The 53,495-nt window shown below is 39.5% G+C and overlaps 2 protein-coding genes across 2 annotated transcripts; both read right to left on the bottom strand.

Annotated features, from left to right (window-relative positions):
* Positions 1-2,657: 2,657 nt before the first annotated feature.
* ndufs5 (NADH:ubiquinone oxidoreductase subunit S5) lies at positions 2,658-9,351 on the bottom strand. Its single transcript, XM_034124168.1, has 3 exons — positions 9,239-9,351; positions 7,824-8,043; positions 2,658-2,872 (listed from the first exon to the last, which is right to left on the bottom strand). Exons 2-3 carry the CDS (start codon positions 8,037-8,039, stop codon positions 2,768-2,770), a joined length of 321 nt encoding a protein of 106 aa, XP_033980059.1. The 5' UTR covers positions 8,040-8,043; positions 9,239-9,351; the 3' UTR covers positions 2,658-2,767.
* A 3,159-nt stretch (positions 9,352-12,510) lies between these two features.
* Positions 12,511-49,852, bottom strand: rnf19b (ring finger protein 19B). The gene is made up of 10 exons (XM_034124732.1): positions 49,587-49,852; positions 32,485-33,744; positions 22,261-22,460; positions 19,872-20,016; positions 18,428-18,590; positions 16,219-16,333; positions 15,484-15,624; positions 15,200-15,389; positions 14,438-14,560; positions 12,511-13,905 (listed from the first exon to the last, which is right to left on the bottom strand). Exons 2-10 carry the CDS (start codon positions 33,144-33,146, stop codon positions 13,467-13,469), a joined length of 2,178 nt encoding a protein of 725 aa, XP_033980623.1. The 5' UTR covers positions 33,147-33,744; positions 49,587-49,852; the 3' UTR covers positions 12,511-13,466.
* Positions 49,853-53,495: the final 3,643 nt, after the last annotated feature.

Below are 53,495 nucleotides of genomic sequence, written 5' to 3' on the forward strand. Positions count from 1 at the left end.
TGGTCAGTGTAAGATGACGGTCGCCCAAAACACTCAAAATGAAACAATGACTATAATTGTTGTCAACAGATTACACATAATTGTATTAGGTAAATTGAAATAAATCATATTAAGTTTAAATAAAAAATATTAGGTCCAACTTCATATTATTGCTTTCAACTAACATACAAGTATATGTAATCTGTAGACAACATCCATTTAATTAAAGTCAACGTACAGACCGGAGTTATGCCAGTAAAGAAAGCAACGTAGCCTACTGCTCTGGACACCACTTTACCTTGCAGTCAGATAGCTCTTTTCCGTTGACCTGAAGACTTTATTTATGGTTATGGTTATAGTTATTTAGACTCTCTCCAAAGCAAAAAGTCCATAGACGAAAACAGTTATTTTACCCCACAGAAAACTTGTATATCAACACCAACCCTTTGAAACATGAAAGTCCAACACTATCACAAACTAACTAACTGTTACAACAACTTTCCTGGTTTCTTCAATCTGAAATTAAAGTTGTTGTTAATGGAGTCTGGTGGCTTTGAAAGAGCATGAGTATCAGCTTAAGTTCCTGATAGACTCTAGCTATTTAACAGCAATGTAAAGGGGCAAAAGTATTTTAAAATATAGCGTACCCTTAAACTGATGGCTTTTTTCAGGCGGCTTGAATGCGTTTTTCTTCTTCCCCCATACACTGCTGTACGTGTTCTTAGCTTCTGTGCTGGTACTCCTGTCTGATCCTCAAAAACTGGGGGAATGACAAAGTGTAGAAACACTGACTTTGTGTAAGTACCTCGTACATTTTAAGAAATCCAAACTATTTCTTTATGTATTTTCTTTTCTCTCAGATTGATAAGTAACTGGGATTTGTCAGTGTTGGTTCTTCCACATTCTCTCTCCATACAGCTGATCAGAGGTCTGTGCTGCAGCCACTTTAATCACACAGCAGCTGATGCACTGACCGACCATATGAACCGCAACGATAAACTCGGTGTAAAGATCACTTCGACTATCACTGCTCATTCTTTGGATTGATGATTATCTTTCAGTATAAACAGGGCAGTAGTACATATCAAACTGAAGCTCCTGACATGAATCCACTGATGCTGCCAACAAATGTAAACAATTGAAACCATGTGATATTGTGAGTAATGGATCTGTCTGTATTTTTTTAATTGGATTTTTAGGGGACAATCCGTCTGACTGCCTTCAGACAAAGCTTGACTGTCATTCTCAGTAAAACATGTATTCATATACACACAGGTATACCGGCAATAAAAAGTAAATCAGATTATAAATTGTAACATTAGACATTTTTGGGGGAAAACTCCAAACTTGAAGCAACTTCAACACCAGTTACTGACATTCAAACAATTCATATATATATTTTTCTGAAAGGAAAGGCAGTTTCAGTACTTGGTCTTTTCACCCAAATACGTCATGTACAATAATTATTACTGAAATTAAACAATTTATAAAAATGTGTAGGATTTAGGATTTTAGAAATATAGAGATTTTCAGATTTCCAAATCAGATGGCTTTTGACCAAACAAAGACAGTTAATACTAACCACACACAAAACCTTAAAGAAAAAAGTCCCAAATTGTACATTTAATGTATTTAATAATTGTATGATATTTAATTTGAGAACCGCAATGTCATCTACATGTAGTATGTTTTACTTAATGAATTTAGACACACACAATGTCATTTTCAAAAGCACCTCAAGAATTCTATTCCGGCAAATCTCCCCCTAAAAAAAGAGCAGAAATGTCTGCATGTAAAACCAAAAAAGGTAGAAACTTGTTTGGTTCTTCAGAGAGACTTCATGAATTTCCTAACTTTCTTATGTGTGCTTTTGGCTCCATCTTGTGGTGCTTCACAGAGCCTGATAATCCCATCAGTAGGAGTCAAACGCTGTTAATTGAATCAGGGATGACAAACAGCACTCCCTCATATCAATCTCTCATCATAGAGCCGTCCCTCAGGAGCGCTTACTACCTACAATTTAACGATTTAATGGACTGCAGTTCAACCATTTATCCAGCTGTGGTGAGGCTATTCAGTTAGGCTAGTTACTACATTTAGGCTATTTGTTTTCTGCCATCATCACTCCCAGAATGCCTGGTTTCCATTATTCCCTGCATTTTTGTATAAGGCAAGCATAGAGCACAAGTGAATGCTTTAATTATCACGTCAAGAATGAACCGCTTTGGACTAAACACATTACACACTTTAGATTAAAAAGAAAATCATCAAAAGTACTATATTGAAGTTTGTAAATTATTACATACTTGAGATAGTGTGTTAGTATTTCAAACATAATTGACTTCAAGTATTAAAAGTATAATTGCCCATGTGAGTGTTATACAAGTATATGTTTAGTTATGACCAATAATTACTGATGCAATAATGTTTAAGGATCCTGGCCCTATAATGCTCATTTTCTGGTTCATATTAGTATTTTGTGTCTCTACTGTGACATGTTTACATGCTTTAATGTTCAAAAAGCTCTTTATTTCCTTATACTTCCTGTAAAAAAATACTTGACTACTGCATATTACGTTTTTGTATTTTTATTATAAGTTATTGAAAGTACTGAGATGTTTTCATTCTTTGCTTCTTCACACTCTGCATGAAGTGAAAAAAGAAGACGGGGAAAGAAATGACGTGAATGGTTAGATATTTAATAATGACATTTATTTCCTAAATTGTACAGGGAACAGGAAATATGGCTAGCTGATGAGAACAGGAAGAGCTGTGCAGAGCTGCTGCCTCATGGAGACGGGTCACCCTTTCCTGTATGGCAGGGCGGCGGGGTGTACGTCCCCTCCTTAATCATCTTATCACGCTGCTCCATGATGGTGAACAGCCTCTTGACCTGCGGGACGAAGAGGAGAGGGTGTTACATGATGAGGCAGACAGACAGGATGCAGGGACAGAAACTTACATTTAAAAAAAAAAAGGGACATTGTACCCCAAACATCTAAAAGCCATTTTGCTCCAACATACACTGTTTGGGTGTGAGTTGTCGAATGTTGGAATATGAAATATATAACATATTTAAACTCAACAGCAATGTCTCTTTCCAGAAATCATAACTTTGTTTACTTGAAGATGACCTATTATGCTAATGTTTCAAGTTCATATTTGTATTTTGTTTCCATGCTTTAATGTTCAAAAAGCTCTTTATTTTTCTCATACTGCCTGTGCTGCAGCACCTCTTTTCACCCTCCGTCTGAAACCAGAGCCCAGTCTGCTCTGATTGGTTAGCTGGCCACCTCTGTTGTGATTGGTCAACCACTTGGAATTTATTCTTTGCGGACACAAAACCTATTTAACACACTACATTAAAAGGGGAAACCAAAAAGCATAATAGGGTCCTTTAATAAAATCCACGTCTTGTAGTGAGCAGTTTCAGTTTTTTTCTTTATACCAAACAACATCCACAAACCCTATCAAAGCATCTACCCGTGGACAAGAGGGCTTTTGATGGTAGGAAATGACAACATGAATAACTCAGGTGAGCTAGCAGTATCTAAATACATGCACACTTGTTTGTAAATGTTCATTGATGTGGTTGTTTGATCGTGTGAAAATAGTTCCTACATGAAACTGCTCACAACAAGAGATCGTGGTCATGATTTCTTGAATAAGACACTGCTGTTTAGTTTTTCAAAAGTACTTTTTAGCACTCCGAGCACTACAGTCCAAGTGCAACAATCTAGAATAACAGAGAAACAGGTAAACGGAAATACATAACATTTTCGTTAAGTCCCTCTGTATCCCTCAACCTTCTTGTTTCTCTTTGAGGAGGATAAAGCCAAAGAAATCAGTGATTCTAACTTTTTTGTTTTATTCCAGTCACCATGTGAAGATGAGAAAACCATAACAGCTCCCTACCTCAGTTCTGTGCTGTAAACATGCAGATTTCCATCCAAATCAAATGTGAATCCTCATCATGAAATGTCTTTTCTTAGCTGACATTCATCTTAAATCAGCACTTCCTCCTCATCATGTTCTGAAAGAATGTGACGTGGTGTTTGGGTGGAGGCGATGGGATGGTGCTGCTGCAGCACATTACAGTGAGCGGGGGGGGGTGCTTCTGTCTGTCTCTCCTCTGCTGACACACACTGACCTCAGCTCAGCTCTGACACCATCTGGAGGCTGAGATGACGGTGCTATTTGCTTTCTGGAGACGTTGGTTACTCATTTCTATACTATTACTCTCATTACTTACCTTACTAAATACTTTTATTTTAAATATACCTGCTAGAAAATGCGTAACGTAAATTGCGTAACGTCACTTGTGTCACTACGCGCCTTTGCGTACCTCAAAACATCAAAACAAAACACATATTTCGTCTACACGTGTTTCTTGTCAACACTCAATGGAGTAAACTACTAGACATGTAAAAAAAAAACAAAGACATTAAGCAGCTACGTTGCCGTTTCGCTCCCTGCAAAAAATCTTCGGACTTTCTATGACTGATTGAACTGGAGCTGGGCGAGCCGCGCAGGACATAACCGACAGACCTGTGAAGCTTTGCAGGAGGCAGAGGCTTAGATCACTGGACGACAGAGTTGTTCACCGTGTGCACAGACAGGGTTAACGTCGGTATGAACAACAGAATTGTACCAAAACTCCGCCAACTGGCTGCAGTGGGAGACTCCCCTGTTAGGGCGGGCCATACTATTTTTTTTTTGTAAATCGATCGAGAGGGGTGTTCAAATTATGTATTTTGGCGTGTAGAACACAAATCTCAAGACATTTTTCAATTCTGATAAACCTAACCTACATCAATTTGCAGTTGATTATTATCTATTTTTTGATTATTTTGCTATTCTTCTGGAAAAAAGAGACTAAGTTGGGGGGCTTTTATTTAGAAGTCAGGGCTTTTATGTTCCTGTCTGAAGTGAAACTTACAGGAATTGAAACTTACTTGTGTATCAGTGTTTTCAGTGTGAACTAGTTGAAATGGCTCAAGTCAAAACAAGGGCAAAATCTACTTCTCATTTGAGTAATCTTGTTGGCACTGGGCGAGAGCTGTTGGTGTCTGAACTGCCAACTGTGAGGGATATCCTGAGGTATGGCATCTACTTGAGGGATCAAAGTAAAGATAACAGGAGGAACTGCCCAGTGGACCAGCTGGTGGGTGACATCTTCCCTGGTCTGATTGGTCAGTGGAGCAAAGCGAATGCTCTTTTCAAGCCACCTGTTATTAATGAAAAGGTGACCATCATGTCCAAGCTCAAGGAGGTCTGGAATCAAGCAGTGAAGTTTTCCCTTGGGAAGGGCAAACTTGATGCCAAAGAGAGGTTCAGTGTCAAGTTAGACTAATTATTTGATATTTTGACTTGCAAGTGTCGGATTACCAGTTGTGAGGGGGGAGGCTGTGATGGCTGTGTGATCCAAGCCCACATTCACTGTTCCTGCAGCAGAGACACAAGGATTCCTTTAAAAGATCTTGCATACATCAAGGGACAGAAAAAGAGGGTTGGAAGTAAAGGACCCCACCAAATGGGGGAAGGCAGGGGATGGAAAACATGGCTGAGGAAAGGAGAAGGAGCAAGGAGGAAAATGCTGCAGCAGCAGACAAAGCAGCCAGGAAGGATGTTAAGAGATTTTTGGCAGATGGTGATGAGGATCTGGAATTGGAGAGTGGTGCTGAAGATGAGTTTGTCCCTGAAGTTGAGCTCTTCCCTGAAACTGAACCTACAGCTTCAACAAAAGTACAGAAAAACTATGATGATATTCCAAATATTGCGCTTGCTAGTGTAAGGTATGGCATAGGGCTGAGATCAACTGCAGCTCTGATTGGTGCAGGAATCATCACAGAAGACAACACAAGTAAAGTGATTGATAAAAACAAGGTCAAGAGAGCACAGGAAAAGTTGATGAGAGAGCTGGGAGAAGAGTTTGAGGAGAAGTGCAGGGAGATGGGGGGATCTCCTGCATCCTCTTTGATGGGCGGATTGACCTGACAAATGTGATGATGGAAGCTGAGGGCAGTGACCAATCTTTTCCTGCAAAGATCAAAGAAGAACACTATAGTGTCGCTAGTGAGCCTAGTCACATCCTGTTTCAGATGGACTGCCTCAAGTCCCAGAGGAAGGAGGTGCTGGACCTTGTGATGCCAACTGTGAGAAGATCCTCCAAACACTGCTGTGCTCTGAGGATCAGAAGGAGATAATTGAGGGGGTGATCCTGGCCATTAGAGGAGAGGGGGACCCAGACACTCAGCTGGGGGACTCCTCTGTCAGGACCAGAAGGACACCTGACATCAATTGTGATGCTTCCAGCATTGGGGACTTGATCAGCTGGTCAGAAGGTGTGTCAGAGCCACCTCTCACCTGCTTGCTAAGCACCTCGGAGGTGAAAAACGTCATCAAAACCCCCATGGAGGTACTCAACTGGCCTTGCCATACTCAAAGCATTGAGAGGGTTGTTAAAATGGTGACCGAGGCTTCTGCTAAGTACTTCTCACAGGAAAAGAGGGATGGAGGGATCAGAGCTCAGGAGACCAGCAGGAGACTGATGTCCAATAATGAGTCAAAGCAGGACTTGTGCAACCTTGCAAAGTTCAAGAAGTCAGAAGATTGATCTTTGAAATCTTATCCAGTTATATATATGCAGTTCACCTGTTAATAAATATGTAAAAAGGATTTGGCTTTGTCAATATAAATGATTTCCCTTATATCTTTTACTATCTTAAATAGAGGTTCGAAAGGGTAAAATTGCCGATTTCGAAATACAAAACGATGTAGGTTAGAGTTATCCTATCCAAAGAATAAGCTCATATTTGAATTCCCCATAAAAAAACACATAATTTAGACACCCCTCATCTTAGGATTTCCTTCAGATTCATGTTGGCACCTGAGTATGACCCGCCCTACTCCCCTGTGCACATTCTGTGCCCCGCGCACACACACTGGAGAACTGCGCAAAATCAGCTGATCACAACGTTCACGCTCTGTGGTCAAGCTGCTGCAGTTTTATTTACACCAAAGTGGAGTGAAACACACAGTTGCAAACTTACTCAGGGTGTTAATGGAAGAATTTGAAATACGACAGAGGTGGAAGAAGTACTCCAGGTTGAACTAAAGTTGTAAGACTTGATTATATTTCACATCATTAATCCAGATCTGTAAAGTAACTAAAGGTATTAAATACATGTAATGGAGTAAAAGTACACCATTTACCTCTGAACTGTAGTGGAGTAGAAGTACAAAGAAGCATCAAAGTCAAGTAAAGTACAAATATCTAAAAATTGTACTTAAGTACAGTACTTGAATAAGTGTACTTGGTAACTTCCCACATCTGAAATCAGATATGACTTCAAGTCATGTGATCATTTCTTAGTATTTGATCCTTCAACTTGGCCTCAGGAAATGCAAGGACTTCAGTTCTGATATGAAAAAGGACACAATAACATAACGAAAAACACAAAACATGTGTCCGGTTCTGAACTTTTTCACACTCTCAGAGAATGACATACACGAAAAAATGTAAGAACATTTAAGAATTGTTTTTTTGTCTTTACATAAGGGACGTGAGTCAGATTGAAATAGGTCAGAGCTATAGAATATAAAATCCTCCATCTTTCTCCAAACATCTTTGCCTTTCATACCGTCTTGTGTGCATAAACTACAGGTTATGGACTACTTTTCAAAATATAAAAATGGGAAATGATTGGTTATCTCATCGGCTATAAGAGGTAGACCAATAAAAGGTATTGGTTAAAAAAGACCATACTGTGCATCCCTTTTCCAGCAGTCACCGCTCTGAAATAATACTAAAATAACTCACACAGGAGCATTGAGACACTTACTAACTTCTTCTTGTGCAAGCACTCGTTGAAATCCTCTAACTCCAGCTGGCACTCCTTCAAGGAGCGGGTCTGCCCAATGCTGTGGGAGCACTCGATCCAATCCTTCTCAAAAGCGTGGCAGCGCGCCGCCTTATGCCTGGGCTGACGGCTGCTCTGATTCAGCACCCATTTATCAGCGTCGATGCCGAGCCGAGTCTGCAGGTCTATAAACGGCATGATGCTAATGAGGGAGAAGACAGAGAGGAGAGAATAATGAGCAACAAAAACAAACAGGAAGTAGCAGGAAGAAGACGGAGAAATCACAAAGACAAGAAGAAGGCAGAATAAAAACATCAGCCTTGAAAAACTGCCACTAAAGCTGTATAAGTGTAGTTATAACAAAAACAAGTTGACAGCAAACATTATTATTGCACATGAAAAGTGAGCACCTTACAGTAGTAGTGATTATATTATAACGAAGTTTAAAGAAAAGTTACAGCATAAATACAGTCTTTGTACATTTTTAAATGTTTTGCTTGGTTTCAAAACAAAAGGCTATTTGCCAACTGGGCTGATTGTATGTAAGTCTCTTTGGGTACAAGCATCTAATAAGTGACATTACAAATACGTAAATAATGTCACGAGTTTCTGCTCAAAATAAAACTTGCCTAAAAAAGGTCCCTTTTCATAACATCTGCTTTTTTGTAAGTAAAAGGGTTATATATTAAGAGTTTTTTTATAGGGTTATGTAGTATATAATAGTTAAAGCTTTTAGTAGGAAAACACTGCGCTGCTGTGCCACCAATATGATAACAGTGCTGTCTTACTGCCACATCACTGCTTTACAGACTTTCATGGAATTGACATACACATTCGCCATACACATCCGCAGGTCTCCCTTGAAAAAGAGATCGTTGATCTCAAATGGGATTTTTTAACCTGGTTAAATAAAGGCTACAAACAAACATTCAAGGAGTAAATATGCAAAATTACTATTGCTTTTAACATTCAACTCCCATTTCTGTTTTCCTTGTCCAAACAGTGAAATTACCTTGGTACAATAAAACTCAACAATAAACTATTTTATCCTTTATATAATGGCTAACCTGTCGATTAACGTTATATAGCTAGCACCTAGCTAACTCATGTTCGAATAGCTAGCTGGCTTACCCTCTGCTGAAAAAAACACCCTAAGCTTATTATATATTAAAATGGAGTCATGACACAATCATTTAAACTCTTTCAATAAAGCTGTCCCCTGTCAGGTGTTAGCATGTTATGCTAACCAGTCTCCTTCAACGACTGCTTGTTCATGTCAACAGGCCGCTCTATCTTAATACTGATGTTTTTAAAATGCAAATGCACATTACATCGTGTCTATGCAAGTAAGGTGCTGATATGAAACCTACATTATACAACAATGTATCTATATTTACCGTGTTTGATAGGAATCACTTCAACCAGAGAGGTTCGCTTTAACCTTCCGCCGAGTCCACGCGTTTCGCTTTACGGCAGACCAAAACACGGCCGTAAAATGAGAGGTAGTGACGTGAAGAGACGCTCTTTTTCACCTCAGTCGCTTACCGGAAAGGAGGAGAGGAGAGCCAGTGGCATGAAAAGGGAAACTACTGTAGATATCAATGTTGATCTTCCCCAGTGCATAACTATCTCGCTTGATTTAAAATTTTTACTTTCAATATTTTGTAAATAACACAAAAAAAGGTCTTTAAGGATAAGCTATGTATTCTAAAATTGCACATGTAGGGAAATTCAAACTAAAATCCCAGTGTGATGTAGTTATATATTGTCTTAAAATATAAAATAATATAATATATTAAAATAAAATATAAAATAATATATAATAATAACACAAATAGATATGTTGTATAACATAATCCTAATATATAGACTGCATGCAAATCTTAACCAAGGCAATACTTCGTGGGGCATTCAACACCTAAATCAGACATTCAAACATCTATATTGAACAATATGTCAAAGATTGCATAAAGAAATCAAAGATTTTAGAACAACTTACTATATTTTCCTTTGGGATGTGATACGTTTTAGAAAAGTTTCTTTTTCAGCTGTTTTCAAATATACATATTTTGTACACTCTCTTCATTTGAAAGATTTGGTGTTAATCTATCCACATTTACCTTTGGATATTTGACGATTTTATGCCTTTGATTATACAAACATTGTTTGGTTACCCTTTTTGTTACCAGGCCTGTGTCAGTTGTAAACAAACGGGAATACATGTATATCTTATTTAAACATATAATAATGAAATTATATTGTTCCTCAACATAATGCAATTATCATTTGACATTAACTGTGTTGAAAGGCAACCTTAAGCAACTCAAAACGACATGTCTAAGTTTCTGTAGACTAATTTCCGCACTGATAACTAGCACATTACCATATTCTCATGACTTCTCCAGTTACTTAAAGGCTCATACATATCATAAAGGATTCCCATTACTATGCAGTCATTAAACAAAACAAAAACAAACAGATAGTTTGGTGCAACATCAGATTGTGTTTATTTATTTCCCCCCAGAACGTCCACAAGTTGTCTTTCACAGTCCTGCATGTACAACCCCCCGCAGAGCAGGGCTTTAACAGTGACAGGAAATACAGAAACAATATAATAACACTTAAATATTGCTATCTATATACTCTAAAACGTTCTTTTAAAGTAAGAACAAGACCACCTGTGTTCCTAGTGGGACATACTTCCATTAACGCTCATTCAAACTCTTTCAGGAAGTCCGGGTTTCCGTCTGTGGTACATTCGTGTGTTTTTCTCACGGGCGGGAAGTAACAAGTGAGAAGTGCAGACCAAACAAAGCACTGCCAAGTTACACAAGCAGCTAAATCCATAAAGCTACTCTGACATGAGAAAGGTTTCCCAAGATCCTTTGCAGATTCAAGAAACCTCAGAAAACCTTTTAAAAACTGAAGCACAGAGGCATTACAAAGCTAAAAACAATTCAAGCTAGTGAGTATGATCCATATTAGAAGTGTTTGGCTCCAACAATAACACTTTAAAAGATGAAAAATATAAAAAAATAGGATAGTTATAGTCCTGTGATCACTGATAGAAAAAACATGTTTCTAATATACTGAAAGATAAACTTGAGAAATGATTTATGCGTGTGGTTATTTGATGTTTTGGAGCCAAACTCTTCTTTAGTTACATCCAACATAAAAGGCCTTCTGGTAGGTGATTGGTTTATTTTGGTTGTACCACAGACTGTTGTGTGCAACTGACTCGTAGTCAAATATGATGCAAATAAAGACGATAAATACGATGAATTCAGATAAAGTGCACAAGTGCTCATTCAAAAACCAAATACATTCATCAGGAGTACACACACACACACACACACACACACACACACACACACACACACACACACACACACACACACACACACACACACACACACACACACACACACACACACACACACACACACACACACACACACACACACACACACACACACACACACACACACACACACACACACACACACACACACACAGAGTTCTATCAATGACCCGCTGTTATGTAAGCCGGATAGGAAGCCAGACTAAATTCATACATTCAAAAATCTATTAAGAGAATTGAATGATCACAAACTACAGGGAAATGATGAGTGTAGTCACAAAAAGTTATCAACATTTATTTTCAATAATGAATTGGCCGTTTCAATATCTCTGTTCTCTGTTTCGAGCTTCTATAATGTGAGGATTTGCTGTTTTTCTTCATCTAATATCAAATTAAACCGATTATTTGTGGGATTTTGGACTGTTGGTCAAAGAATTCTAACAATTTGAATAGCTCTGGAAAATGATAATAGGTATTTGTTAATATTTTGCAACGACCCGCACAATGTGAAACACATTTAAATACGTTATTAAACTGTGATTTAAAAAAAACTATTTGGTAATCAATTAAGGTGTATCTCATCTTATCAGGAAAGTTAAGTATGGCCATTTAATCGGCTGACAACAGGTGATTCTTTAGACGAATATTGGCCTTTTTCAATCTTTGTGGGCCAAAATGAGTTGTGAACATGAAACCATTAAAATAGTAAACAGGTGAAATGTGTTTTTGTTGGAACGGCTAACATCTCATAGACATCTAAAAAGTTAATTTGATTAAATCCGAAATAAAATCTGACTCTAATAATGTATTTGTGTTTTGATAACAAACTTGGATAAGGATAATCTATCCCTTTTTACATTCATGCAGTTTTCATCAAGAAAATTAAGTTATGTATTTAGCTAAGAATCGTAGAAAACAAGTTGGATTTTGCATTTTTTAAATTAAGATTATATATAGTTGGTCATTAGAGGGATGTTTATGCAATTATACATTTCTGTTTGGTATACATTTCAGTATAAAACAGAAGAACAGTCAGGGGCGGACTGGGACTACAAATCAGCCCAGGACTCTCGACCGGCCCACTTCGGTACCGCCGGCCCACCTCGGTAAATGATCAACGGGGGGGGGGGGGGGTGGGGGGTGCTAGTGAGTTATCCGAGCGGCCCACCTCGGTGCCGCAAGTAAATACCGCGAGGAAATTGTCGACGGCCCACATCGTCCGACCGGCCCACTTCAGTACCGGCCCTGAGAACAGTCCTGTTTAATGTAGTGGTCTGTCCTCAACTGTTCAAAATGTTTAGAGCTCAGAAAGGTCCAACACTTTAATAGATTTGAAAAGATAAAATGGCTTCACTGCCTCGCCTCATTATTGTCAGAACTCAATCATTTATTTCCGTCATTCAAACTCATATTCCTCTTCCTCTGTGCAGGCAAAGTGAGATTCTAGTGCAGCTTAATCCTCTGAAGTAAACTCTTAACTTTCACCAGTGTAACAGAAACTCACCACACTTTCAAACCTGTCACACAAGGCTCGGCTCATGCAGACTCATGCACGCAGCAAATGATACAATTTCAACGTCATCTGAATATAAATAGAGAAAGAAAAGAAGAAAATAAAGCCACAAAAGTACAAAGTCCACATTAATTCACACACTGTGAGAAACATCCTCTTCATCCTCATTAAGCATCTGTTTCCCTCTGCTGTGCTCGGTGACACTTCAACTTTTTATAATTGTATAATTTGCGATATTTCTGGAAATGTGTACCTTATTATTCTTTTTTCTTTTGCTTAAGTAGCCAAGGCATTTTGCACTCAGGAGTAAACATAAATCATCTTATAAATCTCAGAGGTAGAACCCTGACAATTGACAGGTAGATAGATAAGACAGACAACAGTAAACAAACCCTGTCTGTGTTTAAGACGTCGTCTGTGAGGCGCAGAAATAAAAACAGAAATGACACACTGGAAAAATTGAAAGATTGACTTTAATTAAATGTATTATGTCAACAGATTTCACATAACTGTATTAGGTTAGTTGAAAGCAATAATATTAAGTTTAAATAAAATATTAGGTTCAACTTCATATTATTGCTTTCAAGTAACCTAATGCAGTTATGTGAAATCTGTTGACATAATACATTTAAATAAAGTCAACGTTTCAGTTTCTTCAGTGCAAAAGAAAGAAAAAGTCTTGAAGGAAAGTGGATAAGAGATGTCTGGGATTGGTTCCTTTTTCTTTTCTACAATCTCGGGAGCTGTCCTCTCAGACGTAGAGGATGACGGTGCTGTCCGCGGGACAGTGAAGACCTTCGGGGGGGGTCAGCACCCTGCAGGAGGGCGGCTGCTGACCGGCCGCCAGGTGACAGCTTTTAGGGTGGGGGGAGTCACAGTCGTCCGACGTCAGCTCTGCGATGTCGTCTGACTGAGTGTCCGACATCTCCAGGTCGCTGCGGATGCTCTCAGGCTGGGCCAGCGTCACGTCTCTGAGCCCCTCCCTGAGGGACACCCCCGGGGACAGGCCCAGCACGGAGCCAGACAAAGCCCCGCCCCTCCTGGAGCTGCAGTCCTGAGGCTCCTCCACGCTGGAGGCGGTCGCCATGGCAGCAGAGCCCGGGGGCGGGGTCAGGTCCTCCTCACTGGTCAGGCAGAGATGGCTGGGTTTGGTCTCGATGTCCACCTGGATCTCCAGGTTGGTGCACTCCCTGCAGAGAGAGGGGTTTAAAGTCAGCCCCAGAGTGCAAACAGAGACATCTATGGACGCACAGGTGAGGAAGTCAACTGGAAGCCATTTGAATCCAATGCATTCTTTTGGGAATGTATGTAAAGGATGAATAATGCTAGTCAACCGTAGTTTGACCTTGAAAAGAAGTACCCATGAAAATTGAAAGATGGAAAAGAAAATATTGTATACCATGTGCAGACCTACAGCCATTGTCATTATCTTTGGACATATGCATCACTGTAGCTGTTTATTTTATATATCTTTTTTATTTTAGTATATAGATGTGTAAACATTTTTTTAAAACATGGTCTACTGAAAAGGAGTTGTGACATATCTGAACTTTGATGGCCTTTTCTCCAGCTTGACAGCCAACCATTTGAAATACTTTGAAATCGTCTACAATTCAAAAAACTGTTTTATCGACAAGAGGAGGAACTAATATGTATTGTATTGGCAGCTGCTTGTTCAACAATATGGCATCCTATATGGTGCTGAGGAGACAGCGGGGTCACCTGTCAGGCAGGGTGTAGGAGGAGATGATGGAGCCGGCCATCCCTCGGGTGCTGGCGCAGTCGCTCCCCGCCCCCAGGCTGCCCGTCTCCCTCTGGGCCGAGTCCCCCGCCTGCCCCTCCAGCCTGCAGCACGACACACAGTCATTCACACTGTTATTGTAATTAATACTCAATCTATTCAACTAGTATCTGATATTTGCACTGCACACAGCAGTGACAAATAGTGGATGGCTGACATATTTGGGAGTTTGTTTCTTTTAAGTGTGGAATATTGTTGTTTTAAGGCATTGTTAGTGTAGGCTACGATTATATGTATGGTTGTGTAATGTCATCTCTGTTGATTTATTTAAATGTAATGGAATAGTGTGTGAAATAGCAGGCAAAATGAAAATGTTTTAACATATCTTAACTAATAATAATACATTTTTATATGAAAGATTTTCTGCTGTATTAAAATATATATCTTAGATGTATTTTCTTACATACAGTATGTAGGCAAAACGTTTTGTATTTGAAGTAATACAAGGAAAAAAAAATATATATATATATACATCTTATATTGTATTTACATATTATATTATTTAATATCATTATTATAAATGTTTTATCATAATAACTTTGTTTTTTGAATTAATGAATTATTTAATTAATGTCAGTTTTGTGCATGTGTGTGTTATTCCCGTGTGTCTGACTTCATGTTGGTTTAAATGTTCCCTGTTTTGACTAAACCTAAACCAGGCATGGCCCCCCTCTGTTCCTCACCTGCTGTACTTTCCGCTGCGGGTTCCCAGGGTGCCGCCTGCCAGGGGGTAGAAGTGTGGCGTGTCCCCCAGACTCCCGGGGGCCACGGAGAGCCCCTCGCTGGGGGAGGTGGTGCTCATACCGCTGAGCGCCCCGTCCAGACTGCTGTCACCGAAGCTCGGGGACTTCAGGGCTCGCCACGCATCCGCCACTGCAGAACCACGCAGAAAATACTCGTTATAATGAAAGATCATGTGAAAAAGAACCTGCTCATTTAATCTGCGGGAAATGTTGGGTATCCTCACCTGTGATTGGACCATCGTCATCATCAAAGTCAATGCGTACTCCTCGCCCCTTCCCCCTGCTGACCCCGCAGCCCCCTCCTCTGCACAGAGAGATGGGCACCACGCCGTACACGTAGGCCAGCATGATGGGAACACCAATACCTGAGGAGGGAGTTTCACAAGGATTTAGAACTTGTCTGAGATGGTGTACATGCATGATTCCTTCAGTATTTTATTAACTTCACAAACTTGAGCTCAACATTTAACCTAATTGCAAGGTTTTCAGCATCATTCCTCCTTTTCATCAACTGATGGATAATGTTAGATTTTTCTCTTCTGGTGATTGCATTTAGGCTTTAACAATCAAAGACGGTTTTTTTTTTTGTGAAGAATATCTTGTAAGTATTATAAACGTTTGTTCACCGCAGAGATTATTTACGACAATCATTCCAAAATCCAACTGGAAAATTCCCCTTGTCTATCTTTTGAGGGAACCAGAGTGATGCAAAATTCCAAAGTCCAAGACCAAAATCTCTGCATTATTACTTGTTACAGAAAAATATTAAGCAAGTCAAGTCTGCATCCTTGTATCTTATTTTATCTGGATGGAGCCATTTATTGTATAACAGCATATATTCTAATTGACTGTATTTTGGAGTTCTTCCCCTTTGTGTTTCTGGTCACAGATGTGCTTGGTTTGTTTAGGCCATCAGCCCGATGCATACTAACTGAGGGTGTTCTCGTGGAGTGTCTTACCGACGCTGACAGCTGCGATGACAGGGGCGGTGATGATGGACAGGGCCACACCCCCGGTGATGGCCAGGTTCCTCCTGTGGAGGGATGTCTTCTTCAGCTCATAGTGGGCGTGGATCTGCAGCAGAGGAGAGGGACAGACACTGAGGTTAACACACACGTGTCACACACTGCAAAGAGGTCACATCACAAGCTCAACACGGGTGGGGACGAGGTTAAAGGTGGGCATTGTTTTGGTGTAAGAAATAAGATACCAAAGAAAAAATACAGAAAGCTTTTCCAGGAGGGATAGATTATAAATCCTCTTTCATCTGTATTTTACACAACTACCTTTTCAAAGCTTCTAGTTCTAGTCATAAACAAAGTGTAATGCTATAAATTAGCAGATCTCACCAGGAAACATTTCCAAAAATATGTTCAGTCAGTAATTCTCTGGCTGAGACGACCACAGCTCACTCCTCGCAGGTTTCAACATGTAGTAAACACAGTTAGTGGAGCTGCGGTCTGAGGCTCCAGGTATTTTAATGAGCTAACCACTTCCAACTCTGTGGCAGATACTTCGAAAGGCTTGAAGAGAGATGTGCAGTTTCAATGTTCTCCACTAGAGAGCGATACAGGCCTTGATGTGCAGCCAATGACTCATCTCATTTCCTTCCTCTGGTTAGCTGAGAGACCAAGCCCTTTTTGTCTCTAATAAACCAACGTCATATGGTCATAACCAATTGCAAAAAAAACAAGACAAATACTTATAGTGAAAAGGGAGGAATTTCAGTACATATTTATCTTATTTTAGTATGCACTTTTATGTCTAAGATTCTTATTTTGCTTACTTATTTGCTTTTTAAATACATTACAAATGAGCGTAGTTAGAGCCTGAGATACTAAACGTTAGTACTGCTACACTATAATTGTTGTGGATAGCAAATAGAAAATCTTGTTTAGAACATTTAAAGACCATTTAGGATTGCTACTGTATGTTTATACATTTAATACATTTTACACCAATTTAAAAGCTACAATTATCAAACTAACAAAGACACAGAAAGACAAGATGTCTCCAATAAAATATGTGAAATTCTGAACTTGGAGTAAGAAGACAAACGAAACAGATTAAAACTGGGAATTCACTTATGTAGTTTAATTTATTTTAGTTGCTTTCAAATCCAGCTTTGCCTCAAATAAATGACCTTCAATCCGAATAATCTGCCTGTAACCTCGACATTAAGCTTAAAAGGAAGTTGGAAACATTTGTTAAGGTAATCATGTAGAAACTCTGTCTTTTAATTTGATAACTTGAGATGATTTAATGAATCTAATTTCAGCTTTTCTCATTTTGAAGTGCTAAAGTCGGCTTAAGGTCAGTGCGATGTGAATGGAAACTGTTTTGTGGTTGTCAAAGTGAAAGGGCTTTTTCTTATTTCTAAAAAACATTTAACAGTGTGCTGAAACTGCGGTTTCCACTTCTGGTTTCTGCAGATGAAGATAAATGATAAGTGAACAGACCATCAAAATGAAAGAGTGTTGCTTATTGTGAAAGACGTCTTAGTTAGCTGCAAATAGAGAAAATGCTTGTTATAGCCAAAGTGCAAGACTTACACTATGAGCATATCATTATATTTCCCCTTCATAATTAGATCCTGTGTCGTCTCCAATTTCTATTTCCTTTTCAATTTCTATTTGGGATTTTTTGGAAGGGAGTCTTGAAATGCAAAAGTCTGTTGTCAAAACAACACTTATAAAAATGAAATAATGCAGAATATCCTACAAATAAAGGCACGAAAACTTAAAATCAATAAAGTTAGCTATGTGTAAAACCTGTCTTTCGGGCTACTTTGCCTTTGGCCGTGTACTTTAAACAAGTTCGATATGATCTGCATTCATTTGAATTCATCAGAAAATACCAAACACCATAGGAAAAGGGAAATAATCAACAGTAAAGATGTTAAGACATAAGAACAAACGGAGAAAAACCAAGAAACAGCAAGAGGTCTTCTTAGTGAAATAACTGGTTTCTCTGAAAATACATTTGAAATAACAACATGTACTTTAGCCTTATAACATTTTATTTGTCCTCCTCTCTTGAATCTAAATAACAAACGTAATAACTTATAATCCTAGACACTACCATTCAAAGGTGAAAACCCTGTGCTCTTGACTTCAAGTGTATTACCCTCCTCCAGTAGCTGTTGCCTGCTCTCTGAGGGTTTCTCACCTTGCGGCCGACGTACACAGGAATGCCGATGACCATGGCGGGGACAGCGATGCCTGCGATGAGCGTGATGCCCACCGGAGCTCCGATCAGGGTCCCCAGCTGCCACAGGATCTTCTTCTTCCTGCTCCAAGGCTTCTTCCCCCAGAACGTACAGCCAGATGGACTGATGGAGCAAGAAATGAAGCTCAGCGCAAGTTCAGCCAGGAAGACCGTCTTTATATCTGTCATTCACATATTTCCCTCTTACTACGCTCATCCCTCTAATCAGCGATAGGGGGCTTTCACTCCCCAGTTAAACCTATCACTTTTGTCTCTATTCCCACAAGCCCATCCTAGAACATTGTCAAACATTTCAAATCTGCTCTATCCCCTCCTGATAGCTGTCATTGAAGGTGACTCAACGCAGCCCTCCTCCACCCCTTCACCTCCAATTTCTCCGAAACCAGGGTTCACCTCCATCAATCCCTTCATGCCTTCACCAGCACCAGTGTCTAGACCCCAGGGGGGGGTTTATTGGCTCGGTATTCCCCTCCCGGATGATACTCCCGCACAACGGGGTATAATCTAATCTAATTTTTCAATGGGAGCTTTTCTGAAAGTAAGGTGTTGCAGTGTGGGGTCCCACAGGGGAGTTCGCTTGGGCCTTTGTTATATTCAATATTCACGTATTAAATAAGTCCAGTGTAATAATGTATGCTGATGATTCTACAATGTACAGTACAGCATCAACATGCAGTGAGTTAAACCATCTACTTAGAGATTAAAGCCATAGCAGACTGGGTCAACAATAACAAAGTGGTACTCAACATTGCAAAAACAAAAGCAATGGTGTTCGGATCCAGACATATGTTAAGCAGCAATCCTCAATTAAGCCTGACACTGGCTGGTCAGCCAGTGGAACAGGTAAACGAGACTAAGTTGCTTGGCATTGTTCTTGATTCTGGTTTACAGTGGACAAAGCAAATTGACAGTATCGTAACAAAAATGGGAAGGAGCATAGCTGTGACGAGAAAATGTACAAAGTATGTAACACTAACCACTTTGAAACAAGTCATCCAGTCTCTGGTTTTGTCACATATTGAGTACTGTCCGGTCATATGGTCATCCGCAGCAAAAACACATATACAGAAATTACAAATAGGCTGCCAGACTAGCTCTCCACTGTTCGAAGCACACTCATATTGGAGTTATGCATAGAAATCTATCATGGCTTCCGGTTGAGAAACGTCTGCTTACCCAAAAGCTAATGGGGATCCTAAATAAACATAAACATAATCGCCAAACATTACATTCATATGTGTGTTCTCGGCGATAAATATAAATTCTTACATTAAAACATGTCTCTCCTGATTGAAATGGAAACATGAAGCAGTTTTATTTATATAAGATCTTAAGAAATCTAACCAAAAGCGGAAATAAAAAGTGCACTGAGAGAGCTTGGTACCTGAGGTAGTGCAGGTCGGAGATCTCCTTCATGCAGAGCCAGCAGAACTCACAGCCGCAGACGGCGCAGGTCATGTGGTTGCAGCTGCCGTCGTTCATCTTGATGATGTAGGCGCCGCAGCGAGGGCACGGCTTGATGTCATCAGCTGGGGACACAAGACGTGTTTCTTTATTAGTTATATGTAGGTTAACACAGGGTCAACTATTCGATGATATATATAAAGGACAAGAGTACAGGTCAATTCAGCAATAAAACATGCTAGTCACAATAAGAGCGCTATATTGTAAAATAAGATGGAAATAACAATCAAATATAATATATGATGGAATGATATGCATACGTTTTTTTTTATATTAAAAAACGAGACACAACAAGATAACTACGAGGGTATTTAGATAGTGCAGCCCTTGGCTAATTCTATCCGTGATTTAGATCTCTTCCAAAATGTTAAAGGTTTTTCTGAGGCCCAAAACCTAATATATATTAGTGCTTCTTAGTAAGGCTAGCTGTTTCCCCGGTTCCAGTCTGCTATGCTAAGCTAAGCTAACTGAAGCTTCATATATTTTGGGCACAGATGAGAGCGATGTCATTCATCTAACTTATAGCAAAAAAGTGAATAAATGTATTACCATTGCAGTTCTTGCCCCCCCCCTACTCACTCCTGATTTTAAATATTTCTGCGTTTTATGACATTTTGAGTGATCACTAATGACTCTTAGAGACATTTTGGTTTTCAATCACTTCAACAAAATTAGAAAGTATATCATTAAATCCCTCAGGTAACCACCATTTATTTTTTGGAGAAACACACATTTCTGCTTTTTGGTTCATAAGATTTAAAACTCCCAAAAACTGTCCTTGAATGCAGAAGAGTCACATTTTAAATGTAAGAAAAACTAATTCTCTATAATGGTCCCATCTAATTAGTATTTTCTCCAACTGTTTTGGCAACGACACCAAACCTCATTAGAGAAATGGATCAGACAATTACAGTGGTGTGTCCTCTAATGCATTTTAAAGGAAAGACAGTCAAAAAGCTTGAGTTGTTATTGTTTACTATTCTGCTGACACACTCTCTTGTCCTCACTTTTTTTTTCTTTCTATCTGTCTCCTCACATCTGTCTTTATCCATTTTACAGCAGCAAATCAGCCGGTATGAAAAGACTGAAAGACTGACAGATAAACAGGAAGACAGGGAGACAGGGAGCGGCCTGGATTGTTTTGTGAGTCAGTTTTGGTTTCTGAATATTCGTCAGTTCTTCTGATTATTGGCACAGAGAGGCAGACTGGAAGTGGTGAATTAAGAGGAAACAGGGAGAGGAGATTGACTGAGGACAGCTGGAGGGATTTAGTTAATGGATTTTAATCAAAGCGGAATTAAAGACACACACGCACACACACACACGCACACACACACACACACACACACACACACACACACACACACACACACACACACACACACACACACACACACACACACACACACACACACACAAGATGTGTGTGATGTCCGTACTCTCTAGCTACGAGTAAGATGAAAACATTGATAGCACCTTCATGTCTGCACTGTAAACATGAAGCTAGAGCCTGGAGACAGTTAGCTTAGCTTAGCATAAAGACTGGTAAAAGATGGGAACGAACAGCTAGACTGGGTTTGTCCAAATTGAACAAAATCTGTCTATGGCTAACTTATCAACATATTTGTTTAATTAATATAAACAGGACAATATTCTTAAACAGAACCAGACTAGCTTTCTCCCTCTGGTTTGAGTCATTGCTACTCTAAGCTAAGCTAGCCATCGGCTGTAGCTTACCGTGGTGAAAGAAGCACAATTTTACTTACATTTAAGTACCTAAAATTCATTACATTTACTTGAGTAGAAGTACAAAAGTATTAGCATCAAAATATCATAAGTTATAAAAACTCATAATGCAGAATGGTCAATTTCAGAATATATAATTGTATTGTCTTATAATTATTGAAGCATTGATTTGTTTATCACTTCACACAACTGGTAAATGTGAGTTCAGCTATTATTTATACTGCTGGGTAGAATCATCTATAAATTGATTCATCTATTTTAACCAATGTTTTATTATATTTAGTTTCTTCGGATTCTTGCCAATACACAGCGCTTGATATACATAGCAGGGAGTTGGTACAACAGAGCCAGACAAGTTTGACTCAGCCCTCTGACAGACTGACATGTGATAAACAGTGACAGATAGAGAGGCAGAGTGCTCTCAGAGGTGTGAAGAATATCTTCAGGACGGATATGCTGGGGGAGAAGAGTTTATCTGACGCATGCACACACAATCTGCACAATGAGAGAGTGTGGTTACTTTGACCCTGAGAGGTGTGTATGTGTGTTTTTCAGGTACTTACCGGGGCCCTGCTCCTGTGTGTAGCTGGGCGAGTGGTTGCTGTGTGTGTGCAGGGACTGCGCCCTCTGCTGGCGGGCAGAGTCGCAGGTCTGGTTGGGGTGCCAGGCCTGCTTGCAGTGGTAGCAGAACTCGGCTCCGCATCCCTCTCTGCGACACACCAGCCGGGGACAGCTGGCACAGCCTGAGGCGATGATGGCAAACCTGAGAGAGAGAGGCCAAGAGAGGGGCGCTTAATTATGTGGAAACTTCTGAAGTTTTATAAACATTAATTTATGAATCTAGAAAAGAATCCGCCGATTTGTCTATGAGGAAAATAATAGTTACTTGCAGCCCTAATTGACATCAAATCAACAAACTGTTAACAATGTTGTTTCAAGGTATAAATCCAAGATAACACTTGCATTTATAACAGCAACATTTCAGACTGAATTATTAGTTTAGTGTCAGTAGACGACCTATTGTCCTGTGAAACTTGACATACACATTTGCAAAATGGACTAATGCAAACCGGCCAGAGGGAATGGAGACCTTGAGACTCAGAATGGATTAAGATAATTGATATGACTTTTCTCTGCCAGAGAATAAAAGACTCCATAAAACAGATGCAGCATGGGTTGTAGTCACTTATGAGAAAGGGGTCAACGTGCTAATAGACAATGTCTGTACCAAATTCATGGCAATACATTAAATGACTGTCGAGACACATAAAAAACACAAATGTCGACAAAAGAGGAAAACTCTGTTAGAATCATTTTCTGGGTTTCATTAATATCTTTAGCAAATGTCATGGTAATTACAAACGTTTGAGTTATATACCTTTTGCTGTCACATTAGCCATTAGAACAAAATAAGATGATATTATTTATTATGTTTTGTTTCTGTCCCCAATTAACCTCCAAACTCATATTAAGTTTGAAACCTTTTCCAAACCTTATCCCTTTTTTACGTATACTTTTTGGGACCATATGATGCTGACAATGAGAGTAAAATATTCCAACCTAAGCCACTGTGTTTGGCCACACATTACATAACAGAGATGTAACTTTAGAAATGCAGCAAACAAACAAAAACAAGGATAAAGAACACCAGTCTATCCAGTAAGAGCACAACACAGAGCCTGAAAGCTCTCCACAGGCTGAGAGAAGAGACAAGATTTGATCAATGGAGTAATCACTTGGTAACAACATTGAGAGGAGGAGAAAGAGATGGGATGAGCTCAGCCAATGGATTTCACACGGTTCAATACTGAGAAAGGAGACAGAGAAGGGTAAATACAGCAGTGATGAAGCTATTGTAAGAGCCCAGACGAAGGTTAGGTTATGAGACAAGACATTAAAAAGCTGCAACCAGCAGGTAATTTGTGTTATTTTAATTTAACTCAAGAGAAATCTGTTACAGTATTTATTCTAGAAAGTGCTATGAGTCATGAGACAATAGAGGAAATGTTTAGAAATGTTGCAATATTAAGAAATCCCCTAAACTAACCACTTGTTCCTCGGCCTGTGGTCAACCGTTCCACAAACATTAGGGCTGAAACCAACAAATATGTCTGTTCTGGATTCATTTGTTGGTTATTTTCTGGATTTAAGAATTCATTGTTTGTAATACAAAATGTTAGAGAATATGGAAAAAAGACAATCCTAGTTTTTAAGGTGATGTCTTTAAATGTCTTGTTTTTGTTCAGATCAAACCCTAAATACATTTACGTTCATATATATTATAACATAGAAAGGCATGTTCCCGCACAACAACACCAAACTTAAATATCCTGCCAACAATTTGCCAATAAAAAAGTGGAAGACTAATCTAGCTTTCTCTGTGGAGGTAAAAACTTCCTTGAAAATACATCAGTGGTGGTTTTAGACCAATTGGGGGGGGGGGGGGGGCATGCTGGAACCAATTATTTTATGAGAGGGCCACATTTAAAGGGGAACAAAAGAGTCATAAAGCACAAAAAAACATTAAAATAAATAAACTACACAGAATCACACTACACACCTACGCAATGATTACATTCAGGCAAACTGTAGAACACAACCTCTTTGGACAATTTATATACTGATTGAAAACAAGCTACAAAATGTAATACCTTGGAAAATGCCGTTTAATACTTTTTAATAGCCTTAATTTTCGCTAAATTGATTTATCAACTTTGAATACTTTTTAAGACCCCGCGGACACCCTGATGTCGTAAAGCATGTAACATTTCTGCCTCTTTGTATACCCGGACAAACAAAGACTACGTTAGTCGAGTGCTCAAGTTATAGTTTTAAAAAGGAGGAGGAGTGTGGAAGAAATGATAACATGACAAACTTATAATGGTTTTGGCACGCCTCGAACAAGCCGGCCCCAACATGCCGCTCATAAGCAGCTGCTCAAACACTGACAGGCCTGTTCCCAGGAAGAATACATTAATGGATTATCAGAGGAGACGAGCGTTTACTTCTCGAGACTAGACCAGACAAGAGCTGGCATTCCTGCAGAGACAAATGGGCGAGGATATACACTAGACATTTCTGTCTCAAAAATCTGCATAAGTAGCTTTTGTACTGATGAAATAAACGGTCCACACAGCAGTGGTGTAAAGTAATTAAGTACATTTACTCACGTGCTGTACTAAAGAACACTTTTGAGGGACTTGTACTTTACTTGAGTATCTCAAATGTTTGCTTAAATCAGACTTTAGTTATACGTGGATTAAGTTCACAAGCTAATCCGCAATATACAAAGACATTAAAACTAGCCGCACCTTCACCAGCTTTGATAACACTTCAATGCATCAATAACAATACTATATATTTTAATATATACAATATATATTATTCTGAAATGGACCAATCTGCATAACAATACTTTTACTTTTGTTACTTTAAAGGGGACCTATCATGCAAAATGCACTTTTGTACGTCTTTTATACATGAATATGTGTCCCCGGTGTTCCAGGGAACTCACCAAGTGTCAGAAAACACAACCCTCTCTATTTTCCTCCATACCCAAATCTCTAAAAAAGGGGCTGCAACGGATCTGATAAAAACTGATCCAGATTTGAACACTGTCCTGACGTCAGGACGGTGGTGCTACGGCTATTGGGCCAACTCCACCAATCAGGAGGAGACAGCCACGGCCATTGCCGTTCGAAAGCGCTGGAGACACTGTAGTACATATGCCAGGCCTGTAGGTGGTGCTGTTCTCACAGAATCAGCCCTTGCAAAAACAGAGCTAAAAAAGTGCAAATTGAGCAAAATGAGGCATGGCTAAAATGCATGATCTGTTTGGTATTTTGAAAGAAAAAAAAAAGGTATAAATATGCCTTATATAGGTATGGTCCTACACTATATTATTATAATATAGCATGATAGGTCCACTTTAAGTATATTTAGATGCTTATACTTTCAAACCTTTACTCGAGTAACATTTGCAATTCAGAACTTTTACTTGTAAAAGAGTATTCCTATACTCTGGTACTTCTACTTTAAGTACAAGACCTGAGTACTTGTCCCACCTCTGCCAGACAGGCATCAGAAGGTCAAATGTTCACCTAACTGACTCAATGCTGAAATAGCTGTATAAAGCTTGGATTCAACAGAGGGAAACAAAAACACAGAGATGCCAAGTTTGCATTTTTTTATCTGCAACATAAGCGCTGTGGTTCAAGCTGGCCTAAACAGACAACAAAACAGCAGTTGGAACAAGCTCTTCATAAGAAAGACAATTTCATAACCATTTTGTTTTGTTTTAAATTGCCCACCATTTGACAACGCCATTTTCCTCAGCTGAAATCCAACTTGTTAACATGTATACTGCCTGTCTTTAAAATGTAAAACAGTGAGGTGACACAGGAAAAGTAATGGGTACAGATACAAACATATTGTACTGAGTATATACAAATTATGAACTCAAGTTGTTTGGATTTTCAAATATCTTTTAAACTAAAGGATGACTTATTTCCTTATATGTTGAGAACATTCTCCCACTTCTTAAGCTAAATAAACTCTTCAAAAGCCTCTGCTAGACAAGTTCATTGTCACAAAGCTGGAAACAGGGCTGTACAAAAAACAAAATATTTAAAGAAAGTTGGTTCTGTAAGGGCAGTGACACAGCCTCAATCATATGATGATCTCATAGAATATAATGCATTAAACTACTCATCAGCATATACAGGAGGTACAATTAGCACAACCTTAAAGGAGCCCGATTATGCTTTTTGGGTTTTCCCTTTCCTGTAGTGTGTTATGTAGGATTTTATGCATGTAAATGGTCTGCAAAGGCTAAAATCCCAAAGTTCCCTCCAGAGGGAGAGTGCACTGATCCGCAGATCCCCACAGCCATAATGCCGCTAGCATGGGATGAAAACAACTGGAGGAAAGAGAAAGGGTTCTGCGTGTCTGCGCTCCACACCTTTCCCCCAGAAGAGCATCCTACCTCAAAGCAATTTCACAATTGGTGGGTTTTGGGCTGAGAGCTCATCAGGCTGACATCTCCAGGATGGAAAAAGAAGAAAAGGAACAAAGGGAGAGGTGTTGAGATATATGAAAACAAAAGAGTGTAAGAGGATCGTGTTAGATCACGAGACGTTAATGTGGAATAAAACGAGACAGATTCAGAGGAAAGAGGCGGGGAGGTTTATGAGGGCTGACATGCTGCGTGTTCAGAGGAAGCGTGCCCAAACACTCCTGTCAGCGTTCAGCCTCACCAGGAGCCACCTGGGAATCCTGCTGAGCTTGTAAACGCAACGCTACAACACACATTCAGATGCTCACTAATAGTCTGCTGTATGTAACTGAGCGGGCATCAGTGTGACACAGAAACATGAAAAACACATTAAGTGTCCGACGACATGCACGTGCACACAGAGTCCAGTGTGATCACGTATTGATCTGTTTAATTAAGCCCCAACTCCTGTTACCCCTGGCAACGCTCCCTCTATGCCGCATCGATAGTCGCCATAGCAACTGACAGCCAGAGGAGACAGCACTCTTTGTTCTCGATCTCACGGGAAGAGACCTGATTGGCTGTATGAAACGAGCAGGGCGGAGGTGTTGTGACGGTCAAGTGGATAAGTCAGACACATTTACCAGTTGTAGATTTGTTTTGGTATAAATTGATTAATGTATTTGTTTACAGTGAAAATGCTCATACAAAAGACCCAAAGATTGTTTGGTTTGTGTAACATGTCAATGTTTTGGGTAAACACCCCAAAAAACAGTTTATATTCATTCTATTTTAAGACTTTGTTTTCGGAAAGTGCAGCAGCTTAAGAATACCTTCACAATTTGCTGTTATATATATATATACTGAATATATATATATTGTTTATTATTTAATTTTTTACAAACTAAAATGACACTTATGGCAGTTACTTATGGAGGCCCTTTTATGCTTTTTGGGGTTTCTCTTGCCTGTAGTGACATCACTATGTAATACTCGCGCTTCTATTGGCTAGCGCTCCAACACATTGAATGCGATAGGATAAGGGGCGGGACAACTTTAAGCGGTTGACCAATCAAAACAGACTAATTTTACAAAGTAGAGAAGAACACACATTTCCATCAGTGTGCAACAATACTTTTCGGTCATTTTAACACTGCAATTCAAGATGCCATACCTAATGACTTAATAGCCAAACACCTGATGGCTAGATTTTGTTAATGTACTATATCATAAAAAAACAAATCATGTCCTGATTTTCAGAGTAAAATGTAACCTTTGGAAAAGCATGGATGTATTGATTGATTAGAGCAGAATACACCTTTTCATCAGTGTGCAGCAACTGCTTGTGTGTTGTGTTTGATCAATATATTCACTTACTCAACTTATAACAATATAAACATATATATTTGCCAATAACTCGGAAAAAGTGAAACGTAGACTTAGCAATTAGAAAAGAGCAAATTAAAAGTTTGAGCTTTCATAAAATATGGTTGAATTTATTTAGTATTTGTTTTTGCTAAAGATGTAGCATCATGACAAAATGAGCCATGCTTTTAAAGTCGGGTTTCAACAATCATTAAGACATGTTTCTTGATGTCTGAAAAAAAGAAAAGCAGTCAGTAGCTTTAAGAAAGTATTTGAAGTATCTAAGTATTTTTTTGCGAGTTTTATAATTTTTTGTTTACCAGAACTTACTGTTAAAGAAGCATAAATAGAATTCATTGCAGAAGAAAAAACTGACAACCCAACATTAATCATTTATACTATTATATACAGCAGTTGCTTATTTACATATCCAGCAGACATGAAGATATATTAACATACATTTAGAGTCATGTTTCATGAATCCTAATGGTGCCATAATCACTTTTAGCTCTTTTAGCAACAATCACTTCAAACTGCTGAGAAATGTCTACTAGACTTTCTTTTTCCTTGTAACTGTCAAGAAGCCAAACTGGTGAGATTAATAATCTTTTTAAACTATTTCATAATATGCAGAACAGCTGCGAGAAGTATAAAACGTCATAAACACTTGTATAAATATTCTACTGTATTTATTACAAGAAAGACAGGTCAGATTTACATAACAGGTGGCCAACACACCTACACACACACACACACACACACACACACACACACACACACACACACACACACACACACACACACACACACACACACACACACACACACACACACACACTTATTCTCAGCTTAAAACACTACATTAACAGTTGTATTGACGATATTCACACTTATTACGCTTTTTCTGTGAAAGCAACCTCGAGTGACCGACAGTCTGGAACTGGAGCTGGCAGGTGTGTTTTTGTGTGTGTGTATTTGTGTGTTAGTGTGTGTGTTTACAGAGCTGTGTCTCTGTCTCCAGCTGGGGCTGTTTGTGGTGAATAATCTGGACTTGCTTAACTTGGTTTAAAGAGGTGTTGAGTCACCGCTGGCGTGAGATGGAGCATCGTAGCGGTAAATATGTAGGTCAGCAGTCAACCTCTCCTACAATGATACTGCTGAAGCAAACACACACTTTTTTAACCAGATTATCATCTCCGCGCTGATTGCTTATCTCCGTCTACATAAACTTGGGCCTGTTGCAATAACAACTTCATAAAATATATATATTTCAATTAAAGCTGCAAGCAGAGATGATCGGGCCTTCGCACACCCTCACACGTTGGGGGGTTTCCAGGATCCCTGTGGCCGCAGCACTGAATCACCATCGTCATGAACTGATCCGTATCGATAACCTGATTTGTTCTGATTATGTGTGCATTAAAAAGCTACACACACACACACACACACACACACACACACACACACACACACACACACACACACACACACACACACACACACACACACACACACACACACACACACACACACACACACACACACACACACACACACACACTTATTCTCAGCTTAAAACACTATATTAACAGTTGTATTGACGATATTCGGGGATACAACTGTTATCCCCGAATATCGGGCGCGCGTCCGAAACTTGGCACACACGTTAACAATGATGAACTTAGTTAACTGATATGGTTGTTGTGTTTTGGTGTGGCAAGGTGGTTCTATAGAACCCCCAAAATCCTTAATGAAGCAGACCCCGCTGTACGTGACACCATGCCTGTTCAATATCTAACATCTAGGTGTCAGGTACAGCGAGGTTCATCATTGTTAACGTGTGTGCCAAGTTTCATACACATACATCGCTAAGCCCGAAAAATAAGTACTTCCTGTCTCATAGCAACAATGCAGTACCCCAGCAACAGCGTTCTACGACACTGCACAAGCCTCATCGTCTGGCAACTGTCACAGTTAACTTTAGAAGCACATCAGCAGACAATGAAAATAGAGATAGACAGAGCTACATTGTTTAAACTCAAGTAGAAAAGTTATACATTTATTGACTTAACTCAATAATGTTTAATAAAGTTTGATGCTAACATTAGCAACTTGATGCTACTGGTTTGCCACACTGAGTGAGGCTGTAGCAGGGAAGCCCCTGTGTTGAATCCAGAGAACATGTGTATTCATCCTACAGTATGAACTCAAGTTTCTAGTTCATTTGTTGTTTCTGCTTTAAAAATGATCATAGTCACGCTTAATGATTCTCAAAAGATGAACCCTTACTATTTAAGATATACCAATATATCTCTTCATCTAAAAGGCTAGTTGTCATGACAGTTTCTGAGAAAACCCATTCCCTCAGTGAGGATAAACTATTTTGATTTCAATTTCAGGAAAGAAAGTTAGCATACAGACATGTTGAATGTTCCTGAATGTCTTTTTTATTAACATAAAATAAAATGAGATTAAGCTGTGAAAAGTATTGCCATATAATAAATAAAAACGGTAAAGTAAAGGAAAAATCGTAATTATTTAAAAAAGATATATTTTTTTTTCTAAAATGATAATCACTACCAAAAAAGGGAACCAGCCTGAACTCTCGTGACATTGAGACACAGAAAGTGAAAAGACCTGTCATTCCAGGAGATGGAGCTCTGCTGCTATGCTTTACAATTATTCCCTATTATATTTCACAAAACAATAATGTCTTAAATGATCGTCGTAGATCAGATTTTGATCTGAAACCAACTGGAGTCGTAGTAAAAGACTCAAATTGATGGCCATTTCTACGCAGTTCTCGAACCACGTGAGTATATTTTTTAATCTGTAGCATCATACTTACGAGACATTATACTGAACAAGAAAAATAAAAAACTTTTTGGAAAAAAATCAACTTAACTTAAACTAGCAAATTATCTCTAAAAACGAAATCAAACAAACTAAAATGTTGCCAAAAGTATGGCAATTGAACATTCTAGACTATTATACTTTAACTGTTGAAAGAAGATGAAATATAAAACCCTTTGATGTACAGTAGGCGTATGTCACCCGGTCATGGAGATACAAACCGAAAATCCGAGACGTGAAGCTACATACAGACAGATTGATTCAAAGATACCACACGGACGCTTTGGCCTCCCCCTGCGACAATACCTGTATTACTGTACAAAACCACAGCAGAACAACAGCAGCCAATATCTGCGTTCCACCTTCCCACACACAGTAACACAAACACTATGAATCACTCTTGCTTTCTATGATGAAACAAACGCCTCCAATTTGTTCCAGAAACCTAACGAGAGCTTCTCTACCTCCAAAACCTTCTGAATCTCCCCTCCTCCCACAGCCCTCTGACATTTCACATTCTACTTCCTCATCCCCTCTTTCTCTTTTTCTAACTGCTAATCCAGACAGAAAAATATAGAAATGTATCATGACTCTTTAGCAATAACCCTCATCTGAAAGAGTGAGGAAGTCAAAAACAAGATGTTAAAGCTGTTAAAACTAAATGACAAAAGACATTATTTCTCATTTATAAAACTAATTCCTGCATTAAATCAAACATATCCTGTCCCAGGTGACTAAACGCTTACGGCTTTCTCACTCATTCTAGTTTAGTTTCTGTTTCTTGTGGTTGCATATTTGTTTTTATTTATCTTACAAGGGGATTTCCTTTTAGGGAGACAGAGTTCATTTCCGTTCAGGAACAAACTTTTGAGAACATGACAGTTGAATGTTCTAAAGCCTAATCTCTGATCAGATCTCTTGATACTATTATAAAAAATAGAAACCAACTAAGCAGAGAAACAAGACACACTTTCCACACAGTCCAATAAACTACTGATGAAGATATAAATTGATTAATCTTTCAGTCGAATGATCGCAAATAAATTGGTAAAGTATCCAATGTCAAACATTCCTTGGTTTCAGTGTCTTAAATGTTAAAACAATTGCTGCTTTTCTCTGTTTATTGCTACTTGGATATCTTTTCTTGGCTTTCGGACGAAATATCATAAACTGAAATATCATAAACTGAAATAAGCACAGTGATGCCCGATGCCTACTGTAGGCCTCTTCAAACCCGGATGCAGCACATTGCATCCAATATCAATTGAATCTTCTTGGCACTAGTTAATAGATGGATACTTTATAGTACATGGTACGGAACATTTAAAACGTTATCAGGCGGTTTAAATTTGTTTCTCAATATTTTATTTTTGTATCGATGGTTTTATCTGTCTTCTTTGTCATTGCCATAACTTCAAAGCTGCTTCATTTTTGGTATTTTCATATTCAGGAAAGGTTCCCTAATTTGGGTAATCCCTTGGTGAGGTGGTTTTTGCAATAAGGAAACATGTTTGGGGAATACCAATATGATTTTAGAAAGATTTCAGCAGAGAGGACATGATGGAGAGTTTCTTACCCGCAGTCAGGCGCCGGGCACCATCGACAGTCCGGGTCAGAGGCCAGGCACCTCCGCAGCAAGAACTCCTCATACTTCTCCAGCAGGGCCGCGTCGTCCAAGATGTCCGCCACCTGTCGCGGAGACAGTCTCTCGGCACATTCAGGGCAGCTGAGCTGGACTCTGCTCTCTGTGATCTCGATGCGGAGGTACTGGCGCAGGCAACAGAGGCAGGAGCGGTGGCTGCAGCCCAGCAGCTCGGGCAGCTGCTCGGGGGGCTGGAGCACCAGGCACAGGGGGCACTCCAGGAGGCTGGCATCCCCAGAGGAAGGGGCTCCATCCAGGGATGGCTGGCTGGAGGAGAGTGGCTCTGAGGGCGTGCCGGAGGCGGCGTCCTGGGGGGTCGTGGTGGCTGTGGCGGTGGTCGTTGTGGGAGTAGCAGAGGCTGCAGGGGGTGCTGAGCTCAAGGCAGAAGGGAGAAGCGGTTGTTGTGTGTGGTGATGTTGGTGTAGATGGGATAAAGGGGTGGCTGCTGCTCCTTTGGGGCCCCTGGCACCCCGTTTGCTGTGGAAGAGGCTGTGGAAGGAGATGCGGCCGTGGCGTTTGCCAGCCGCACGGCACTTAGGGTTAGGGATGCCGCTCACCGAGGAGTGAGGCGACTCGGAGTCCTTTTCTGATCCCATGATCCCAGAAGAGACACACAGGCCCGGGTATTGCCCCCCGAGACACGTTAATGTCTTGCAGAGGGACACTCAGCTTCACAAAAACACACTGAGTCACACACACAAGGGAGGACTTGTCCCCTGTGAGAACCAAACTGGAATGCAAATGATATCTGAGTTCCTGTTAGAGAAACTTGGCCAGTCACCCCCTTCTCTTCCCTTTTATGAGAAAAGAAAACGTTACCCGTAAAGAGTAAAATAACAGTGACGTAAAAACTGAAAATGAAAGTTCAATGTGAAAAATAAATCCCCTTAAGTTCCCAATGTTTCTCTTAAACTCGGCGTTCAAAAGTTGCAATTCTTTCATCTCCCAGGCAGACGTCGAGGTGACACCTTACTGCGATTATCAAAATGTTCATGTTCATGTCTGTTCCGATGAATTACTCACCTTAAAAAATATACAGGGTAAAAAAAGGAATGAAAAACTGAATCATCCACAGGTCAGTCTGAATGTTATGATTTATCCTCAGAATGGATTGAATTCTCCTCAGCTGAGCCTCTACTCAGCTCGTCTTCCTCTGTTCTTGTTGAACGCCGGTCTCTCTCTGTATGCTGTTTTCTGTCAGGAAGAGGAGAGCAGGAAGTTAGCACAAAGAGCATGCTCAGTATGACACACACCTCGCTCCCTCCCTCTCTTTTTGTCTCGGCTTTGCTCTTCCTGGGTTTCAATTTGATCATTAACTCTTGTGACCGTGAACTGATAACCCATCTGGGCTGAAGCATTTAAATAAACACACACAGATACACACAAGCTAATGCTACACTGTATGTGTTAAATAACCTTAATTAAAAAGGTTCAATTCAAATGAGAAGCATGTTATAGTGAAATACATGACATCATCAACCAGTCTCTCTGTATATATATATAAATATAATCTCCATCATGCTCAGTACCACAAGCTCTTCCTCCACTTCACACTGCGCTGCTAGTGCCGTTGCCATGGTGACGCTCACTATGAGCGAGGCAACAGCGACCCACTCTGTGACTGGCACTCACACACACACACACACACACACACACACACACACACACACACACACACACACACACACACACACACACACACACACACACACACACACACACACACACACACACACACACACACACACACACACACACGAAAATATACACACACAAGTGATTATTCCTACATATAGAAGCATTAGAAGGCTTGCTTACACCTGTCAACCAACACCAGTCACACACATACATTTAATATAATGATTATATTCATTACATGTACACACACACACCCACACACCTTCCTTACACACCTCTGACACACGCAAATGAAAAAGGAAAGAATTATGTGATAATGATATGCATGTAAATATCCATCGCACAAACACCCAACTACACACTTACACACAAAACATATGTTCTTTTCTTCCTATAAAAAAACACTTTGAAATCCTTAAAACAGACTCATAAAAAGACACGTTCAAATGGACACAGACACATGTAACTCATATATAAATGGATGTTTATTTCTTTAAATATCAGATTATAAATTCACTTCTAAAATCTGTAATAAAAACATTAAAATACATGTTGAAACCTGTATATGAACATGTACGTACACTGCATGTACACACACACACACACACACACACACACACACACACACACACACACACACACACACACACACACACACACACACACACACACACACACACACACACACACACACACACACACACACACACACACACACACACACACACACACACACACGCCTCTGAATGAACACAGTTGAAAAGTGATACTTGTGTTCACGTATGTATAATTACATTCTGTGTCCTCACTACAATTACAGGCTGTGTAAGCTGATGTTAAGGAGTGTGTAAGAAATACTAAACAGCATGCTTTTAAGTTATTTAGTTGCATTTTATTTTTGATTATGTATTTTAAGTGTTTGGTTGAAACACCTAAGAAAAGAAATGTAAAGGGTTTATTTATTCAATATCCCTTTTCCTTGAAGATGAATGCAATTTAGGGTTAGGTTTTTTTTGTTTAATTAATGAGATGTTTATATTAATTGAACTTGGGAAAACCGGAGAGTCCCGGAGAAAACCCAACATACAGCTGTTGTTTTTGTTTCATTCATTGAACACAGGGAACCCGGAGTACCCGGTGTAAACCTCCAAAAACCCTTTCACTTAAATAATACAAGACCCTTTCCTGCAGACATCTGAGATGGTTCTGCCCACTGAGGAGAAGAATCTGCAGATTTGGCTACCCTTTCTTGGTGTTGTCGTCAGCCGATATGTGATGATGACGGCAATGTGTTTCTGTAGTGCAGGATCCTCTAAGTACAAACAGCTAAGCACCTTTTCCGCGCAGCCGTACACCTTACATAAGTCCCGGAAAATGGCCTTGTCAAGATCTTTCAAGGCCCCAGGTTTGGGACCAAAATCAACCCACTCGATATCGGGCATTGTTTTCTCCAACAGACGACTAACGATGTCATTAACGTTTTCAAGGGCGCAGTCCACTTTAGCTTTCATAAAAATCCGCGAAACCAGCCTCTGCAAGACTATTTTGATTACCGCTTTTGTTTCCTTTGGCGTTTCAACTACTCTCACCGATGTTCGTACCAGTGACTGGCTGTCCTTAAGGGCACTTTGTACTCTATCACTGTGGCCACCAACCTGAGTTTTCTGCCACCACTTCATGAGTACCATGAAATCCCACACTTTGTTTTGTACCTCACTACGCTTCTTCGAACGTGACAAATATGTGCCAGTGTGAGTTGAGGGCTGAGGAGCCACTGATGTGCGAGGTGCCTGCTTTTGAATTTGTCCTGGGAGAGTATCAGGCAATTCATGTTTGAGGAGGTATGAGAGGAGGATATCAGTCAGTTCCTTTGTGAACACAAGGACTTCAGCACTGGGAATAGTGTTAAGACCCTTGAACACACTAATCTGATCTCCAACCTGTGTGTTTTTCCCATCCCTTGGCTGAAGCAAACGATCTACATCATCCATAAGTGACTGCACTGTGGACCTGCTGTCAGCTTTGGAGCCCTTCTGAAATGTAGACTTCAGTTGTGTAAAGATGCGAAGTATCCATGCTTTTGCAAAGTGTTTCGTAAAAAAGTTCCTTATCTTGTGCTCTATATCTTCCAAAGAAAGTTTGTGCTTATCTGCTCTTTCTGATGTTGGGGTTGCTGCAGCTGCCATCTCCTCGAAACCCTCCAGTCCTTCAGCTATTGCCATTGCAATATCGTCTGCAAGAACTGAACTCTCCTGAGAGCTTTGAGACTGCACAATCTCGGAGTCAGTATCAGACACAGGAGTCAAAAGAGGTCCAATGATCTCTTTCACCTCCTTATTGATTATGTCCTGGACAGTTTTACTTTTTGCAGAGTCAGAGCTGCCAAGGGATGAGCTATTCTCTGGGGTCTCAGTCCTTGCACTTTTGACTGGGGACTGAGAGTGGTCACTGTTGCTTGCCTGCCTCATATCTTTGTCATTTTTTGATTCTGCCAGCAAGTATTCTTTTGTTAGAGAGCACAAGAATCTCGTCTTGGCGGCAAATTCCTTTAACATTTTGGTGGCATGACCAACCATAGTATTAAGTCTGTTAGGTTGAGTGACATGCTGGCTTATTGTAAACTCTGCAGAGCGCATTCTGGTGAGGGAAGAGTTGAGACTTCTTACAACCTCTTTACTGATCAAGGTTCTCAAGCGCTTCGAGCTAACACTCTGCACAGAAGGATTCTTCAAGCCCAAGACGTCGGCAACACTCTGAGTGAGTGTGGTGCCCATACTTAGCACAATACTCTCCTCCGACACAACAACATTTGTGTTCACAATACCCTTCAACAAGTGTGAAGTCACAGATGTTACAATGCTTAAAACAAGTTCTGCCAACAAAACTTTAGTTGCGTCATCCGGGGTGCCGGTATCTAACAACAGCACCTGTTCTTTAGTTATGCTTTTATAAAAGTTCTCCACCTGGGGACGAACATTATCCACCCTAACCTCCAGTGTTTCCATTGTCTGTGGTGTTCCTTGTCTATCCATGGTATTGTTCCTGAATAATTATTGCAGATAATCTTAGATGTGTTCTGTAAATGTTTTGAATGCGCTGGTGTGTTAAAACTACCGAAAGCGATATGGTCCTATTTGCAAACCTTTGAGAATGCTGTCATGACATCATTTGGAAATGGCTTTGAAACCAAAGGCATTCCAAAATGATGTCATCACCTTGCTATGATGTCATCATCTGATGAAAGTACAAAAGCAAAAGACTGTTCCGTGTCACGGTTGCTAGGCAACGGCGGCACCTCATGGGAGGTTCCATTACATAATATTTTAAAAATAAACATTTTTAGACCATTAAATCTTGTTTCACTGGAAAAACTGTCTAAAACTCAAACATGTACAACTGAATCAGGAGAACTTCAATCTGAGTTGATCATTTGCAACAACAAAATGTCAGAAAGTTGTGAAAAATATCCAGTTTTTCAGACAACATCTTGTTTTGTTGGACCAACGGAACATAACTTGAGAAGTTGCAATTGAGAGTGACAGGATATTTGATGAATAAATGACAATGAATCCATTCAACAAGTATTTGTTGTATTCTGCACTGAAGTATTGAAAAACGATTGACAGAGAGCAAAAGAAGGACATTTTTAACAGGTACAGGATGTATTCAGATTATTCACTTAAGAAGATGTACAGAAGAGTACACATTTGAATCTAATGAAATTGTACATTTCCTTACTGTGGGAAAAATAAATTATTTCTGAAATCATGCATCTAAAAAGTTACCTAATTAGGAGTAGGCTATATTTTGTTGTATTTTGTAATACAATGTAAATAGGAAAAGAGCATTTCACTGGTGTTTAGGTGAATTTATTTTATATGCTGTAACTTTTAACTGCAGTACAATACATGTTGGGTAATAAAGTACTATAGTACTCCATAATAGTTGCGTCTAAATTGTAATGGAATGGAGTATAGGCCAATTTATATGTGTGCAATACTTAACTACTTACCACCACTGGAAAACTCACACCCTATAAAACAGTTTGTTTCTGTCCTGAGAACACACAGTACTGTCTGTTTTTCCCAACCTTAATTTCAGTTAAGTGCACAGATGGCAAGAATAAGAAGCAGCAAGCTTTATTGTCCAGAAAAAAAAAAACGTGTTTGCAATCTTGAATGGAGAGACTGAATGTGTTTCTAGAGTATGTGTGACAAATGAGCAAAAGAAAGGAAAAAGCGACTGAAACGTATATAATAATGTTTTTTATTTTAAATATCAAGTACACATCTAAACAACATCTACAGTAGCCTAGTCGTTTAAAGAGTGTGTGTGTGTGTGTGTGTGTGTGTGTGTGTGTGTGTGTGTGTGTGTGTGTGTGTGTGTGTGTGTGTGTGTGTGTGTGTGTGTGTGTGTGTGTGTGTGTGTGTGTGTGTGTGTGTGTGTGTGCGCACACTGAATTGAGCAGCAGTGGAGTAGGAGGACAAGTGTGGAACAAAATGTGTGTGAGCATGTTGATAACAAATCAAGCCAAGATTGTGAAGTTCTCAGGCTGTTCAGACAAGATCTGCCAAACGACAGCATAATAATCACAGCACACAAACAGACACACACGCTTCAGTGTTAGAATCTGTGTGCTGTATACAGGTGTGCATCTGTGGAAGTTGATTGCTGTTATGCAACAAGATGAATCACTGCCAGCCTCAACACTTCTGCCTTTACAAGAACGCCCTCACCACCGCTAAGTCCTCCTACTACTCCAACCTCATCAGTTCTGGAAAAGGTAACACGAGAAACCTCTTCTTAACCGTCAGACACCTACTTCAACCTCCCACAACCCTCCCCACAGACATCTCATCTGATGACTGCAATGACTTTCTGAATTTCTTCAATAGCAAACTCAACACCATCCACCTGCAACTGGCTGCATCCAGCCAAAGATGACCCACAGTGGCTGAGCTCCACCAGTCACCAGCTAATCCCCACCCTGTCCAATCTTTCACCAGCTACTGAGTTCTCCATCACTGAGCTCATCCGTAAATCCAAACCTACTACCTGTCAGCTCGACCCACTCTCCACTGCCCTCGTTAAAGCATGTGTGCCCTCTACTTGTCCCTTGATCACAAGAATCATTAACTCGTCCCTCGCAACTGGAACTGTAACGCCAAACCTCAAAACTGCTGCAATAACACCAACACTCAAAAAACCTGGAGCTAACCGAGATTACCTGAATAACTACAGGCCCATCTCTAACCTCTCCTTCATCTCAAAAACCCTTGAAAGAGTGGTTGCTGGCCAACTTCAACAACACCTGGACAAAAACAACCTTCATGAACCCTTCCAATCGGGTTTCCGCTCAAAGCACATCACCGAAACAGCGCTGGTAAAAATCACCAACGACCTCCTCCGTGCAGCTGACTCTGGACTGCTCACCATCCTAATCCTCCTTGACCTCACAGCTGCCTTTGACACCATCTCGCACAAACTGCTTATCAAACGTCTGGCAGACATTGGGATCACTGGTACTGCACTCTCATGGCTTTCATCCTACCTCACAGACAGAAAACAATATGTCCGTCTCAGCACCCACCAGTCAAGCTGCTCCAACAATTAATCTAAATGTTACTGATATGGCAATATGCCTATGCAATTTTTTAATTGCAGGAGATATATTTGTTTAAAAAATGCCTTTTTTATTAAATATTGTCTCTTGCGGAGAATTTCTTGGCCTGAAGCATTGTTCTCTACAGACTGAATCGTCTTTGTTTGTTACAGATCCCCACGAAAATCACACTGCAATCATCCTAATGTGTATTTCATTCCAATGAAAGAATAGTTAGGTGAAAGTGATCATTCCATCTAAATGGGATTATTTGAAATTGTTTAGCTGTAGTTTAAAAATAAACAATGTACATTTTTCTTAAACTGGTAATCACGTCTTGTATGTGAAATTTGAATCCGAGCAACAGTAACTTAGCAACAGTTCCAAATGGAGAAAAAAGAACACAGTTTATTTACTTTATAGAAGTTCAGTAGAGTTGTAATGTAGCATAAATACTCAAGTATTGTTCAAGTTACTCTGAGATGAACATAAGTGCAGTACTTAATAATACACTTAGTCACACTGCAGCCTTTTCCGCTCACATTATAATGCCAAATACATAATTTATTACATGTCATAGGGCCTGACTTCCTAAGAACTTGAAAGCTGTTTATTAGTGCGAATGCTGTTTACATTATTCACACTAACTACACATTCATTCACTCCTACTTACATTTAATATCTAACTTCTTCAGCCTACTTTCTGCTACAGAAACCATTCAACTATTACATTATTCAGCCATTTCAGGACATTGAGGCTATACATGTTGTTGTTTATACCTTTTTTAAACCTTTTCTTTTAAATATTAAGCTTCTTCACTATTTTTCCTACTCTTCCAGTTTAACATTTCACTGTCAAGTTTTCAACAAAGTCATTGCAATGCATTTGAGCTGTAACAATTTGATTCAAATAATTTCACTTTTCTGCATTTCTCCGCTAAGTTCAGCAACACACTGACTTGGTTTCTGTAGCTAAAAGCAGCTACCATTCAGCTAATAAAATATTCAGCTTTTTCTGCATTTTCTGCTAAATTCAGCCACACATGTTCACAGTTTACAGCATTCGCACGCATTTTCAGCAGGAAATGCATTTTCTAGTTGTCATTGTTGATTCCAGGGAAAACCGTCAGGAAACTCAGACTATCAATTTACACCGCTGTGCTTGTGACTCATTGACAAAACAGAGAAAACTAAACATGGCTCGACAAACCAGCTCAACGGCCTGTATTTGTTACAAAATATCATATAAAGTATACCAACCAACATACACAGAACACAACACTTTGATTTAACTTTAAAAAGGCAGTCACATAAAACAGAAACAGTAATCTAGGAACGTTTCGATGTATAATGTTTCACAAATCAGGCTAAAGTCATTATCCTGTTGTTGCACTCAGTGCTCAAGAGCATTCAATCCATTTGGATAAAAGCTTCAGCTAGAAGCCTAAATCTAAAGTGACTTTGTTCTAACATGACCAGACAGATCCACAGGGACCCGGGGGCCACAGACAGCTGAGCTCACACTGTTTTGTTGTGATACCGACTAAAACCCTGCTAATCTGATGCGGGACTCTGGACAGAACAGGTGGTCCCCAGGAGCTAATAATGTTTATGTTGTGTGTGTGTGTGGGGGGGGGGGGGGGGGGGTCGAGCTAATTAGATACCATCAGCTAATAGACATGGGGAAACAACGTAAACCCTGACCCTGCTTGTCATGTTTCTAGAGAGCAATCTTAGCACAACGTCCTATAAATAACCTATGTATAAGTGCCAAAAGACACGTTTTTGCAGAAACGTATATTTATTAAGTCAATTTTGATAGCACAATGTAATTGCTTTAGAATGATGAGACCATCAGCGTTTTCATTTGTTCCCTATAACCTCAACCTGAAGACCCCCTGCTGATAAAAGTGAAGGAGCTCTAATTAGCACCGATGCTAGCAGCGACAACAGCGGCTCGTGCTGTCTTAAAAGGTTGACCAGCTATTCTAATGCCACAAGCAAGCCCCAAGAAACGGTGGTCAGTTGTCAGTCATGGGACACCATTGGAAACAAAAAGCTTTTTCCCATTGACTTATATTGAGATAGAGACATAAAATGCGCTAAAAGCTGAATAAATGTCCCTCCATTTATTTGACTGAGCTGAGATCCACCATGGCTTCGGGAAGATACAAGTACGCATGCTCTATGGGCCAGAAGTGGCCAAATGATCTGGGTATTTTTGTTCTCGAGTCAGGCCATTTTGGCTCCATGCGCCACCGAGCAACTTTTATAGAAATGAACGTGGCCGCCGCTCCAACGACATATCCAGTTCTCTTTAAACATCTATGGTCACAAGCCAGCTATATATGTATTCACTATAAGCTATTTTATCTCAATCTGTGATTTACATTGAAGGTTACCCATTACACACACAATATGTAGTTTTCTGCCGCTAGCAATCTCTAAAAAAATAACAATTTTAAAACGTTAAAAAAATTAAACTGCCTTTTCAAGTGGAGAAAATAATCCAACAGTTTCTCAGAATTTGCAAAATGCACGATAATCCAAATCTCTGTTGTCAAATTGAATGCTTACTATGTTATAAAAAGGACATGTTTCATGTAGTATAACCTATATGTGTCATTGTAAAGTTGAAAACAGTTCTTTTTAAACTGTTAGACCATAACTACAGAGGCACCCTCTTATGTCTAGAGAATGCACTCACCCACGTAGCCGTTGTTCTGTTGTCAGGCATCACCCAGCCTTGAGGTTATTACACTGTTAATGGACCGAATAGAAAAGCAGCACAGACTGCACCTCCTCATTGTGAGCGGCTCAATGTTCCTTCTTTTTAGAGAAGAGGTCAAGCAAACATCCTCACTTTAGAGGATTTCTGTGAGAACATTTGGTCCTCGTAGAAACACACATTTCAAGGCTACTTTTAGTGAGCAGAAGGACCGCACATTAGATTTTACGATGAATTTAGTGCATTATAATGATGCATAAAAAAAGGACCTTAAGCCCCCCCAACACAAATTAGAAATGTACTTCCTTTTTTTAACTTAATAATTCAGAGAGGCCATGACCTTTTTCAACATCCCACAGTGATTCACACAAGTGTTAACAGTGACACCGGAGACCTGCTAAGTACAGCTGTAGAAAGGTAATGAGATGTTAGTGGAGATGAAGTTTCCAGTGTTTTCAAAACTGAAACATCGTCAGTTAACGTCCAAACAAGAAACTCTTAAACATGCCGATAAATTAGCTCTCTTTCTGTCATACTTAACTGAAAAACTGACAAAGAACTAATGCATAAATATCATTTTTACAAGATCATCTTAAATATGTTCAGCAATGAGCAAACTGGACTCATCTCTTGCCATGCAATCATAAGATGACAATCTTAAACACTAATAGTCTCCTAGATAAGTGTAGTCTAATGTATTTATATTTTATTTAGCTAACATTAAATGTTTACACAGAAAACAAACGTGTAGCAACGAATATTAGTTGACTAGGGATGTGTCAAACACAAGATGATGTTGTATTTTATATTGTAAGATATGTGGTGAAAAATGGGTCCTTTATTTACTTTAAGGTTACCTTCATGCAAAAGAATCACTCGTAATGTGTGTTCAAGCTCACTTCTCTCTTTAAATTCATGGGTTAAGCTGGCGCTATTTTCCTTAAGGGGTGGGGCAGTGGCAAAAGCACATGAGCACAGCTGGAGGAAATGACTTCCTTTCTAAATTGTCTCTGCCGTAATATTTTGCTATAAAGCATCTTGGCCACAGCTAAAGGGAGTGTCATTGTAGGACTAAAGCAAAGTATTTGACCTGATGTTTTTACAGTTCATCTTGAAAGTGATCTCTTGATAGTGATCTCTATTGAATCGTTGTTAAAGAGGACATATGCTGCTCACTTTCAGTTTTATATTTGTATTGCGTGCCTCTATTGTGACATGTCTACATGCTTTAATGTTCATAAAGCTCTTTATTTTTCTCATACTGCCTGTGCTGCAGCACCTCTTTTCATCCTCTGTCTGAAACCAGAGCCCAGTCTGCTCTGATTGGTTAGCTGGCCGGCTCTGTTGTGATTGGTCAACCACTTTGAGATGTCCCGCCCCTTAGCCTGCTATCACGTGCAATGTGTTTGAGCACCGGCCAATAGAAACGTGAGTGTAACATAATGTGTGGGAGAGAAACTCCCTCTGGAGGGAACTTTGGGATTTTAGCCTTTGCAGACCATTTACACAGAAAGAAACGTTTATAACACACTACAGGAAAAGAGAAAACCACAAAAAGCATAATAGGGCATCTTTAAAATATTTAGGTTAAGACCAATGTGGTCCATATTAGGGATGGGAACGATTAATCGGATATTCGAAATTATTCAGGTATTCGAATATGAGAATATGAGTTATGAATATTTTTATTGTAATTTTTTTTTTTTGGGAGGGGTGCCTAAGTTGATTACATATCAGTGGCGAGCCGTCAGGGCCCTCTAGGCCCTCTGTGAGGGCCTAAGATATTCCAAAAAATAATATTTAAAAACATTAAAAATATATATATTTTTTTTAAATATATATTTTTTTAATATTATTTTTGTTATATTTTTCATTAGTTTTACCGAAAAAAAACTTGATTTAATAAAATAACATTTCCAAATAAATAAATCCTTCGAATCTGCCTGTTCAGTCTCTGTTTGAATGTCAGTTACTATAGCGGGCCTCTCTGCGATTCACAGAGGGCCCGCTATAGTAACTGAACGAGAGAGTAATGTCAAATGACACAACAATTGACCAATCATATCTTCCCTCTAAATGGGTGGGTTTTATTATCGCGGACTTTATGACGAGTTCCGCCCGCTGTGAAACTTTTCTTGTTTCCATAGCAACAACAACTTCCTGTCAACAGCGTGAACTCGCCTTCAAAATAAAAGCATGCCAAATTACATTTAAGACATACAACTGCAACGAAAGTAACAAAGACAATGCAATATCATTTTCAATGTCAAAGAACACAAATTGGGTTCACAGGTGTTGTTTTGTGTGGTAGAGGGTTGCTGTCATTGATGCGTTTTGCACCCTGGGCCGTTGTTTTGATATTCCGCTGAAGTATACGCTGTGACGTAATAACTCTTTTTTTTTCTTTTTTTCGAGGGAAGGGGTGGGGGTCAGAGGGCCTAGGTATAAAGCTCACGGCTCGCCACTGTTACATATTATCAAATGGAATAATTCAATGTATACGACAGTGCCATAGGTGTGTTAGGTCTAAAGGTGTGTTTTGCTCCGCTCACCGGTCCCTCACAGCGGGCAGAGCTGCAGGTGCTGATCTCTCTCTCTCGCGTCCGGTTATACTTCACTCGCGTTTATGTCCAAATCCATCAGAAAACCAAGTTATGTTTTAAGCATGAAAGCTGTAGGCCTATAGCTGTCAACTGTTCAAACTGTGATCACCAGTTCAATACATTTGACAAATTCGACTTGGTTTCTATACTTATTTGAACATGTATTTTCTTTTTTTGTAAACATTTTTCCCACATTTTTTTTTTTTTATAGGATATGTACATTTCGGTTAATCGGTTAAACATTTTTTTGGGGGTCGAATATTCGAATATATATTTCAAATTCCCATCCCGAGTGCACTACTATCCCAAGAGCAATGCTGCTAGCATTTATCATATAACCTTTTAATCATCTACAGTAACCCTCTATTATGTTTACAACAGATAGGAACTTGGCTGGCGCAGCTCCCAGCCGTTCTCTGGAAAATGACCTCATATTCACTCTGAACATCTCATTCTCTGCTGTCCATGTCTCAAACCATCACTTCACAAGCAATCCCCCATAACCACATGCGTTAAAGACTTTTTTTAAGGTTAACCATTTCATGAAATACTGTATCTTGCTCATTGGCACCTAAACTGTTTTTGTGATTTTTTTGGTTCTTGCCAAGAGTTATACAAGAAGTTTAAAACCACTTTAGTGGAAAAAATGCATTTTTATATAAATATAGCCAAAATATTCAAATGTTAAGGAATGTGTTTAACTGTAACTACATATTTCTCTATTAATTAAATCTCATTAAAATGTTTCAAGTCTGTATCAGTTTATCTTACAATAAAAAAACATTAAAAATATCCATCAAACACAAACCATTGTAGCAGATACAGCTGTGTCAGAAAAGATTGATTGTTAAGATTTACTGGCAAAGTTGGTTTCTTATAATATGAAAGTCAGAAATTAAACTGTTTCACTTTCATAAATGGGTTTTTGTTCAGGAGAAAATAAACATTTCCAGTAAACTAGTTGAAGTAAACAGTTTTTTTACCGACACACAGAACATGAAGTACTAATAATTTACTGTCAATATTTCACACATCCACCAGAAACACTTTTCAAACAGCAGGGCCACCCACATTACAACACTGTTTTTTTGTCGGCAAAGTGGTTCGATGTTGGCGTGTGCATGGGGGCGAGCTGATGATGAGAGTGATATTACCGATAATGGAGGCAGCTCATACTTCTGTGGAAAAACACACATGATGACCTGCTCTTCCTGGGAATCCTGTGTATGTGTGTGTGTGTGTGTGTGTGTGCGTGCGTGCGTGCGTGCGTGCGTGTGTGTGTGTTGTGTGTGTCTTATCTTCCTCCCTAGAAAACCATTCAAAGATCTGGCAAAATGCAGATCACTAAGAGTTTTGCAGGGTGTAATACCCCTATAATCAACTGCCAAATAAACTTCACAAGAATAATATATGTGCTTGAGATATGATTTATTTATCTGCTGTTGATAGAAATGACACACCCTCTTGGAAATTGACTACACAGTTGGACGATAACCATATCACCTCTTTTATGATACTTTATTCCTACTGTAAGAAATCTAGGGAAACTACTATGGTTCTACTAAACGTGCTATTGCTCTATGAGGATTTTTTATCAATCAGCTGATTTACGGAAAGATAATCAGCCAATTTGCAATTTATAACTGTGGTGAAGACATGTGATGAGAGGGTTCGGGATACGTTTTGGGAAGGATATGGCCTGATAACACAAATGGAGCCAAGTCATTGTTGTGCAATTCACGAGTCAGACTCGAGGCGTAAACTTTGTAAGTCCTTAACGAGTCATAGAGCACTGTTCCCCTAAATGGAATGCCATTTTGTCACCCACACCCGTTGTATGCTGCAGATTGTTTTTTAATGGCGTTTAGTTTTTGTACACATACAATATTGTCTTTGATTGAAAAATCTGACTGGAGCTCAGTATTGTTGCTTTATTTCACTTTAATTTAAGAATATCAGAATGTTGCTCTATACAGTAGTCAACTTAAGGTGGGCTGACCTTAAAGATGAACTTACTATTAAGCTTTTTTTTCCCTTTTTTTTTTTTCCATTTAAAATATGTATTGTCCGTTTAATGTTTTATAATAAGCATAACTAACTGCAAAACATGTTAGCACCAAATCTACCTAAAGTACCAAAAGCACTAATTTTTCAAAATGTCCCATTGTCAAAATGATATACTATATTATTCCATTCATGGGTTCACCATTTTAATGTTGACCGGGTAAAGGAGAAGCTAATGCTAGCTACTTTATATAGTGCCATTAGCCTAATCCATAATAAACCATCATTATGTATTAGTTGAATTATTGTTTAAATAATAAAATAAATGTAGTGCATTACATTTAAATACTTAACATAACGTCTCCCTTTCTTTTTGCATACACACACACCACTACACACACACACACACACACACACACACACACACACACACACACACACACACACACACAAGGCGATGCACTGGAAGGTAGAGGGAATTAGGCTGGGAGCTTCTATAATTAGAGGAGCGTTCAGGAGCCATACTGCTGAGTTGTTTAATGTTTAATGTCAAGCCTGCAGTTGCAAAGAGCAAACCTCTGAGCACCTCTTAACACACACACATTTTTATAACATCCCCTCACACACACATACAGAAAGATGCCTTTACAGAGAAGTAGGTGAGCAGCTGTAACAATAGTAAACTGACTGAGTGGATTCAGGTTTCACAATACACACACACACACACACACACACACACACACACACACACACACACACACACACACACACACACACACACACACACACACACACACACACACACACACACACACACACACACACACACACACACACACACACACACACACACACACACACACACACAGCGCTCTGTAATTCCCAGCTATTGTCTGTAACCTGAAGCCTTGATGACATAGGAACCCAAAGCTACTCTGGACGAGGAAATGGTCAAACACAGGACGAGAAAAAGAGGAACTGATTAGCACATGGACAAAGACCATATGCTGGTTGAGGTCACTTTAAACAAATTATAGAGCTTTTGTTTGTCTACGATCTTATGTTGGATTTATACCTAAAATAACACATATCGTTTATTTTTGAACGCTTACACAGATTTAAAAAGATAAGAAAGAACCCATACCTGACCTTAAAACCATATTCAACTTTAAGGTGGATAAACTAAATGTTGTTGCTGCTCTTCTCCACAGCAGTACATTGCTCAGCTCCCATGGCCATTTTCTCCTGTCTGTTTCTCATAACTGGAGGCGTGCTGACCGCCTTCACTGTAGGTAATAGCCTGACTATGGAAAAGTACCTCATATAACCCCACTTCACAATCCACACTATCCAAACCATTCGTTTAAGTCATGATATCGAATTTGCTAGTTCTTTTTAAATATTCAAACTTTCTCCCTCCATCTGTTCAGCATATTTCTATCCAAAGCTAATGTTAATAAGGATTATTTGCTGTTGTTTTTGACCCCTCTAGATTCGAAGAAACACATGTCTCTTTTTTAATCTGAACAAATCCACATCTTTGGACTTCTAATTGAATGTCCAAAAAACTAAGTAGAGCCAATAAATACCTCAATCCTACCCTTATTACCAATCACAATTGAGCCTATAAGCACTCCTTAGCTGGCATTATTATGGCAGTAATATAGTACAACCTGCTGACTGTTGTTTATCTGTAGATTTTAGTGTAATTAGCAATAAGTAGGTGTTTCTACAGCCCCGTTATTTACACAAAACCTACAAGTTGGTTACCAAAACATTACGATGCTGGAAAATGTCACCACACCTTTTTCCACCTTGAGTAGCACGATAGTCAAAGCTGTCCTTAAATAAACACAAATAAATATTTAAAATGTTCATATAATATTCGTGTGAAGAGTTTTTATTTGGGCCTCGACATCTTACAGTATCATAACATCCCTTCTGTTCTGCTGCCTTGTCCAGATATCTTTTTAAAACTCTAGTCTTTTTTTCCCTTTTATTCCTCACAGGAAAATATACAGCTTGTCCTCAGCCAAACCACACATTGACCAGGGAGTGGCAGGAGCATGAATGTTTTAGAAAGGGAAAGGATTTCAACTCTGGATGACTTGGATAAAGAGCTGAAGACATTTTGTTTTTATAGTTTATGATTATTTCCAGACATGCAGCAGTACTAACACTGGACACTGATTTGTATCCTCCCTACATGTTACATGGACATGTTCCTTCCCTGTAAGGATGGTTTGGGAGGTTCTGGTCTGAGTTGCACTCCTGACTAGCAGATGCAGATAACCTAAGTGTCATTTTAAGAGGTTATTTGACCAAATTGCTTCACTCCTTTTGAGGTGGCAGTTTTTATTTTAATATAGGTCGTCTAAATAAACAACAGGGCTCATTGAACCCATGACATATCAGACAGACATCTCCTGCGGCAGAGGCGGGTTCTCCGCCGGGCACTCACCTTGCTGTGGACCGGGTCTCTTCGACAGGAGGCTGGGGAGAGATGCGACGGACACCCCGGCTCCAGTCTCGGCTCCCTTCTTGCGTTTATCGATAAAGCTGTAGGTATTAACAGTCCTCTGTAACCGTTCCCAGCTGTCTCCTTTCGGGGGGATCCTGGCAGGTGATGGTGGGTCTCTATTCCTCCAGAAACGCTCTCTGTTTAATCTCCGCAGCTCGCGCTCGGTCCCTCTCTCGTGCTGCTCCACCACCGCTGCCCTCTGACGTCACGGAGGAAAGCCCCGCCGGTGACGTTACGCCGTCCTTACGGAAGCCCCGCCCCTCAGGAAGTCCAGCTGGCGTTTACTGTAAAATGTGATAGTGGGGAAAAAGAGGAAACCTACTGGGAAAATTAAAATTAACATAGAGCATTGTGTTCAAACTCCAGGAACACTTTTTATCACTGCTCTTATCACTTTTAATCTGCTTTGTTTATTCTCAGACTAACAACAGACAATAGTATCTGTGATAGCCTTTTTATGGTAATCTTAGATCAGACAATTAGAAGTCTTGTGTGATATATCATCCTGTTTGTCATCAAGGCTACATGTTCAGACATGTCAGAAACTACATCAGTTAGCTGTGGTGGATTCACTCATATACTGTAGCCTACCTTTTTTTACACAGTCTATCACTTAAGCACAGGTTTGACATAGGCTTCTACTGGTTATGTTATACCCTCTACCATTTTTACTCCAAAAAAGTTGTGTTGCTCCAACCACACACACATTTCAAACTTTGCTTTTAATATCAACTACACATGTAAAGTTTGGTGAAGGCAAAACTGCCTGGGAAAGTACTCAAAACCTCCTCTGTGGTAGTTCCCCATTCATTTGGTATAGTACCACATTTTGTCATGAGTCAAAAAATAACACCCACAAAGCTTTTGTGGTTGGTAATGAAAATACCAAGAGCTTTTAAAATGTTCTCCCACACACTTATTTCAGTTCCTTTTCAAGACCGTAGATATCGCCGTTATAACCCATATTTATATAATTTTGGTAGAAAGTTAGATGTTCTATTCTTCTTAACTTTCAAAATTCTTGAAAAAGCAGTCGCAAAACAGTTGTGTGATTACTTAAAAAACAATGATTTATTTGAAGATTTTCAGTCTGGCTTTAGAACACATCATAGCACGGAGACAGCTCTGGTTAAAGTCACAAGTGACCTTCTGATGGCCTCAGACAGGGGACTTGTCTCTATTCTTGTCTTGCTCGATCTCAGTGCTGCATTTGATACTATCGACCATGACATCCTATTGCAAAGACTAGAGCACTTAGTTGGCATAAAGGGAACTGCTTTAGGCTGGTTTAGGTCCTATCTATCTGAACGGTCTCAGTTTGTGTGTGTCAACGATGAATCTTCCATGCAAACCAAAGTGAGCCATGGAGTGCCACAGGGCTCAGTGCTTGGACCTATTTTGTTCACATTATATATGCTTCCGTTAGGCAATATTATAAGGAATCATTCTGTACATTTCCATTGTGATGCGGATGATACTCAACTATATTTATCCATCAAGCCTGATGAATCCAATCATCTAAATAAAATTCAAGACTGCCTCAAGGACTTAAAAACGTGGATGACCTTACATTTTTTTATGTTAAACACGGCCAAAACTGAAGTTATTGTACTCGGCCCAAAGAATCTACGAAACAAACTATCTAAAGATATATTAACTATGGATGGCATTAATTTGGCCTCCAGTGAGACTGTAAGGAATCTTGGTGTTATATTTGATCAGGATTTATCTTTTAACGCCCACATAAAATCAATCTCAAGGACCGCCTTCTTTCATCTACGTAACATTGCAAAAATCAGGCCTCAAAACGATGCAGAGAAACTAATCCATGCATTTGTTACTTCAAGGCTGGATTATTGTAACTCTTTATTATCAGGGTGTACCAAAAAGTCAGTTAAGTCGATTCAGCTAATTCAAAATGCTGCAGCACGTGTACTAACTAGAGTTCGGAAAAGGGACCACATTACTCCAGTTTTGGCTGCCTTACACTGGCTCCCTATAGAACACAGGATAGAATTTAAAATTCTTCTTCTCGCCTACAAAGCCCTTAATGGACAGGCGCCATCTAACCTGTTAAGCCCTAGAGCCCCCTGTACAGGGGGCAGTGGGGTGTTTTTTCACGAAACTGTGTTTCAGGGCTTCTTAATATTTAAAAACCTATTAATGTGTCATACCCATTTAACGGGAAGAAACTCAGCTAACTGACAATACGAACCATTTTTACCGAAACAAAACACAAGTCTCACAAGAAGCGTCTAAATGAGCCCTGAGCGAAAAAATGCTAACACACTTACCACAGAACTCAAGGTAAAAATACCCTTATTACTTATCGTAACTGCAAAAACAAGATCAAATTAAAGCTGAGATTCCACAGATTCTATAGGTATAAGTATCATCACTGAGCGATCAGAACTCGTGACAGGGGAAGCAAACACAGACGTCACAACACGTGAATTACGGAACATTCACGGGAAATCGTCTCAAATTAGCTGTTATTCTGATCAATAGTCGTGTTCAATGGCATTAAAATGATAAAAACGCCGCTGAAGGTTAATCCATAGGTTAATCCAATGTGTCTGTGTCACTTTGAAAGGATTACTGATAATCCATCATTGCATATTTATGTAAAAAACGGAGATTTCATATTATTTTTATTTTTATAAATCTCTCTAAAGAGGTAAAATGTCACTTGTTTTGCATCAATCTTGATACAGGGTACTTATTATATGTTGTACTTTGGATTTCTAAAGCTTTTAGTCTACTAATCCATCATCCAAGGGTTGTTTTCACTATAAGTAATGGGTTTTTTGTAGGCGGAGCTAAGAATGTACCTTTTTATCTGAATTTACTCTGACACAGAAACATCTATATTGATTCTGACACTTCTACATCCAACTCACAGATGTAACCTTGCTTTGAGAGAAAAGATTATTAATTTAACCCTTTTAGAAGTGAAGTTATAGTCATTTGTTCTGGGCATGTCATTTTCGAGCCTGAAACCTGAAAAACAGGCTCAGGGTTTAACTAGTACTCATTATACCCTACTGTCCTACTAGGGCATTGCGTTCCAAGAAGGCAGGGTTGTTGGTTGTTCCTAGAGTCTCTAAAAGTACAATGGGAGCCAGAGCATTTTCTTATCAAGCTTGACTTTTGTGGAATCAGCTTCCAGTTTGTGTTCGGGCGGCAGACAGCCTATCCGTTTTTAAGAGTACGCTTAAGACCTTCCTTTTTGATAAAGCTTATAGTTGATAAAATAATCTAATAAGAGTGCATTGACGTAGACACGTTGTGCCTCTTCACCGATACATTTGAGTTCTTACTCTTTTTCCTTACTGATGGTATGTAATTTGGTTGTGTGTGTAGACGGTGGAAGCAGGGAGGCATATATGTGCCTTGATCCCTGCCGAGTCGACGCACAACTGTTGATTGGTGTCAGTGCCAAAAAACTTTTTAGGAGCAATGCGCTCATGGTATAGATGTGGCGCATACTTCTTAATTCCTACTCTTTTCCCTAACCCTATCCTAAGGGAGTGCATGTACGTAGACACGCTAGTTTAGCTGCTATAGGCTTAGACTGTCGGGGGACACCTTACTTCTTCCTTCTGTCTGTCTGTACCTGCGTACTCTCATGTTCCCAATAACCCAGCTTCCCCCAAATTTCTTTTTGGTGTCTATATCTACGCCGGGATCCTGAGTCGTGGCTGATCCTGTTGCTGCGGTCCTGTGTCCTGGATCCTCTATCCTGAGTTCTGGATTTGAGTTCTGGACTTCGAGTCGTGGCTGAACCTATCACTGTGGTCCTGCCTGACTCTCATCATACTACTTCCCTGATGGCTCCCACAGGATTAT

The sequence above is a fragment of the Trematomus bernacchii genome, unplaced genomic scaffold (assembly GCF_902827165.1).
Source record: "Trematomus bernacchii unplaced genomic scaffold, fTreBer1.1, whole genome shotgun sequence".
Lineage (NCBI taxonomy): Eukaryota > Metazoa > Chordata > Actinopteri > Perciformes > Nototheniidae > Trematomus > Trematomus bernacchii.

Excerpts from the sequence above, each read along its gene's own strand:
- rnf19b (XM_034124732.1), bottom strand. The coding sequence starts at position 33,146 with ATGGGATCAGAAAAGGACTCCGAGTCGCCTCACTCCTCGGTGAGCGGC. Across the intron at positions 16,334-18,427 it reads CTGTGTACGTCGGCCGCAAG|ATCCACGCCCACTATGAGCT; the intron begins GTGAGAAACCCT and ends CCTCTGCTGCAG. Across the intron at positions 15,390-15,483 it reads TGACGATGGTCCAATCACAG|TGGCGGATGCGTGGCGAGCC; the intron begins GTGAGGATACCC and ends GTGGTTCTGCAG.
- ndufs5 (XM_034124168.1), bottom strand. The coding sequence starts at position 8,039 with ATGCCGTTTATAGACCTGCAGACTCGGCTCGGCATCGACGCTGATAAA. Across the intron at positions 2,873-7,823 it reads GCTTGCACAAGAAGAAGTTA|GTCAAGAGGCTGTTCACCAT; the intron begins GTAAGTGTCTCA and ends TTCGTCCCGCAG.